This window comes from Lathyrus oleraceus, chromosome 5 (genome assembly GCF_024323335.1).
Source record: "Lathyrus oleraceus cultivar Zhongwan6 chromosome 5, CAAS_Psat_ZW6_1.0, whole genome shotgun sequence".
Classification (NCBI taxonomy): Eukaryota; Viridiplantae; Streptophyta; class Magnoliopsida; order Fabales; family Fabaceae; genus Lathyrus; species Lathyrus oleraceus.
The window spans coordinates 544,695,492-544,767,580 of record NC_066583.1 but is presented as its reverse complement, the minus strand read 5'-3'; the positions used below and the strand labels follow the sequence as shown (position 1 = coordinate 544,767,580).

At 37.7% G+C, this 72,089-nt stretch overlaps 1 protein-coding gene across 4 annotated transcripts; it reads left to right on the top strand.

Annotated features, from left to right (window-relative positions):
• The first annotated feature begins 42,956 nt into the window (after positions 1-42,956).
• Positions 42,957-70,659, top strand: LOC127086255 (Holliday junction resolvase MOC1, chloroplastic). Of its 4 annotated transcripts, none has more exons than XM_051026977.1 (6): positions 42,957-43,469; positions 61,537-61,642; positions 62,043-62,095; positions 62,924-63,055; positions 63,199-63,271; positions 70,336-70,659. In XM_051026977.1, exons 1-6 carry the CDS (start codon positions 43,101-43,103, stop codon positions 70,428-70,430), a joined length of 828 nt encoding a protein of 275 aa, XP_050882934.1. In that variant the 5' UTR covers positions 42,957-43,100; the 3' UTR covers positions 70,431-70,659. The 4 variants fall into 4 exon arrangements, with proteins under 4 accessions (XP_050882934.1, XP_050882932.1, XP_050882933.1 ...); XM_051026975.1 differs by lacking the exon at positions 61,537-61,642 and adding an exon at positions 43,595-43,700 and having other exon boundaries at positions 42,961-43,469; XM_051026976.1 differs by lacking the exons at positions 61,537-61,642; positions 62,043-62,095 and adding exons at positions 43,595-43,700; positions 44,101-44,153 and having other exon boundaries at positions 42,961-43,469.
• Positions 70,660-72,089: the final 1,430 nt, after the last annotated feature.

Sequence of the window (72,089 nt, the reverse complement as noted above, 5' to 3'; positions counted from 1 at the left end):
AGGCATATCTTGATAGGACCAGGAAAACACATCTGAATACTCTTGGAGAAGATCAATCAACCCCTTCTTCACTTCTAGACACAGTCGAGACCCAATCTTGACTTCCTTCACATCATCCTCGGAACCCAAGTTGACTAACTCAATCTTCTCTTTGAACGGCTGAATGGCTTTTTCCTCATGCTCAAGTAGACGAGACAATTCATCAGATACTTCTGCATCACTTCCTTCATCAGCCTCAAACACAGGGAATTCAAATTTTGGCGAAGGAGTATGATCATTGTATTCAATGGGTTTAGAAACCAACCTGCATAGTGATTTGATATTTTGATTTTAGAGAAGTGATTTGGTGACCAAATATTATTCAGATGGACAAATCATATTTTAATTATGTTTTTTGTGATTACCATTTTCAGAAAAAGTAAAAAGTAAAAATAAACATCATAGATGTGGATGAATAAAATTGAATTTTATTAATGATCAAATTTGAAAATGCCAACAATGTTCACTTCTCCCTTAGGCATAGGAAAAGGATTTTCAAAAAATAATAAAAGCATTTACTTAGAACAGTGCATAATAATAGGAACATCAACAGCAGTCCAATTGTTGCAAGCTTTTCCGCGTCACAAAATTGGTGTAGTCTTCATCTTCATCCCCCTCGATCACGGCAACTAAGTGTTGTTCATTACCATGAATGAACCCTCCGCTATGGAAATTGGGTTGCACATCTTCAACTCTAATCTCAGATGAACCTCGTTTGAATCCCAAACCATCTATGCTCTTGTTCTCGGTGACCTCTATCATCTGGACCCACTGATCAGAAATACCATCTTTAATAATCTTTTGAGCATCTTTGAAGGAGGACATAAGTGCCCCAACTCTCTTTTCTCCAGCAATAGATAGAGCTTGGAACGGAGTTCCAACCTCATCCTTAGCTTCTACATAAGAGAAAGACGACAGGTGGCTTACCAATAAAGCCTTCTCCCCATCGATAATAACAAGCTTTACATTCTTGACAAACTTCAATTTCTGATGTAACGTTGACATCACCGCTCCTGCCTCATGTATCCATGGCCTTCCTAACAAGCAGCTATAGGTCGGGTGGATATCTATTACTTAGAAAGTAATTTGGAAATCAGTCGGACCTATCTTCACAGGAAGGTCCACTTCACCAATCACAGTCTTGCGAGAACCATCAAATGCCTTGACGATCACACCACTATATCTCATCGGAGCTCGTTGATATGTCAATTTAGAAAGAGTTGATTTGGGAAGTACATTCAATGAAGAACTAGTATCAACCGGCACATTTGACAATGCATCCTCCTTGCAATTCATTAAAATATGCAACGCCAGATTGTGATTTCTACCCTACTCAGGAAGTTCCTCATCACAGAAGCTCAAATTGTTATAGGAGGTGATGTTAGCCACAATATGATCAAACTGATCAACCGTTACATCATGCTCAACATAAGCTTACTCCAGTACTTTTTGCAATGCTTCTCTATACGCTTCAGAATTCATAAGCAAAGACAGCACTGAAATTTTGGAAGGGATTTGGAGCAATTGCTCCACCACATTAAACTCGCTATTCTTAATCAACCGGAGTGCCTCATCATCATCATTAGGCTTCAAACCGCTGGATTCACCAGAATGACACTTTGGAGCACTAATTGGATCAACTGCAGGCACTTCAACACTCTTACTGGCAGATACATCTTCTACATTCTTTGGGAACACATGCCCAAAAACACGACCGTTACGGGTCACCTTCGTAACATCAGTAATGCTCATAATAGAGTTGGTCGTAGGTAATGGAACCTCTTGACAATTCTCTAACATAGTCACATTATACTGGTACGGAACAACCTTATCGGATGCATAGGGGAATGGACCAGCTAATTGTATAACTAACGGCGATACCGATCTATTATTGACACTATTACTGCTGCTGCTGTCAAAATGAATCACCATTTTCTTTGGTGTCTTGAACACAGGAACTATTACATTCATATCGTCACCTAAGTGACGGGACTGAAGAATCTGGATCATACCCTTATCCATCAACCTCTGGATATCTCTCTTCACAACCACACAACCTCGAGGATTAACACTACAGATTGCACAACCATCATGGTCATGCTCACAATCACTTACCAAATAGATATCCTTGTGCATTGTCACCAAGGACCTTCTAATGAAGCGGACATCATATACTTTGAAATCCCCAGGACAACCATCTACCATATTAACAGAAGGGTTACCATGAGCAGGTAGTGGGTTAGCTTTGACATTCGGCGCACGATCCTCAAAGGACACCATCCCACTTTTAACCAACTTCTGGACTTCGTACTTCAGGGGGTAACAGTTCTTAATATCATGACCAGGAGCCCCTTGGTGAAAGGTACAATGAAGCTCTGGCTTGTACCACCATGGAAGTGGTTCAGGAATATGTGGAGGATTTCTCAGTTGCAAAAGGTTCTTGAGAACCAAAGAAGGATACAATTCCGCATAAGTCATAGGAATAGGGTCAAAAGAGACCTTCTTCCTCTCGAAATTCTGTTGTTCTTAATGATTGTTGGCATTGTTGTTGTTATAGTTGTTTGTTCTCTGTTGTGGCTGTTGTTGATGTTGTTATTGAATGAGCATTGATTGGTTGTTTGAAAATACAGGAATAATAGATGATACTTGATGATGGTGTTGACGGGGTTATGGACTTCTTCTAACATGATGCCTCATCTGCCTCTCAACTGATATTGCATTAGTCTCGCCTTCTTTCTTGCTAGACGAAACCTCACTTTACACAATCGTCCCTCTCGGACACCTTCTTCTAACCTCATCCCCATGTTTACCATTTTGGTAAAATCGCTGGGGGCACTGGCAATCATCTACTCATAGTAAAATGAGCTCAGGGTCTTGAGAAAAATCTTGGTCATCCCCTTTTCTTCTAAAGGAGGGGTAATCTGAGCATCTAGCTCTCTCCATCACTAAGCGCATTCCTTGAACGTCTCCTTGTCCTTCTGAGACAATGACCTCAATTGGTCCCTATCCGGCGCCATATCCATATTATATTTGTATTGTTTCAGGAAAGCCTCACCCAAATCATTGAACGTGCGGACACTCGCACTACCCAAACCCATGTACCACCTCAGAGCAGCACCAGTCAGACTGTCTTGGAAATAATGAATCAATAACTGATCATTACCGGTTTGCGTCGACATCTTTCTAGCATACATGACAAGATGACTGAGTGGACAGGTATTCCCCTTATACTTTTCAAAGTTATGGACTTTAAACTTCATCGGGATCTTGACATTAGGAACCAAGCAAAGTTCCGCAACACTCTTACCGAACAAATCCTTTCCCCTTAGGGTCTTCAACTCCTTTCGCAGCTCGAGGAATTGGTCTTTCATTTCATCCATTTTCTCACAAACATCAGGGCCTTCAGACGGCTCGGAATGATAGATGGTGTCCTCAACACGAGGCAGAGTATGAACAACCGGTGGTGGAACAGACATGATCGGGCTAGATGCCGACATGGAAGCAAAAGTAGGCGCGAAACCCTCGGGCACAGAGTTGGGCGAGATTCCCCGTGGGAATCCTGCAGGCATGGCGGGAGAAAAATGAGCGGTAGGCACGGTTGAAGAAACAACCTCTTATATGACAGTCCTCTGAGGAGGAGGAGTTGCATGAGTTGGAGAAGATTGACTTTGAGCAGTTAGGACTGACTCCATCATGGCAGTCATACGGGAAATCTCGTCCTTCAAGTCTCTATTATCTTGCTCTAGATGTTCCATGATCTTTGGATGATCGGCACGGGTATTATATTGATGAGTCAGCTTGGATGAAGCACAGAAGAAGAACCTATAAGACATCTGGCGAAAGAGAAACCTGCTATGCAAATGATGCAAGGAACGCAATGCTTGATTGTTTTTATTTTCAAGGAACTTAGAGTATTTTATTTCCAAATATATATAATAAGAATTGCACAGTTTGATTGACCATAAAATCTCTTTTATTTATATAATTGGAAGGATTACACTGAGTACAATTTCAGAAACCAAAATACAAGGGAAAAGGAGACTAATCATCCTAAGGATCCCTAACAACAATGTCAGAAGATCTAGCTGCAGGCGCGTACCTCCTTCGGATGTGTCGGATATCGGACTCAAAAGAAGTCTTCATCTGAGTCTTCTCGAGGACAAGGTGATCAACAATCCTCTTCCAAGCAACGGAAGGCTGAGGCATACTAGAGGAAGATGAAACCTCTGGATCTCTCTGCCTTTTCACTACTCGGTCTTCAAGAAGCTCGATAAGTGCATCTTTTTCCTTAGACTCAAGCTACAACTCCTCATGCTTTCTGCTCAAAGCATGGAAACACTCTTCCCATATATCCCTCTCTTGCTTCATCTTGGCGAGTGCGTCTTCCAACTTCTCTACATCTTGGTTAGGGAGAGTTAATGGCTCAACCACAACCATAGACATAGGTCTCTCACAAGCATAAGGAATCTTCAATTCCAAAGCTCTCTTCTTCACCCAAAGAGTGTAAGCTTCCAAAGCTACACAATTGCACTGATCGAGCTCGGATCTTCCTTTCCTATGCACATTACGCCAAGCATGTGCCATCTTCTACTTCAAATGTTGGGGATCTTTACCCTCTTGATAGAAAAGACCTTTTAACAAAGTGGTTATTAGGTTTGTCTCTCAAAGGGAATCCAAGTTGACGACGAGTCAAAGCAGGATTGTAGTTGATTCCTCCTTGTGTACCAATGAGAGGCACATTAGAGAATTCACCACAATAATCAATAATCTCCAAGCTACTCAATCAAGAATCATACCAAACTATATCATCATTAGTGAGAGACATAAGCCTCTGAGACCACCTTAGACATTGTTTGCTCTCCACAAAAGTAGGCGTCTGAGGCAAGTGAAAAATAAACCACTTGTACAAAAGAGGAACATAACATACAATCATTCCACCACCTTTAGAATTCCTTAGATGTAAAGAGAAGTACGTATCACCCAACAAAGTAGGCACAGGATTCCCAATCAAGAAAATTCTAATGGCGTTAACATCAACAAAACCGTCAATGTTAGGGAACAAAGTTAATCCATAGATGAGTAACACAAAGATAGCTTCAAAAGCATCCACACTACCGGCTTGAGCAAAGGTAGTAGCTTCCCTGATGAAGAACTCAGAAGTCAATCCAAACAATCCTCCTTTCTTCACCCAATGAGCCTTAATCTCAGACTTCTTCAAGTGAAGAGCTTCAGTTATAATATGAGATCTAGGAATCTCCTCCAATCCACTAAAGGGCACTTTGCTAGAAACGTGTATTCCCAAGAGATGGGCATACTCCTCCAACGTAGGCACAAGCTGATAATCAGGAAAAGTGAAGCAATAGTAGAGAGGATCATAAAACTGAACCAACACACTCAACAATCCTTCAACCATATAAGCAGAAAAGATAGACATAAGCTTCTCATGACGTTTCTTGAAGTCCAAGGGATCTAATATAAAAGATGACAGCTTCCTTAACTCTTTCAAGTCTAGACATCTGAAACTGTACTTCTTAGTGTTCCTTCGTCCATAATCCATGGTCTAAAAATATTTTCAAATAAGACCTCAGTTCCTTGAAATTATTTTTGGTGTGATAAATGTTATGATGCGCATGAATGCATGAATGCAACAATCACACATAAGGAAAACAAACAAAGGTCTAGGGATGAATCAAGTCATTGTCAAAATCAATCATCCATTTTGGTGGATTATGGATTTTACCTTATCAACACCCAAGTTCCATTGATATTGACAAGAATTGATTGGATCAACCAAGAATCAAGGGTTTGTTGTGAGTCACGAGCATGGAGTCTGGGTAAGAACCATTCCAAAGTAGTGTCCTAAGGATAAAACCTGTAGATCATGTTCTAAAAAGTTCCCAGAGTCTTAATTATGTCTATCGGATATTACATGTTAGGATGACTGACTCATCAACCCATAATATTCTCAAGAGAAACTTGCCTGAGTGTAGTATCGCGTAACAACTGTTATTAAGTCTATACCTGAACAGCCTGCGCAGTACATCCTAAATAGGCCAAAAGGGGTTAAATGTTCTACGGTCCTCAGCTTCTCGGACCCCAAATCAGAGAAAGTAATGCCTAACCACAAATAACTTATGTGACATTCATAACTCCAAAAGGGTCTCCACTGAGTAAATGGGTCTCAAGCCAACTTGTTAAAGACTATTCCACATAAGTCGAACATGACTATACCATCTTCCTTTCTTAATTGCACTCAAGTTCGGGTTAGAACTTATCTCACCACTCAGAGATCACCAAGCACAATAAGCAGATTATATCATACAAACAAATATACATACATCAAATATAAAATTAAATACACACAAAAAGTAGGCTAAACCCACTGGAGACTACTCTGCAACAGAGTCTTTACTTAATTTCTGTAGCGGCAAATTCATGATCATTAAGCTATGGATAAACTTAACGTCAATTAAACCAGAGTCGCCACCACGCTTTTATTGTTTCCAAGGGAAAAGGGAAAAGGGAAAAGTACGAACAAAACCCAAAAATAAGAAGTTTTCAAATCAAAACTAATAAAATGCCATAGATTATAGGTAAGGGGGTTGGTTACACAGAGGGAAGGTGTTAGCACCCAAAGTGTCCTAGGTACTCCTAGGGTGCCCTTTTTTGTGTGCATATGTATTTTTGTACAAAATGACGTTTGCAATAAATAGAGTGGAGGGATGAGAAAAGAATTCATTGATTATATTTTTGTGTTTGACAAGACCTTCAGACTTGTGCCTACGTACCAACATAAAAATGAAGGATCAAAACCTCGTAGTTCGTGGTAACAATTTCAAAGTGGGTGTATTGCTTTTAACAAAAATTTTGGTTTAACAAAGGCACAAAAGGCCTAAAAAGGTTTGAATGAGTGTTAGTTATTTTTGTCTTTTGAAATTTTAAGTCAAGTATAGTTAGGTTCATTTACAAGTTTGATTGAGAAAAGAATTTAAAAATGCAATGGCATAAGGCCAAAGTTTCATTTTTGCAATATGGTCTAAGTTTAGAAAACACAAGCAAAGAAGGTTTTAAAAGGAGGGAGAGATTTGAAATTAAAGGAGTGAGGAAGAGACTAATCCTAAGCAAAAAATTAAAAGTTAAGAGTTGAAAAGATCTGACCAGTGGGCTGCAATCCAATAGACAAGAATGTCATATAGAAACCCCAAATTTCCCTTGGACTTTAGAATCAAGCAATATCAACACATAAATGGCAAGATGAAGAGAAAGACATCAAATAAAGGTAGCCACATCCAAGCTTAGAAATTCCATGATCTTCTTCACAGACTCTCATGTATCAGATAAACTCAAGGATAGGCACTAGGCACATGTTCAAAGTAACAACTTCAATAAGACCATGTAGCAGATGAACATATATGGGATCACAATACATGCTTCAGATGAAGTTTCAAATCACAAGCACTTAGTTTCATGAAAGTCGGCATTGGCCAAGTCCTTTTGCATAGAGAGTGTTGCCTAATTCTAAGTCCAATGTCTCAGAGCAAAACCAACAGTCCACACAAATGTCTTTTAGGGTTTTTATTATTATCATGTACATTAAGGTCAAAAGACCATAAACACAAACAAGTATGTACAATCACAAAATAATCACAAGATAAGGCTCAAATGAGCAAAGTGAAAATGGCATCAAAGTAAACAAGTTAAATAGTATGAATAATGACAAATGAATAAAGGCTAAAAATTAAAGTGCATAAAATTAGAGAGCTTGAAATTAAATGTTAGTTGTTAATTGATTTAGAAGTTAGTATTGCGTTTGCTTTTGTTTTGTTTAAGTCATTCTTTTGAGAACACATAACCCACTATTCACAAGCATGGATCCTTGAACCAAGACATCTTCCAAAGGAAGAAAAGGCCAAGTTTCCACACAATACCATGAAAGAGGGGAGACTTACAATCTCAGTTACTAGAATGATATGCCTAGCGATATGTTAAGCAATCGTAATTGGACTTAGGTAGAAGTCATAACTATTTGAGGTCGGGCAATAGAAATTTTAGTGTAAAAAGAGGTGGACCTAAAACATACCACACTTAAAAAATATGCAAAAAGAGGTGGACCTAATCTCATCCCCACTTATGTTGATTTTGCAATCAACTAGCCTTAGGATATAGAGACATCATAGGTCCATGAAAGGAATGAGAAGAGAATGGGATTGAGATGAAGAGGGAGGGGAAATGGAATCAACACAAATTGGTCAAAGGAGGACTTTTGTCAAGTTAAAATCATTCATTCATTTTGGGAGATGAAATGTATATTTCATCAATCCCCTAAATCCAATGACTTTAACTCAACAAAGTCAAATCAACCTTGACCAAGACCCAACAACATAAGTCAAACTCAACAAGTCAATATCAAAAGCCCAACACAATTTATTTTGAATTTAAACAATTAAAATCAATCAAATAATGCATTAAATTAAATTATGGTTGGTCAAAATCCTAAAACCTCATCAAAACACCAAATAAATGGCCATGAGATTTATCATCGGTCAAACAAGGTCAAAGGACCTTAGAGAAAAAAAATTCATTAATTTTTGAAACTTAAAACTATTTTTAAACAATTAAAAATATTTATAAAAACAATTAAATCATGAAAAATATTAATAATGATCCAAAAAATAATTTTAATTCAGAAAATGAAAGAGGAATTTATTTAATTTTTTTTGGTGAAACTCTCATATTTTTTGGATCAATATTAAAATTAATATGAATTATTGAAAATAAATCAAATAAAATGAAAATCGGAAAATAGAAAAAAACGTGGACCACTTGATCTCCCTCATTAATTGAGGTGGCAGATCAAGTGGTCCTCAACGTGTGTTCCATGATGGACACAAGTCAAAGCGATGTAGGGATGGTATGCAAAACCAATGCATGGGATTAAAAAAATTCAAATGGATCATGTGGTTCAGATGAATGCCAGCACACCGCTGGAGCCAAAGCTCCGGTCTCCTTCTCCGGTGAGCTTCACCGGACTGGTTCACTCACAACCATCACCAAAATTAAAAAGAAGGACATGAATTTTAAGTAAAAATGCTCAGGAGCTCGAATCTGGCCTCAATTTTGTCTAACTCCAAGTATATTGAAAGATACAAGGAGTTGAATTTAGAGGATCATGATCAGAGTTGCTTCGATTTTACCTCAAAGCAACTCAATCTTGTTGCCTACATTGGTAGGACTTCAGACAACCAAAGATCAAGAAGAATTATGGAGAATTGAGTGAGAATCGAAGAGATGAAAGTTTATGGAAAATACCTTCAATGCAGGTCTGTATAGACTCGGTCTTGCTTTTATTTGCTCTTGATCTTACTCAGGACACTTGAAGGATAGGAAATGAATCATCATAAGGTACAGGACTCTTGGAGATTTGAATCTCAAAATAGTGAAATTCAAACTCAATTTCCAAAGGAAATTATCAAGGTTATCCTTTGAATGAGAGGGTTTTGGAGATTGGGATTCAAAGCTGGCGCACAGGGTCCTTAAATCTGATCACAAAGGTCTTTATTTATAGCCATATGATTGCTAAATGCACACTTGAAATCAAAGTTCTAAAAAATAGCAATGTACATTGCATGGATGCATGGGCGTGTGGTAGGCCCATGTAGTCATCTCTTCAGGTCCACAAATGAGTACAAACATTGCTAAAGTCACATTGGTAAGCCATGCAATTGTGTATGAAAGTTTCAAGTTCAATTGTGCCAAATGGCTATCCATGTTCAAGCTATGCGCAAGTCACTTATACTTTGTCCAAATGGGATGAATTTTGACTTTTTAGAAAGTTTTGATCAAGAGGAACAGGTTTCATGTTGAACACTTTTTCATTTGAAGCTTGTATCATGGTGAATTTTAAGGTGAAAGTTGGAAAAATCAAACAGGTCAAAAACAAATTCTAAGTGTCAAGCCATATGTTCACTTATTCCACCTTGGCTAACTTTTTATGTGAGCTTCAAATGAGAAAAGTTCCTTCATCAAAGTTGTATATATCTCAAAGTCTTTCAAAATGATCACAAATTTAACCTCATTTGGATTTAATATGATGGAGTTATGCATTTTTGAAGTTGGGGAAAATCACTTGTTAAATGGCATTGGTACACAATGACCTATAATGTATCCTCATATCACATGCATATAAAAGTTGAATCTGCTCATCCTCTAAACATCAAAGTTGAATTATACATATTGAATTTGATTTTTAAACTTAGAAATCTTTCATCTCATAAACATTGAGCAAGTTATGGCCTTGGGAAGTTGACCTCCAAATTAGGGTTTAGATAAAATGACCTATAATCTTTCACCATAAAAAATGACTTTCAAAGCAAAACTAGCTCTAGACCTAAACATTAAACTTTTGTTGAATTTCATTTAGAGTAACTTTGATCTTGGAATAATTTTCATATGACAAAAATTGTAGGAGATAGGGTCTAGGGAACCCCAGTTTTGATCAGATGAATTCCTCTGGTCAACCACCACGAACCAACTTGCTAGCTTGCCATTCTCTTGACTTTTGGGACTCATGGGGATCATATATGCATAATATTCTGAAATTTAAAGTATCCCTTGAAATATTTGATCAATTGGTGAAGAAGCTTGTTGAAGAAGTTACACAAGATACCCAGATGAATTAGGGTTTCCAAGGCAAACCAACTCCAAACTCTTGATGATTTCTTGATCAAAATAACATGTGAAGACCATGGGGATCCATATATTATGCTTAGAGCCATATTAAACCAATTCTTGATTGAGCTCCTTGCATTGAGGGTCTTAAACCCTAGATGTGAGCTTGATAGATCAAAGGTGAGCATGTGCCCTACCTACAAGAGAATTAGTTTATACAAAGACATATATTTGGGTATTTTGGTTAGTAAAAATGATAAAATACAAAGTATGATACAATCAAATGGTGCTTGGTGATCTCTCCCAATACAAACCCAATGAATAGGGGGTAAGGAGGATGCCAAGATGTGATCCCAATGCCAATGCATATGATGAGATAACATGAGAGATCTTAGGGTCAAAATTGGGGTCTTACAACTAGTATTCTCTTGATCCTCTAGTATTATATGGACTTGAAAGTAACTTGAAAAACCATCAAGAAAATTACAATTAGTTTTACCAGCCAAAGATTCAAGCATATGGTCAATGAACAATAAAGAAAAATGATATTTGCGAGACGCTTGGCCAAGCATCATATAATCAATGCACACTCACCAACTATTTTTCACTCTAGTGGGGATAAGCTCACTATTCTCATTCTTGACCATTATATGTCTAGATTTCTTAGGGACTCCTTACACCAAAAGTCACCCATTGTCCATCATAGATGGGTACAAGATGTTAACTTGTAGAAATTTTGTTATGTAACACCCTGTTCCCCAAATCACAATTATAAAGGATAAAATACACTATAGGATTTTACTTCAACACATTAGATATTTCTCATATATATAAGAAATCATACTCGCAGTGGAAATTAAAATTATTACATCACCATATAATCCAAAGATAAGGAAAATGCAAATAAAGTTCAATAAACATTAAAAATCAAACTCTCATCCCATGATGTTATGTAATCAGAGCAATATCCCTCTAGTACAGCGGAAAATAAATATAATATGAAAAGGTAAGATGGATAGTCATCTCCCACTCACAAGCAATTACTGTTGCTGATTATCTATACAACAAGTATCGAAACATACAAAATAAACCAGAAAGGGGTGAGAATAATCCTTACAAATGTTAACGGTGAAAATAAACAGCTGGATAAGTAAAAATAAAAATTTAAATTATTATCACACAACAACTTCAGTAATAGAAATTATATGCAATATTAATGCACCAACACCCCATCAAAATGCATGTGGTACCAAGTTTTTGGGTATCAGAGGTGTGTTACTGATGTTATCCCATATCACTAGACAACAACCCTAACACCACTGGACCGAAGTCTTACGTCACTTCGAGACAAAAGTCCCACATCACTGGGCTGAGGTCCCACGTCACTGGACTTAAGTCCTACCTAATCTCCATACAAGTATGATGCATGAACATGAAAACACATCAACACAACTCAAACATCATATACACATATAAATAATTATTATGCATAATCGTGCCACAGTACTCCAAAATATAGGTTCACTCTTGAACCAACCCAAAAATTATTTATATAATTAAATTCAATAATTATATAATTTCTCAAAATAATTTTCACTTTTATATTAATTCAACCGAGTTATTAAGGGAACTCTAAACAATTCTTTAATAATCCTTATATCTAAAAAATAACTCTAGAGTATCCAAAAATACTTTAAAATGCTCAAAAGTGCTCTATCAATAACTTGCGACTGATAACTCTATGAAATTCTAAATAATTAAATATTTTTAACTAAATTCTAAAATATTATAATTAATAATATTATAATTAGAATCATTATTATTATTATTATTATTTAATGATGCTATAGCTAATACTATAGCTAATGATGCTTAACAATAGTATACAATAATAATTTAAATCCAAAACAATTTTTGGACTAAGAATCGCATCAACTTCTCTGGCATGAAATACATTATTATTATTATTATTATTATTATATATTAATTAATTTAATCCATTATAATTTACAATAATAATAAAATGAACATATTCCAAGCATACACATGAATACGGTAATAATGAGTTATCACACTCGAATTGTGGCAATGGGAAATCAAATTCCTTATTACAATAAGTAAAACCAAAATAGTGTAAAGAATATAATATTATCTCATAAGCATTTCAAACACAATTAGCAAAACACACAGTACTTTTAAAACATAATGCAAGTGCCATGCATTACCCAATTGAGGATTCAAAAAATCTATTTCTTTGATTGCATAATTTACTTGTATGTGATCAAACTAAAAATTGGATTTACAATCACAATGACCATAGCAATTTATTCCAAATCCCAAAATAACATAATTTACGTGTAAACATATTCGTATGATTAGTGACCTCAAGGGTTCGGGCCAAAACCCCTTTGGTTACAAACAAGGCCAAAAACTATGTATAGTAAAAATAAAATACAGAGATAGGAGGGTAAGGACCCCTCACTATCTTGACTATCCATAAGCACCCATTAGTAAAGAAATTCTCCCTCATTAACTCGAAATAGATCTTCTTCCAAAACCCTCTGTGTATCTCAATTCTTCACGTTTCTTCAATATTCACGAGAAGGTTTTTTTTTCAATTTTCTTTTCTATGTATCTTTTTGTTTTATTTTACCATAAAACATATCCTCTTTTTTCTCTCCCTTCCCATAATATAATAATAATAATAATAATAATAATAATAATAATGACCATAATAATTATAGTAATAGTAACGGTAATAATAATAATAATAATAATAATAATAATAATAATAAACCATATTAATTTCTGACTTTTCACTTTCTTTCCGTCTTGATTTCATATTAACTCAACAAATTCCCAAAATTGAATATTCCAATTAATTATCCCAACTAAATAATTATTTAACTTTAATAATAAAATAATGTCACACCTTAAATAATTATTTAAATCAATTAAATACATATCTAAATAATTAATTAAATAAATATTTCTACACTCCCCTTTCTCAAAACCAATCAATCCTATTAATTATAAAATTACCAAAATACCCTCAATCATCATAAATAGTTGATAACATCAATCAAATCACACACCAAATACAAAAATAATTAAAAAATAGCAAAATTTCTAAGTCGATGTGTTACAACTCTCCCCCACTTAGAAGATTTTCGTCCTAAAAAATTACCTGATAAAAATTGATCCGAATGAGACTCCTTTATCTGACTTTTTGACTCCCAGGTCATGCTCCCTCCAGCAGGTCCTCCCAAGATGACCTTCATAAGAGCAATCTCCTTACCTCTGAGTTACTCCACTTCTTGATCCGCAATCCTCAAAGGTAAAGCCTCCATAGTTAGATTATCCTTCACATGCACATCATCCATGTAAATCACATGAGAAGGATCAGGAATATGCTTATAGAGTTGGGACACATGGAATACATCATTCAATTTTTCCAGCGACGGAGGTAAAGCTATTTTGTAAGCAACAACTGTAACCCGCTGAGTGATCTGGTATGGACCAATGAAACGAGGTGCAAGCTTCTTCGACTTCAGCGCACGCCTAACACCGGTCACCGAAGTAACTCTCAGAAAAACATGATCACCCTTACTAAACTCAAGAGCCTTCCTCCTCTTGTCATGGTAACTTTTCTGCCTGCTTTGAGATGCCTTCATCTTCTCTTGGATCATCTTCACCTTCTTGGTGGTCTGTTGAACAATCTCAGGCCCAATCACACCATTCTCTCCAATCTCATACCAACATAGAGGAGTTCTACACCTTATACCATAGAGAGCCTCAAAAGGTGTCATCCCAATACTAGAATGGTAACTATTATTATACGTGAACTCTATCAATGGAAGGTGGTCATTCTAAGCACCTCCCTGCTCTAGTACATAAGCTCGCAACAAATCCTCTAGAAACTGAATCGTCCTCTCAGTTTGGCCATTAGTCCATGGATGATACGTAAAAATCAACGTCAACTTAGAACCCAAAGCATCATGTAATCTCCCCCCAAATCTAGACGTGAACCTCAGGTCTCTATCAGAAACAATACTAGATGGAATACCATGAAGCTTCACAATTATGCTGATACAAATCTCTGTTAGCTTCTACAACGACATGCTAATCGTAATCGGAATGAAATGAGCCTATTTAGTCAGTCTATCCACAAAGACCCATATAACATCATTTCCTTTGCAGTGTTTGGTAAACCTGTCACAAAGTCCATCGATATATTGTCCCACTTCCACTCAGGGACATCCAACAATTGCATTAGTCCACATGGTCTCTGGTGCTCCACCTTTGACTTTTGACAAGTCAAGCAAGAGTACACAAACTGAATAATTTCTCTCTTTATTCCAGGCCACCAAAACAACTTTTTCAAATCTTGGTACATCTTAGTAGCACCTGGATGAATACTCAAACTGCTTCTATGGCTCTCCTCCAAAATCATCTGCTTGAGCTCTGACACATCAGGTACACAAACCCTATTCTAAAATCTCAAGACACCATTATCATCACATCTGAAATCTGCATCCATAATTTGGTTATCTGAAGACAATCGATCAACTAAAGTTACATCCTTCGTCTGACCCTCTCCAATCTCATCAAGAAATCCACTAGTCAACTTCAGCATATCCAATCTCACACTAGTAGTTGTCACTTCTCATACTAAACTCAAGTCTCTGAACTGTTCGATCAATTACTACTCCCTGGCCATCAAAGCTGAAATGTGTAAAGATTTTCGACTCAAAGCATCTGCTACAACATTGACTTTACCAGGATGGTAATTCAAACCAAAGTCATAGTCTTTTAAGAATTCTAACCACCTCCTCTAACGCATATTCAGCTCCTTATAATCAAACAAATATCTTAAGCTCTTATGATCATTGAATACCTCAAATCGAGAGCCATACAAATAGTGTTGCCACCCTTTAGCACAACACCGCTACTGCCAACTCTAACTCATGGGTAGGATAATTCTTCTCATGACCTTATGTTCTCACAAAACATAAGCCACTACCTTTCTATCCTGCATAAGTACACCACCTAGACCCATCTTAGACGCATCACAATACACCATAAAAGGTTCTTCTGCATCTAGTAAAATTAGAACTGACACCATCGTATACCTTTTCCTCGGTTCTCAAAAACTCCCATTGCACGGGATTTCCCATACAAAAGCCTGACCCTTTCGAGTTGAATGAGTCAAAGGTAGAGATAACTTCGAAAAACCCTTGATGAATCTTCGGTAATAACCATCAAGTCCAAGGAAACTTCTGATCATTAGTAACTGCCTTAAGAGCTTCCCTCTATAGTATTTCATCTACTTTAGAAGATTCTACCACCACTAAAATTTACGTGAGATACTATAGGTAGATCACTAATTATAGTATTCCCATTTGCCTCCAAAGAAACCAACATCATAAACACTTGTTCAACCTCTTTCACAGACTCATCCACTTGCTTAGCATAATAGACAACCTTTCACCTTTGTCGAACGCGGGTTCATACTATAGAGGCAAGTCACAAATATCTTCAAGAAAAATATCAGAAATCACACACCACTCGTACTTCACTAGCCGTCACATTTGTTCTACATTCTCCGAGAAGAAAACATCAATAATATTTGATCGTTCTCCCTCAAGGACATCTCAACTTGACCGATAGGCAAGAATCTCAAATACACATCCACTTCGGTTTCAGAAAAACCACACAACTTCAATATCACATGAATTCTTGCAATCAACAACTTACTAAACCAACTCTTCACGCTTGTAGCAAAGTAGAGAAACATAAGCTTCTCCCCCACTTGTTTCAATCCTTCTCCTGCTAAAAAGTGGTAAAGAAAACATGCAAGTATCGACTGTGTTTCACACACATGTCACATACTAGAAAACAAACAACATTACAAAAACCTGGCCGAATGGACTGACCTGTGATCAGTGCATTTTGATGCATATTCTTCTATATTTATACTTATGCATTCCCATGTTTTAGTTTGGTTATTTTTCCCTTTTAATGTGTTTTTATAATTTATCTTATTTTTACACTTATTTGTTTTTCGCAGTTTATTTTCAGCATTAGCAGTCTGCACAAATAAATTCATAACTAGATCTAGGAGTATCGGATTGAGGCGTGCTACCAGTCGTTGGAAAGCTAAGAGAAAGAGCTACGACTTTCATGAAGAAGTCAGAAGCTAATTCAGACTGTAGCATGGTTGAAAAATCCGTTGAAGCCTTCAGCACTAGATTTATATTTTGTGTTGGGTTATTTAGTTTGGGCTTGGGTTATGTTTTGACCAAATTAGGTTTATTCTACTTTTTCTATAACCTAAGTAGCCGAAAACAGTAGAGGGGATCACTATTCACGGAAATTTGAAAGCTTGTACGAATTCCATGGAGAACTAATCCCTCTGATTCAATCTGCCGTAATTCAGGTTCCAAAACTTGAGATTATTATAATGTTAATTTTAGTTTAATTCCTTTCAATGATATTTTGTGATATTGTATGCTTAATTAGATTGCATGAAATATATTGATTCAATTTGGTTGATTGTATGATCCTAACATAAGCATGTCACGTTTGCTTAATTCGTTTTTGTGTCTGATCAATCATGTTTGCTTAATCCATGAAAACTTATCATGTTTGCTTAATTCAGACAATAGGATCATACATCTCACAAACTTCACCGCACTTGTCATTGAGTTTGTATCCAAATAGGAATAGACAATCCGCTTAGGGTATTAAAATCATGTTAATCGATGATAGTAGGAACTGAATATGTAGATTGAATTATTTCATAATCACTTATTTCATAACAACTTATTTTAAGAATTGTTGTTAATAATCACTTTTTCTTAATCGAACACCAAACCAAACAACCCCCCTAATTCGATTTACCTTTGGATAATAATAATCAAGAATCCTTGAGAGAACGATATCCGAGTTAAAATTGTCGTCGTACTACGTTTTTGAAAAACACTCGTTTTGACCCGCGCGCGACAGCAGATCAAATTGGCACTGTTGCCAGGGACTCTTGATTATATTAATCGTTTTTAGAGTCATAGGTTTAGTATCTACGCATCTAGGTCCTAGTTTCCTCACGGTTCTGCCCAACTCGCGTTTTAGAGTCCAAAAAGTGAAAAAAAATCGGTATTTGGGAAAATTGCGTTCGATTGAGAATCTATTCCGACAGTCTTGCATCCGATTGAAAATTTGTTCCCAAATTCCTCTTTTTTCCTATTTTTTATGAATTTTTTACTGTTTTCATAGAGTTGAAAAAAATCAAAAAAAAATCTCAAAATTAACATTTTAAGTCATTAGATTAAATTCGGTGTCACTTTATTTTTCTAAATTTATTTTGATCAATTCCCTTCTTTGTGTTTGTTTTTGACTTTTATGGACATTGTCGGTATTTTGAATATTGTTGTTGCCTTGCTGTGCGTTAGTCTTGGCCACTAGGTCTCGTTGTTCTGAACTTGTTGCTTTTGATCCTGAAGTAGAGAGAACTTTGCACACACAATGTAGAGCAGTCCAGGTTAGTTCATCACCCACAATTGAGTCTGATTCTGAGTCCGACTAGTTGCATAACTTGTTTGCTTATGATTCTGAACTTGTTTTTGAAATGGATGACAATAGAACCTTAAGGCAATTGGTTGCACCTGGTGTGAATTATAATGGCTTGTGTATTGAATATGATGCTGTTGTTGTTCCTTTTGAATTAAAATCGGGTTTAATACACTTGTTGCCTAAGTTTAGTGGTCTTGCAGGTGAGGATCTGCACAAACATTTGAAAGAATTCTAGGTGGTGTGTTCTACACCATTGAAGCCTGAAGGGATCACTGAAGATCACATCAAACTTCGAGCTTTTCCTTTTTCATTGTAGGGTGCAACAAAGGATTGGATATATTATCTCGAGCCAAATTCAATTGCAAGTTGGAATGCCCTGAAAAAAGTGTTCTTAGAGAGATATTTTCCTGCCTCCAGAGCTGCCTCGGTAAGAAAGGAGATTTGTGGTATTAGACAGAGTAATGAGTCATTGACCGAGTATTGGGAGAGATTCAAATACTCGGTATCCAGCTGCCCTCAGCACCAGATCACCGAGCAACTACTCATCCAGTCCTTTTATGAGGGTTCGATACTGATGGATAGGAACATTCTTGATGTTGCTAGTGGTGGAGCACTTGTTGATAAGACTCCAGCTGCTGCCAAAGCCCTTATCGAAAATATGTCCCTTAATTCCCAACAGTTCACTACTAGAGACAATTCTGTGCAAAGCAAAGGCGTGAATCAAATTCAGATTTCTTCCAACAAAGCTTTAGAGACCAGAATTGACGAGCTCACTTCCTTAGTCAAACAGCTGGAAGTAGCAAAACCTCAAACAACAACAATGTGTGGTATTTGTACTTCTCATGAGCATCCGACCGATACTTGTCCTATTCTGAGAGACGAGTCCATTACTGAGTTGCCTCAAGCTTATGCAGCCAAGCTTTACAATCAAATCAAGTACAATAATACTCATGACCTATCCACCAACAAATACCATCCCAATTGGAGGAACCATCCCAACCTTCGATATGGAAACCCACAACAGAACCCACCTCAATTGGCTGCCCCTGCACCTTCCGAACCATCCTTAGAAGATCTTGTCAAACAAATGGCCGCCAACAATATCCAATTCCAACAAAGGACCGATTCTAGCATTTAGACCTTGAACACGCAAATGGGACAAATTGCTACTCAAATAAATAACATGCAAGCTCAAGGGTCGAACCAGCTTCCAGCCCAAACAGTTGTCAATCCAAAGGATTCTAATGCTAATGTGAGTGCGATTTCGTTGAGATCTGGAAAGGTTACAGAAACAACCCCTGAAAAAAATAGAAAAAAATTATTGAGGTAACATCTGAACCTGAACCTACTCCATCTGAACATGTTTCATCTGAAAAAATTAAAGAAAAGGAGTATGTGCCACCAGTCCCCTTCCCACATAGAGGTCTGAAAAATAAAAGAATTGAGGAGGGAGACAAGGAAAGAGAGATATTGGATGTTTTTAGAAAAGTTACGGTAAATATTTCGCTTGATGTAATTAAATAGGTTCCTAAGTATGCAAAGTTTATGAAGGATTTGTGTACAAATAAGAGGAGGATTAAAGGAAGTGAGAGAGTTAACTTGGGAAGAAATATTTCTGCTTTTATTCAGCCCAAGCCTTCATCTGAAAAAGTTACAGGCGAGAAAAATGTTTCAGCCATCACTCAGCTCTTGCCGCAAAAGCAGAAGGATTCGGGAACTTTTACTGTCCCTTGTACCATCGGGGATAGTAAATTCGAGAATTGCATGCTTGACTTGGGAGCGAGCATTAATGTTATGTGTAGATGTTTGATTGGCTGCATTTTATGTTAAAACAACTAACTGGAGTCTAATGTCTTGACTGATGTCATGACATGCTTTATAGATGTTTGATTGGCTGCATGTTGTGCTAAAACACTAACTGTACTCTGATGTCTTGACTGATGTCATAACATACTTGAGTAGTATGCTACAGGTTTAGCTAATACAGGATTTACTGAATGTAAACCTGGATAGTATGACATTCATCCCTGACAGCAGATACTGAGGTATAGAATAGTTGGTTGGCTGTTATAACTCAGTATGTAGTTCAGTCTGTTTATCAAGGGAATAACAGACCTGACATAAGGCCTACTGTCTGAATGTCAAACTGGATGTTGTGACATTCATCAGTGACAACATATACTGAATAATAGGCAGGTTGGTTTTTCTGCTTCAGTTCAGTATTTAATTCAGTTTGTTCTTCAGGAGGATAACAGACCTGGTATAAGGCCCATTGTGAAAATGTCAAATTGGATGTCTTGACATTTATTACTGTAAGCTGATACTGAAATATTGACTGGTTGGTCATTTACAGTACAACATTTAGCACAGTCCGTTTTCAGGAAAATAACAGACTTAGCATATGGTCTATGTTCTGGATGTGAAACTGAATGTTGTGACATTCATTCCTGACAGCATATGCTAAATTGTAGGATGGTTAGTTTTTCTGTTTCAAGATTTTTCTCAGGCTATTCTTCAGGAATCCAACAGCTGATCTAAAATCCAGGAAACTAACAACTGAGCTACAATTAATGAACCTAACAAATAGTCTATTTGTTAGCACCCTAATATGTGGAAATTAGGTTAACTTGCTTAACCTTAATTTTAGGAGCGCCTGTGTATAAAACTGAATTAGTTAATTTTGTTATGTGTTAACTGATTTAATATTCTGTGATTAGTTAGAATCCTATGTGGCGTTATTTGTGGAGGTCTTGAAGACTCAATCAGAATAAACAATTTCTAAATATGGAGATATTTTAGGAACTAAATATGAAGATATTTTAGGAACTAAATATGGAGATATTTTAGGAACTAAATAAGGAGATATTTTAGGAACTAAATATGGAGATATTTTAGGAACTAAATATGGAGATATTTTAGGAACTAAAAGATTGAAGACCTTGATTGTAGCAGAAAGTTTCTGCTGGCTTTGTAATAGCAAAGGAGAAGTTTGTTGCGATTTCTGAAGGCCCAAATCCAGTTGGGTGCTTAGGTTATAAATAGCATAGTGTAACCTAGGTTTTGTAAGCCTCAAATACTGTAAAATTAGGGGTGTGTGAGGTAAACCTCCCAACTTGTGGGAAGGTTACCATGTGTGTCTCAGTGCTCAAAGCTGAGATTAGTTGTAACTCAAAGCCTGTAGGTAAGAGTTTGTTATGGTCTTGAACGAAGTTGTGAAGCAAGTTCAAGTTGTTTAGCATTACATTGTATTTGTAGTGATAGGAATGGAAACTGGAGGTTTCTATCTAGGAGTTCCTAGGTATAGATTGCATTGGGTAGGGATTAAGTGAAGAGTTGTAAACGGGGGAGATTAACTCTGAATTAATACTGCTGATAGTGGATCTTCTTCCTGGCTTGGTATGCCCCCAGAGTAGGTGATTTTGCACCGAACTGGGTTAACAAATACTTGTGCTTTACCTTATGCACGTTATAATTCTGTCTGTTATAAAATAAGGTCAACCTGTAATGCTGTAACAGGTGATATTCAAATCAATGGTGAGACATCATGTTGTTAACTGTGCAGACTCAACAGAAGTGAGTGCTATGTTTGATCTCTGTTGTGTCATTATACCAGATGGACAGAACTGGGTGTTCTTCCATTCTATGGTGATATAGTAGCAAATGTCGTGACATCTGTGAATGTGTGCATATCAGTACTGGGTTTTAATTTGTATAACTGTCTTGTTGTATTAGTAACAATGTTGGATTAGATGTCATTACTTGGAGTAGAACATCTGGACTCTGACTACACCAGAATTTCAATTGGTATCAGAGCAGGCATCCTGTTCTGTTTCTGGATGAGATCCATGGGTGATACTTTCTGGTATCTTGCAAGGAGTTATGTTAGTACTGATGTTGGAACCTGTGGAAGGTTCTGTGATTTCCTTGAATGGTCCCTTGAAGTAGGTGGATGGACTATTCATGACATGAACTGTGTGTACCTGTCTCTAGAGGTTGGCAATTGGCCTTTGTGTGGGGCAGCTGTGCTAGTATTGAATCATATTCAAACTTGGTATGTTCTTGGAGGCTGATCTGGTGAAGTGTGTGTTCATAGGTTGAGTTGTATTATGTTTTTCGCTGCATAATACCTGGCAAAACTCAAACTCTGATGTAGTTTCCCCTCATGTGGATGAAAGGCTACTGTATTCAAGATTTCATCATAACCTACTGAAGATGTCAAAGATACTTGAGTCTCCTCAAGTCCACTCATCATGACGTTCTCACTTCAGGATGGTAAGAATCACCTGATCACTGATTCTTTTACTCTCTTGGGTAGTGTATATGAAGACCTTGAAGACTTTCAAGGAGGGTTTGTTCCAAGGAGATGGAACTAATGTTCTATGTGATGTTAGAAGATGTTGTTCAACAAGTATGCAGCTGTTGGTTGAAGAGCAGATGTTTTTAGGTGTCAAACAAAGGGATACTTTTGTTGGAACCTACTCCTGACCTGGAAGAGGAGACATTTGTGTGTGCTAAGTTGACAAGGGTAGGGTCAACTGTGTGTGTGCTCAAGAAGGTCACTTTTAGAAGTCTGATCTCTAGAAGTGGAGCTGGTTGAGATGTGACATTGTGCAATTTCCTGTTGTTTGTCTTAGTCCTATAGATTGATCTGGGTTGGATAGTTGTTCCCTGAAGTACTATGTTGTGTTGGAAGACAAGTCCCCTGGATGTTAGAAGTCAATAATGGGGTAACCTGATTGCTAATTCATTTAAGAGGATTGGGACCATGAATCTTGTTATTCAAACACCACGCTCAGAAGTGACAGTTCTTTCAAGGAGTGAGAATATGAAGATTCAGTGGTTGGTTGAGGTAGTTTATTCTGGCAATGCATATCTATTATTGACTGGTGTCTTTTTTTTGTACTTATGGTCAGCTGGAGTCTGATTGGTGTGATTGGAGTATGTACAGGAATAACTCATAGAGTTAGTTGCCACTGGTAGGGATGGTGTATGTCATGTTGAGACATTTGTGTACAATGCATGGATATTGGTGTGGAGTTTCCATGATTGTTAATTTGAGGGGGAGTTTTGGTTAACCTCCTCACGTTTGGTCAGCCTAGGGTCTGGTTGACTGTTGACCTGTGTCACATGGGTTCTGGTTGTTGTGTGACACATTTGCAAGGAAGGATTCATCTCTCTCATTCCTAAGGGTGAATCTAATCTGGAAAGATTCTCAAAACTGTTGAGGTGCTTGCAAGCAGAAGATGTTGACACAAGAAGAGTATTTTCAAAGTATTCTTATGGTGGAAGTATCTGAAAGGATAAGTGGGAAAGGATTTAAGATCAATGTCCACTTGTGCCAAGTACAAGTATTTAATTGATTATCCTTGGAGCTCAAGATAACTGATGTTCTTAAAGATGTTGGAACATCTCTTCTTCAAGACCCTATGCAGAATCACAGGAAGGATAGTACATTGGTTTATGATCTATCTCTTTGGTGGCAGCAAAAGCATATGATCTCTGAAAAGGTTTCCTGGCAAGAAACATGTTCAGCCTTGGTGTGTACAAGAAGAAGAGGACATCATAGTCTTGATGATGGTTACTTGGATCAGTTTATTTCTGATCTAGGTAAGGAAGTGCATTGGCTAATGCACACTATGGAGTTAAGAACAAGTGGCAGCATTCTTGACATCATGGAAACAACCTTGCTTTAGGAAGTGGAATCCTTGGTCTAGCTGAAGGGTTAGTTTCTAACTGGTCCTTCTGAAGACTCATGCATCAGAGTGTCTGATGTCTTTGGAGAAGAAGCAGGGATTCATCAAGGTGTGAGCTTGGATGACTTAACTGCAAACCTGCAGGATGGAGGTTGTTTACTCAAACTTGGTTCCACAATCAAGTCTATAAGAGCGTTGAACTCTTGTTCTGTGTAGGGAGGAAGTTCTTTCAAGTGGCAGAAGAAGGAGCTGAATTCAACAGCTAGATGTTAAAACACAATGTTGTGACATTTGGTTCAACATCAGAATCTTAGTTGGTGAAGTGGCACATCAACTTAAGATAGAAGGGTCTACAGAGTTGTAGATTGGATACTTCAAAAAGATCGTTCTCATTGTAGTTATTTGGAGTTGCTGGATGGAGAAGATGTTACATGTTCATGTCTTAGAGAATCTAAGTTTTGTTTAACATGTAGCTTGAAGTTCAAGTCTCACTTGGAAGGTCAGAATATCTTTGGGAGAAGTCTGATAAACGTGGAGAGGTCAATAAGTGGCATTTGACTTTTTCATATGAGGATTCATGAAGGAGGCAATCAACCAGTGGCATTTGGTCCATCTCAAAAGTGAGTTCGAAGAATCAAGATAATCAACATATGGCAGCTGATTATTCTTGAGGAAAGTCTGAGACAAATTACTTTTGAGCAGAAAAGTAATAAGTTGAAGACAAAAGGAGGTGTTTTCTATTCATCTCTTGGAGCTTGTGGTAGGAGTTCTGAGCTATCTATGAAAGATTATCTCTCGTAATGGGATGAGAATGTATATGTCCCAATTTATGTCTGGGTTCGTTTGGATCAAGCTGGTGACTCAGTGATATCTGAAGATTATCAAATGGTGTTCTTTGGTATGTTGTGAAGGATGTCCTAACTAATGTTAGAACATTTTGTGAAGTGGTTTTTTGTTCTGGTTAGAAGAGAGATTGACACAGAGTGTGGATGTGTTCAGCCAAGAGGGTTGAACAGAGGGGGTGCTCTTGAAGACATGAAGATGTGTCTTATGTTTTCCATTCATCAAGTGGTCTTGGTTCTCTTTGAATCAGGAAGTATGTGAAGGTCCAACTTTGGGGTGTTGGATATGTTCATGTGTGATCTCCAAGTTTCAAGAGGAGAGTTGGGTGTTCATGACAGGGGGAGTTCTGTCTTTGTGCTGCAAGTAATCATCAAGCTTGTGGTCTATGTGTTCTCAGATAACAAGGTATGGCACCTTGTTAGTTATTGGAATGATGTGGTGTGTGTCAAGGCTGAGTGAGCAGAAGAATGTCTGACCGGATGTCATGACATTGCCTAGGACAATATTGTTATTTCCTTCTGAAACTTACAGTCATAAGGAAATATGGATGTGGTGTATCTCATTATGATGAGCCTGTATGTTACTTGCTGCAAGTGTGGTAACAAGATGTTAAGGGGATATCCTAACATGATACAGCCTATGTGCCTGCTGGAGTTCAAGAAAGTGTTCATGCAGGAGTGGTTCAAGATGTCAGACTCAAAGTCATGGAATCTGATATGGGTGTACCTGCTGTGAAGCAAGAGTGTGTGCCTACTTGATCAAAGCGGTGAAGCAAGATCAAATGGGTGGTGCCTTGATCTAAGCTGTAAAGCAAGATCAATAGGGGGTATTCTTGATTGAAGCTTTGAAGTAAAATCAAGATTTTAAGTGCTGCTTTGGCAACATTTTTGACAAAAAGGGGGAGTAACACCTGTACCCCAGGACAACAGATTATTTGCTATGTGCTTGAACAGATATTGAAGATCCTCTAATCCAGAGGTTGTGCTGCTGTTAGAAGTTTTTATTTAACTTCTGTATGTGTGCTGAGTGTGCTGCTGTTCTTAGTGTATTAGCTATGGTATTACTCTGCTAGGATGTGTGTTTTCCGTTGCTGTGAACTCTGTTGTGATGTCAAGTTGTTTTAGCCAAAAATTTGCCAAAGGGGGAGTTTGTAGATGTTTGATTGGCTGCATTTTATGTTAAAATAACTAACTGGAGTCTAATGTCTTGACTGATGTCATGATATGCTTTGTAGATGTTTGATTGGCTGCATGTTGTGCTAAAACACTAACTGTACTCTGATGTCTTGACTGATGTCATGACATACTTGAGTAGTATGCTGCAGGTTTAGCTAATACATGATTTACTGAATGTAAACCTGGATAGTATGACATTCATCCCTGACAGCAGATAATGAGGTATAGAATAGCTGGTTGGCTGTTATAACTCAGTATGTAGTTCAGTCTGTTTATCAAGGGAATAACAGACCTGGCATAAGGCCTACTGTCTGAATGTCAAACTGGATGTTGTGACATTAATCAGTGACAGCATATACTGAATAATAGGCAGGTTGGTTTTTCTGCTTCAGTTCAGTATTTAATTAAGTCTGTTCTTTAGGAGGATAACAGACCTGGCATAAGGCCCATTGTGAAAATGTCAAATTGGATGTCTTGACATTTATTACTGTAAGTTGATACTGAAGTATTCACTGGTTGGTCATTTACAGTACAACATTTAGCACAGTCTGTTTTCAGGAAAATAACATACTTAGCATATGGTCTATGTTCTGGACGTCAAACTGAATGTTGTGACATTCATTCCTGACAGCATATGCTAAATTGTAGGATGGTTAGTTTTTCTGTTTCAGGATTTTTCTCAGGCTATTCTTCAGGAATCCAACAGGTGATCTAAAATCCAGGAAACTAACAATTGAGCTACAATTAATGAACCTAACAAATAGCCTATTTGTTAGCACCCTAATATGTGGAAATTAGGTTAACTTGCTTAACCTTAATTTTAGGAGCGCCTGTGTATAAAACTGAATTAGTTAATTCTGTTATGTGTTAACTGATTTAATATTCTGTGATTAGTTAGAATCCTATGTGGCGTTATTTGTGGAGGTCTTGAAGACTCAATCAGAATAAACAGTTTCTAAATATGGAGATATTTTAGGAACTAAATATGGAGATATTTTAGGAACTAAATATGGAGATATTTTAGGAACTAAATATGGAGATATTTTAGGAACTAAATATGAAGATATTTTAGGAACTAAATATGGAGATATTTTAGGAACTAAAAGATTGAAGACCTTGATTGTAGCAGAAAGTTTCTGCTGGCTTTGTAACAGCAAAGGAGAAGTTTGTTGCGATTTCTGAAGGCCCAAATCCAGTTGGGTGCTTAGGTTATAAATAGAATAGTGTAACCTAGGTTTTGTAAGCCTCAAATAATGTAAAATTAGGGGTGTGTGAGGTAAACCTCCCAACCTGTGGGAAGGTTACCATGTGTGTCTCAGTGCTCAAAGCTGAGATTAGTTGTAACTCAAAGCCTGTAGGTAAGAGTTTGTTATGGTCTTGAACGAAGCTGTGAAGCAAGTTCAAGTTGTTTAGCATTACATTGTATTTGTAGTGATAGGAATGGAAACTGGAGGTTTCTATCTAGGAGTTCCTAGGTATAGATTGCATTGGGTAGAGATTAAGTGAAGAGTTGTAAACGGGGGAGTTTAACTCTGAACTAATACTGCTGATAGTGGATCTTCTTTCTGGCTTGGTATGCCCCCAGAGTAGGCACTACGCCAAAAACTGGAATAGACAGCGCACCTTAGAGGGTGCTTTATTACAAAAGCGCACTCTAAAGTGAAGCGAAAAAATAAGGAGCGAACAACTGGAATAGACAACGCACTTTAGAGGGCGCTTTTGTAATAAAGCGCCCTCTAAGGTGAAGCGAAAAAATAAGGAGGAGATAGAGGGACAACAATACAGGGCGCTTTTTAGAAAGCGCCCTCTAAGGTTACCCTTAGAGGGCGCTTTTAAAAAAGCGCTCTATAAGTCCATGTGCATTTCCAGTTTATAAAGCGCTTTTGGAAAGCCTTAGAGAGCGCTTTCATAAGCGCCCTCTTAGGCCCCCTTTAGAGGGCGCTTTTTTTCCACAAGCGCCCTCTAAGGTCCCCTTTAGTAAACATTAAAATTATAACATACTGCGCGTTTTGTTATTTCACTCTCTGTTATTTTCGTTCTTTTTCACGTTAGGGTTCTCACTGCTACGATTTTCGCTACTTCTAAGGCGTTCTCCTTCCACCTCTGTTAGATCTACGACGTTTCCTCCTTCTATTAATTCGTTGTTAGCTGTTCTATTTTGACACCATAGGTATTTTTCTAATCTTCATATTACTTGGTTTCTCTTCTGACGTTCGCTATTGTTCATTTTTGGTTTCTCTTCTGACTTCGAAGAACTTAATTGGAGTTCTAGATATAAACGGATTCGAGAGTTTCAAGAAAAACAGGTTCTTAATCTTAACCACCCTCTTGCCTAATTTTATATGAAGTTTATAGACGTATGCACATTTGGCCAATCTCTGTGATCGAATTTTTTGTGTTCTCTATTTACATTTTTCGTATCTATTTACTTTTGAACCACAGTTATTGTTCTAACAGTAACTAACTTTACATCGGCCCTATTCAGCTTCGAGCAATTTTGTATCAATTTGACAAATGAGAAGTTACAGCAGCATTTCAACCAGGTTTGATTTTTCTACTATCTCCTGGTAAACAATTTCTATAGACTCAAATAACACTTCATTATTTCATTATGCAGCATGTCTTCAAAATGGAGCAAGAGGAATATACAAAGGAAGAAATTGATTGGAGTTATATAGAGTTCGTTGATAATCAAGATGTTCTCGATCTTATTGAGAAGGTTCAACTCACCCTTGCATTTTTGTCATTTTAGAAAAGTTCTATCAGTTTGTCATCTCATTCTTGTTTATAACTTCAGAAACCTGGCGGCGTTATTGCTCTTCTGGACGAGGCCTGGTTGTATTAAATGACAATAGTTCAAATATTTGTATTATAGTTAATGGTTTGTTTATGTCATTTTACATAATGTAAAGTGGCATTAGCGCATGCAAATATATATACTTTGAGCAATAACTATGTTTTATAGTCATCCTTTTATATATTGTCCTGCTTATTCTTTGTAGTATGTTTCCAAGATCAACGCACGAAACATTTGCTGAAAAGCTATATCAAACACTTAAGGACAATAAGCGATTCAGCAAACCGAAGTTGTCACGAACTGACTTCACCATCAATCACTATGCTGGTGATGTGAGTAAAATACATTTTGGTCTACGCAGTTATATCAACCATGAAATAAAAAGTTAAAAGCTTAGTATATATGTCGAACTTTGATTTCTGGTCACGTATCAAACTGATCTTTTCCTTGATAAAAACAAAGACTACGTTGTTCCGGAACACGCTGCGCTGCTCTGTGCTTCCAAGTGCTCCTTTGTTTCAGGACTTTTCCCACCTTTACACGAGGAAAGTACTAAATCAACAAAGTTTTCTTCTATAGCCACTCAGTTTAAGGTCGGTTTTCTTTAAACATGCATATGCTTGAAAATTATAAGTCTTTTGTATATAACTATTGATCATTGTTATTCTTATTGCTTATGGAATGAAGCAACAACTGCAATCTTTGCTTGAAACATTGAGTGCGACTGAGCCACACTACATTCGTTGTGTAAAGCCAAATAATCTTCTTAAGCCGGGGATATTTGAGAACAACGATGTGTTACAGCAGCTTCGATGTGGGGTGAGTTCAACCCCCATATTAGCCTTGTTCTTTATTATGACATGAATATTTTTGTTTCAAGTTACTTCAAACTCTGTGGATGCCTTTTATAGGGTGTAATGGAGGCAATTAGGATAAGTTGCGCTGGATATCCAACTCGAAAGAACTTTGATGAATTTGTTCAGCGGTTTAGTATAATGGAACCTAAGGTTCTAAAATCATGGTATTTACTTCTCCTTTTTTCCGTGTTTTCTTTTTCTGATCATACAGATGAATGTGATTGTACTGAACATAATTAACCACCTAGATTGTTGTCACGAAATTTTTCCGGTTTTAGATGTTCAAATAACACAACTATATCTGAAATAACTAATAATAAATATATATCTGCAGTCCTGATGAGATAACCACCCACTTTAGAGGGCGCTTTCCAAAATAAGCGCCCTCTAAAGCGCTTTTTAAAAAAAAAAAAAAAATAACCACCCACTTTAGAGGGCGCTTTCCAAAATAAGCGTCCTCTAAACCCTTTAAATTTCCACTTTAGAGGGCGCTTTCCAGTAAAAGCGCCCTCTAAACCCTTAAAAGTTTCCACTTTAGAGGGCGCTTTCCAGTAAAAGCGCCCTCTAAACCCTTAAAAGTTTCCACTTTAGAGGGCGCTTTCTTTAAAAAGCGCCCTCTAAAGTGACCCTTAAAGGGCTTAAAGAGCCACTTTAGAGAGCGCTTTCACCAGGAAAAAAAGCGCTGTCTTTACCTATGCCAGCGCCAGATTAGAGGGCGCTTTAAAGCGCTGTTATAGGCCAAAAAAAGCGCCCTCTTTTCCCTTATTTGGCGTAGTGAGGTGATGTTGCACCGAACTGGGTTAACAATTACTTATGTTTTACCTTCTGCACATTATAATTCTGTCTGTTATAAAATAAGGTCAACCTGTAATGCTGTAACAGGTGATGTTCAAATCAATGGTGAGACATCATGCTGTTAACTGTGCAGACTCAACAGAAGTAAGTGCTATGTTTGATCTCTGCTATGTCGTTGTACCAGATGGACAGAATTGGGTGTTCTTCCATTCTATGGTGATATAGTAGCAGATGTCGTGACATCTGTGAATGTGTGCATATCAGTACTGGGTTTTAATTTGTATAACCGTCTTGCTGTATTAGTAACTGTAGCGGTGTAATCGTCACCATTGGAAATATTAATTAGATCCAAGGCAAATCATACAAAGATAGAGTCGCCACCGCACTTCTATTTATCCAAAGGAATGGCTAGAAAGCGAACAAAAGCCTAAGAAGTTTTGCACAGAGAAAACTAATAAAAGGTCAGAGATCTGGGTAAGGGGGTAATTATGCTATGGGAAGGTGTTAGGCACCCACAACATCCTAGGTACTCCTAGGGAGCCCTTTTCACAACTTGTTGCAAGGTATTGTTTATGAAAACATTTATTGTGCAAACATGAATGGAGAGGTGAGAAAAGAATGTACAAGTTATTATTTTTGTGTTTGGATGGATAACCATTGCCTACGTACCATTAAAGGATCAAAACCTCGTAGTTCGGCTAAAAGATTTCCAAAATATGAGGGATTGATTGTTCCAAAAGCCTTAAGGTCTTTTGTTATCAAAGGGAGAAAACTCAACCTGAAAGATCCACAGGTCCACCATGTGATGACAGCTTCGACATGCTAGTGAGGGGTTAACCCTATAATAAGCATGGAAGTCTTACAATCAAATCACTAAGGACAAGGTGAGTATTATATCTACCACAAGGATAAGTCAAACCTAATAGCAGATGGTTTATGAAAAAGTTTGATTATGAACAGGGTTGTCGGAACCAAAAGGAATCACATTTGAGTGAGTGAAATTAACCAATTAAAGTATGTACAAAAACGGTCAAAGTTTGATTTAAAGTTCAATTCAATATGAGTATTGTGAAAAGAAGGTTTGAAAATCAAAAGCCTAAGGCTTAGGTTTCTAGTTTTGAAAACAAGTCAGATGTTTGCACAATATTTTTGGTTTTTGGTTAACATGCAAATGTAGGTGTAAAAAACAAAAGGTGGGAGGATGAGGAAGCAAAACTTCTTAGGAGTTCCTCTCTTGAGATCATATGTAGATGATCCAAGCAAGTACCATCCTTTGGAATTAAGCAACACAAAGTATAAACAAATAAGCAAGCTCAAAGGAGCAACAAAACTGGAAATGGATTGCCAATAAATGGTCTTACATCCAACTCCACAAAGCAAAACAAGAAACAGATAGCCAATCAATGGTCTTATATCCAACTCTTGAACAAAGAATGGGAAACAGGTTGTCAATCAATGGTCTTACACCTAACTCCACAAGGCAAAAATAGGAAACAGATAGCCAATTAATGGTCTTACATCTGACTCCACAAAGCAAACAAAATAGGAAATGGAGCGCCAATCAATGGTCTTACATCCAACTCCACAAAGTGATCACAGGAAACAGATAGCCAATCAATGGTCTTACATCTGACTCCTCACATAATAAAACATGCATGGAAAGCAAAGCAAACACATGAAATGATGCAATTAAGCAAACAAACAATCAAACATCACCCTCTATACACAAACAAGGAGGCTCATACAAGTGGTTAAGCTTTAGTCAAGGGGTCATATCAACCTCGACAAACAAGCCAACTGTAGGGGTATCTTGAGCTCTTAACCTCTAACATTGAGAGTTAGGGTGAAGCAGATGAAATGGAAATGAGGATTAGACCTCATGCTCTTATCCCTGGCCTGGGAGAGCTTAAATCAATGAAAGTGTGGGGATCCAGAATGAGGGATCCTATTCCACATGACTGACTCTATATACAAGATCTTGGGTGTTTATTCAAAAGCATCAGCACGTAGTGCGAGCATAATGAAAGACTCAACTGAATAGTAGGGGATTGATTGCTAATCCCTTCTATCTGCCAATTGCCTCTCCACTTAGGAGGACTTGAAGTACATGGCACAAATATAAACAATCAAGAACATGGCCTCTTAAGGAGGGCTTCAGACAGGTGCCTGCCAAAAGATGGCAGGACTTCCAGACTACATGGAGAATAGAATGGTTACCTAAGTGGTATGCCAACCACAAGCAAAGCAAAGCTCAAGTAATGAGCCAAAAGCGACTAATGTACCTGTATGAAAAGCTAAACAATCAATATAGTACTCAGACAAACAACCAACAAACAAACAACAGTAAGACATCTTCCAATATGCATACAAAGCAAGTCCTAAAAAGCAATCACTCAAATGAGTTCACCACCAAAGGACCTATAACACAACAAAGGTTAGTTAAACAAATCAAATTGCATCTCAAGCAAGGAGATCACATCATCCATTAGAATTAATTGCTTGAACCTGAAATGCAAAGCTCAAAAGGTGAGTACAAACCACTAGTGCAAAGACTAGGGTCAAAGGTAAGGCAAAAAGTCAAAACAGCAACCAATATTCAACATGAAGCACATTTAAACACATGAGAACATGTCCTAAAAAGGACCAAGTCTAAATCATAGAGCAAAGTCACCAATCAATCAAGAGAAGGCAAAGCCAATTACAATGCACACAATTGGACCTCAAGAATAGAAATTCCATATTAAAACAGAAATGAATCAAATGATCATGAAATTTTTTATGTGCATACAGCATGTTAAACACAATCATCATGCCAAAAATTATAATCAACAGAGCTCAATTGATATGGCAATGAAAATGAACAAGTATATCATCAAATTGTGTGACACACATTGTCACACCATGTATCCATGTGTCTAAAACAGAGATGAAAAATGCTAAAAATGCACAACCAAACCTCAAAAATCATGTGACATGTTAGGAATCGGCATACCAAATTTCAAAGCCATTGGCCAAATAATGAGCATTCCACAAAAGAACTAGCACAACATATCACATTTTGCATCACATTCAAACAATCAAGCATATTCCAAAAATCCAGACATGATAAAAATCAGAAAGTCACATCATAAAATAGTAGACACTTCAAGGAACATGTGAGAAAAAATTTGGAATTATTTGGATTAGTATTCAATTTTTAGGATTTTTTGAATTAAAATGAAAATAATGAAATAAAATGTGAAACAATTGGAAATGTTAATTGAATGTGAAATTGGAAAATGCATGATGTGAGGATCGAATTCAGGACATGGCAATCAAAAGAGGTGTATAAAAATAATATTCAGAAATGGCATGGCAGAGTATCGAACACAAGACCATGAGGCTATGGGCGCGCTTACATCAAAACACAGTCGTTTTGGACCAAGCGAAGTAATAATATGGAAAATAAAAGCACGCTCGCACGGAATCGAACACGGTATTGGCAAGTGACAGGCGCGTGAACAGGGAAACCCTAAGCGCTGAACCGGAGAGGCCATGGCACTATTCACGCACGGTGAGGAGCGGTGGTTTCCACCGTCTTCTTCATGGAGACGGTGGTGCTACAGGAACGCTCAACAAAATTTTCCCATAATCATGCGAATTATACATCAATGGAAAGCTTATTCAACAAGGAGCACGGATCTACCATTAATTTCAACTAAAAGTCCATGAATAATGAGAATCGAATGAAAACATTTTCAACACACAAACTTCAAATCAACATAACTCAAGCAATATTCATCCATTTTTCATGAAATTTATATCAGTGTAATCAGCATGAAAAACTCTACACAATCATGGCAATAGAATGGAGAAACATGAGATTCGAAATTTCACCTTCTTGAAGAGCAGTCAATGGAAACAGTGGATTCAAGGCCTAGCAATCTCCAGATTCACTCCTATATTGATGTTATGAAGCTTTGTGTATGAATTGAAGCTTGGAAAGGCTTGGATCTTGATCAAATTGCAACTTCCATCTTCATGTTCTTGAGCTTGATGTGCTTGATCTTGGCTCGAATTCTTCAAATCAATGCTTGAATCTTCATCAATACCACTCAACAAACCAGAATATGCAAGAAAATTACTATGCTATGTGGAGAATTTTGAAGTTTGAGACGAGAGAAAAATTGGAGGGAAAACTCAAATCTAGATCTAGAATTAGTGTGTTATGAAAATTCTATTAGGATTTAGGCTTTATACTCTGTCCTAATCACCCTCAAATTGTAATTAGGCAAAGGTTAATTGGAGATTAATGAAAATGAGGTGCATGGCAAAAATTGGAAAAGTGTGGTGCATGGCAAATTGTACACGTGAACAGTACCATATGAATGCTCAAAATCATTTAAAATCATCTCATGCACATGTTGGAATTGGAATTTTGTTCATATGATGCACCAAATTTGAATTTGGTATTTTCCCTCCAAAATGCTTATGCATGGACAAATAATCATGTGATTAAATTTCATGCAATGCAATGTTGGATTTGGAAAATATGAGTCATAAGGAGCATAATGCAAAAAGAGGGACTCAATTTGGAGTTTTGGATCAAAAGTTATGGCTTGTTGAAGTTCCATGTGCACATTGCAATCATTTGACCATATCTCCTCAACCATTCATCAGTTGCTCATGATTTGGACTTTTTGGAAATGAGAGAGAGAGATCTTCAACTTTCACGTTGGACAAAAATTCATTTGAAGCTTATTTGATGTTGGAAAGTCAAGTTTAATTTGGTCCAACAACTTGCCATTTTTGGAAACTTGAAATTATAGGTCACTTTCCATTTTTGGAAACTTTTGATTTGACTTTAAATTCTTCAATAGAACTGTTTGACATGATGAACAAGCATTGTTTGGACATGAATGGGATGAAGAAAATCAATTTCCCAGCTCATAACCCTCAGTTGACTTTCAGTTGACTTGTACTGTCCACAGATGACCTGAAAATATTCTGATGAACTTGGGCCTTTACCACTTGATGAATAGGCTTCACAATGGAACCATAGCTCATATAAGCTCAATAAAATGATCACATGATCCTCATCTCAAGGAAAATCATCATCTCTTGCACAAAGGATTCATTTGATGTGCCTAACCTGTGCTTGTTTGATGCTACAAAACAAAAGGTTAGATGACATATTTTTGTACTTTTTGGTTAGTAAACAAATGAGAAAAGCAATGATATACAATGCAAACATGCTTGGTGATCAAGAATCACTCTCAGAGATATCCCACCCATAGGTAAAGGAGCAAGATGCACAGTGATCCTTGAGGCTTATGCAATGAGATGCTATGATGCCATGAGGGATCTTAGGGTCAAAAATTGGGTCTTACAGTAACAATGTTGGATTAGATGTCATTACTTGGACTAGAACATCTGGACTCTGACTACACCAGAATTTCATTATGCCTACTTCTATTTATAATAACCTTAATCTTGGTCCTTTGCAGCATACAAGTTTGATCGTCCAACTGGCGAACATGAGCAATGCACGCCCAACTGGCGTAGTGGAAGATATCCTTGTCCAAGTTAACAATTTAATTTTTCCTGCAGATTTTTATATTCTGGACATGGAAGGAGAGACTAAGACAAGCAGAGCTCCCCTAATTTTAGGCAGACCGTTCATGAAAACGGCGAAGACAAAAATTGATGTTGACGATGGAACCATGTCCATGGAATTTGGTGACATTGTCGCAAAATTTAACATTTTCGATGCCATGAAACACCCCTTGGAAGAGCATTCCGTTTTTCATATGGAATTGATATCTGAGCTGGTTGAGGACACTTGTTCTAATTTATTTTCACTTGATTTTCCATCTTTATCTGGTTTCGATGATATTTACTCATGTGTTGATTGTACTGACACTAACCTTTATGTTGTGTGTGTTGAGATTGATGCTGCCTTGCAGCCTGATACATTTCCTACAGGTGAAGTTGTTGCCGATGAAGCCATTTTTACAGTTGATTCTCTTGACATCCCGGCTGCCCCAAGCATTCCATCCATCGAGCAACCCTCGTCTTTAGAGCTAAAACAACTCCCTGAAAACCTGAAATACGCTTATTTGGAGACTAATGAAAAACTCCCTGTTATTATTTCTTATAACCTTGATTTCGATCAGGAAGACAAGCTTTTGCAGGTTTTAAAGAAGCACAAGAAGGCAATCGGGTGGACATTAGCCGACCTCCCAGGTATTAGTCCGTCGATGTGCATGCACAAGATATTACTTGAGGACGGAGCGAAAACAGTAAGGCAGCCCCAAAGGAGGCTTAATCCTTTGATTCTTGATGTTGTGAAGAATGAGGTAACCAAACTCTTGCAAGCAGGTGTCATTTATCCTATCTCTGACAGTAAATGGGTAAGCCCAATGCAGGTTGTACCTAAGAAATCAGGACTCACAGTGGTAAAAAATGAAAAGAATGAACTTGTTCCCACTAGAGTTCAGAACAGCTGGATAGTTTGTATTGATTACAGGAGATTGAACCAGGCTACGAGAAAGGATCACTTTCCTTTACCGTTCATTGACCAAATGCTTGAACGGCTTGCTGGTAAATCACATTATTGTTTTCTTGATGGTTTTTCAGGTTACTTTCAGATTCATATTGCACCGGAATATCAAGAGAAGACCACTTTTACTTGTCCCTTCGGTACTTTTGCTTACAGGAGGATGCATTTTGGTCTTTGCAATGCTCCTGGCACTTTCCAGCGATGCATGATTAGCATTTTTTCTAATTTCATTGAGAATTGCATGGAAGTCTTTATGGATGATTTCACTGTTTATGGTTCCTCTTTTGATGCATGCTTGAGCAGTTTAAGCTTGATTTTAGAAAGATGCATCGAAACTGATCTCATTTTAAATTATGAAAAATGCCACTTTATGGTTGATCAGGGAATTGTATTGGGTCACATAATTTCAGAAAAAGGATTTTCTGTTGACCCTGCTAAAATAGATGTGATTTCTACACTGCCTTACCCTTCTTGCGTTCGCGAGATTCGTTCTTTTCTTGGTCATGCAGGTTTTTATAGGCGTTTCATCAAGAATTTCAGCAAGATAGCTCTTCCGCTATCAAACTTGTTGAAGAATGATGTCACTTTCAACTTTGATGACAAATGCAAACAAGCGTTTGGCTTCTTGAAGAAAGCATTGACCTCCGCTCCCATAATCCAGCCACCGGACTGGACCCTCCCTTTTGAGATTATGTGTGATACGTCTAATTATGCTATTGGGGTTGTCCTTGCACAAAGGGTTGACAGGGCTGCCCATGTTATTTACTATATTTCTAGAACTTTAGATTCTACACAGTCAAATTACACTACCACTGAAAAAGAACTGCTAGCTATTGTTTTTGCTCTTGATAAATTCAGATCATATTTGCTAGGTTCCAAGGTTGTTGTTTTTACTGACCATGCAACATTAAAGTACTTGTTGAAGAAGCCGGATGCAAAATCGAGATTGATTCGGTGGATGTTGTTGCTCCAAGAATTTAATGTAGAGATTAAAGGCAAAAGTGGAGATGAGAACTTAATGGCTGACCACTTGAGCAGGATAGAGAGAGATGCAGATCCTTTTCCTATTCAGGATGACTTTCCCGATGAGCAGCTTTTTCTTTTGCATGGGATTACACCTTGGTTTGTTGACATTGTTAATTTTCTTATTGCTGGTGTTTTTCCTACAGGTGCATCTAGATCACAGATTCACAAACTCAAGAGTGATGTCAAATATTATGTTTGGGATGATCCATATCTTTGGAAGTTTGGTAGCGATCAGGTAATTAGGAGATGTGTCCCCGACTATGAGATTGAATCCATTTTGAATTTTTCTCATGCATCTCAAGTCGGCGGACACTTTGATCCGCAAAGGACTGCAAGAAAAGTCCTTGATTCAGGTTTCTATTGGCCAACTGTTTTTAAGGATGCTTATGAGACTTACCGCACTTGTAAAGAGTGCCAGATGGCAGGTACAAACATCACTCGCAAGAGTGAAATGCCTCAGTAGCCTATGCTTTTCTGTGAGGTATTTGATGTATGGGGAATCGACTCCATGGGTCCCTTTCCTGTATCATTTGGTTTCCTTTACATTTAGCTTGTTGTTGATTATGTTTCAAAGTGGGTGGAAGCTATCCCCACTAGGACTAATGATTCTAGAGTTGTTGCAGATTTTGTCAGGTCTAATATCTTTTGCAGGTTTGGAATACCACGAGCTATCATATGCACTCATTTCTGTAACCACACCATGGAAGCTTTGCTCCGGAAGTATGGAGTTGTGCACAGAGTCTCTACTGCATATCACCCACAAACTAATGGGCAAGTTGAGATCTCAAACAGGGAGATCAAACAGGTTTTAAAGAAAATGGTGCAGCCAAACAGGAAGGACTGGAGTCGTCGTCTAGAAGACGCACTTTGGGCCCAAAAAACAGCTTTTAAGACACCCATTGGGATGTCTCCTTATCGACTTGTTTTTGGTAAGGCATGTCATCTTCCTGTTGAGATAGAACACCATGCTTATTGGGCGGTGAAAAGTTGTAATTTGGAGATGCAACAAGCAGGTATTGAAAGAAAACTCCAATTACAACAGATGGAAGAGCTTAGACTAGAGGCTTATGAAAGCTCCAGGATTTATAAAGAGAAAACTAAGCACTTCCATGATAAAATGATTTCTAGGAAGGAATTTCCTGTGGGCCAACAGGTTTTACTGTTTAACTCCCGCCTTAAGCTTATGATTGGGAAACTTCGATCCAAATGGATTGGCCCTTTTGTTATTACTAATGTTTTCCCTTATGGTGCAGTAGAAATAAAAAGTGCAGGTACTAACAAGACTTTCAAAGTCAATGGGCAGCGCTTGAAGTTATTCCATGAAAGTTCAATGACTGAAGATGTCAGCATAGAGGAGCTTTCTTTGGAAACACCTAACTACCCTGTAACTTGATCAGGGAGTCTTTCTTTCCTTCTCTCTACTTTATTAGTAATGTATTTTCATTGAGGGAAATGCTTATTTTATGTGTGGGGGAGGGAAATCGTTTGTTTTGTTTGTTTTCCTTGTTTTTGTTAGTGTTTTGTTTGTTTTCAGTCATAAAAAAATAAAAAAATGCATCTTCTTGAAAGTTTTAGGCTATAGACTGACTAATTTGAGATTAGTTTGCGGAGACTTGGGAAAAATTCACAAGATCGGTATCGTCTTAACACCGTAAGTCTCCTGCATATGGAAATTGATTCGAATTCTTATTATGTTTTAGCCTTAAATTCTCATTCTCTGACAGCTCTTGAGTAGTTTATTTCAGCAGCCAGCACCATCTCACACACACTCTACGCAGGGAAGCCGATGAATATAAGTGAGTGTTCTGAAAAAGAAAAAAAAGAAAGAAAAGGGAATGCACCTTCTAAGTTTGGTGACCCTCACCCGGTCACTTAACCCAACGGATGTAGAACCTTCAATTTTTTTGTTGAAAATAAGACTCGTTGTCAGTTGGTTCAGCGGTTTCTGGTGCTGAACTTGGTAGGGCGGATTACGGTCCGATCCCCCGCAACTACAACTGAGTAAGCAAAGGGTTATGCCACGTAAGTACTAGAATCCCATGCAAAAAGGATCAGAGTCACTAACCGGTCGCCTTGTTATGGGTGTGTGGAGATAACGGGCTTAATGTGATTGCGCCTGGATGAAAAAGAGCAAAAAGAAGGATGAGTAAGTTAGGCTTTAACATAATAACATGATTCAAGTTGATTTGTGTATTCAGGAGGTTTATGACTGCACAATTGTGGATTAGTGTTCCTACGATATCCTTAGTGTGCAAGATTAGTACCTATCGATGCAAACTTAACCGAAGAAGACTTGTAGCCTAGGATGAGTAGCTAATGATGTGTTTGTGTTTTCTTTGTTTTATTTTAAATTTTGCTCGGAATGCAAAAGTTCAAGTGTGGGGGAATTTGATCAGTACATTTTGATACACATTCTTCTATATTTATACTTATGCATTTCCATGTTTTAGTTTGGTTATTTTTCCCTTTTAATGTGTTTTTATAATTTATCTTATTTTTACACTTATTTGTTTTTCGCAGTTTATTTTCAGCATTAGCAGCCTGCACGAATAAATTCATAACTGGAGCTAGGAGTATCGGATCGAGGCGTGCTACCAGTCGTTGGAAAGCTAAGAGAAAGAGCTACGACTTTCATGAAGAATAACAATGAAGGAAATCTAATCGAATATGAATGTAATCATCACAAGTATTAGTGTCAGTATAGTTAGACAATGAAGGATAACCTGCAGTAAACTCATGCGTGAGTTCATCATCAATTAAATTAACAACTAACTCAATTGCAAATAGATAATTCTCTTTCATGGGGTGTTTCACAACATCAAAGAGATTAAATTAAACAATGTTACTCCCAACATCAATTAAGGGTGTCCTTGCATAAACATCAATTTTTGTTATGGTAATTTTCTTGAATGGTATGCCCAATATAAAAGGTGCATTGGCAACCCTTCTTAGCCCTTAGTTATGAGTCTTAAACCCATTCACATCCTCTCTAGATTTGTTGAGGGGCACAAACCTAGCCTAACTTTCAAATTTTTTATCCTACTATTTCTTCATAGATTTTTTTCTCTATCAAAATAAATAAAAAAGGACATCACTAACAAGATCATGTTGGTATTTGAAGCCTGTAAGCTCCCTACAATAAGTTGCGTGTTTCCTAAAAGTATCCAAGCACGCCTTATGACAAATATTATAAACCTCATGAATAGGAAACAAAGGAATCATAAGCCGATATCTAAGGTAGTACAATACTTTACCAATGACACATATCTATCTAACCAATTAACATGAATATGTAGGAGAAAATCCTTGGCATGTGCTTCTTGCAAATACCTAAAAATTGATTTCTGTCCTGTGCTCATGTAAACTTTAGTTCCATGTTTTGAACACTTTTATTTAAAAAGGCATTCACAAAAACATGTTGGACTTGGGGGGGGGGGGGGAGGACTACATTATTTAAGTAAAATTAGAAGCTAAAAGCTATGTCAAAATTAAAATCTATACTATATATCCCACTATCTCTCAATCTATGGTCTTACAACACCTAATATTGAACTCTACCACAAAAGTGTACGTGTCAACCTTAATTGCCAAGTATAAACCCAATCTCCCAACTCTAACAAGTAAAAAAGCCACCATCCGTTAAAGGTCCTCGAAGAAAGAACCTTTACCAACCACGATGTCTTCAACCACATACGCAACTATTTATCAAACCAAATAGCTACCCCCTCTATGTGAATCAATTAATACATTCTTAGGTAAAAACATTTTTGTGACACCCATGCATGATCGGAGAAGAAAAGCTCACTTTATGGATCCATTAACTATGGGAGAAGATGCATTAATTTAACAACCCTGATAACGCTCTTCATGGAAAACCCTTCCATAAAACATCCATCTCGACTAACAGGCCCTCCAAGTAATTTCTTACCCAACACCAACCTCATAATGTCTGAAGGGAACAACTCTCCTTCAAATTTTACTAACAACATCACACAAATGCCAAACTATCTCATTCTTATGAATATTTAATTCAAAACCCAATCCCAGACCTTTCTCCCGAATGATTCAAGGGCTTTAACAACCTCTTATGAATCCATTATGATGGTCTAATCATTAAAATATTAGACATGAAGGAGAAACATGTAGCTATCTATGATCTTATGAATATGAGAGTCTAACACAAGAACAAAAAAGAGTGGTCTTAAGAGATATCCTTGTTGCACTCTAGTGACTAACATAATATGCCCATCCCTCGTGGTACAACCTCACTACCTGGCCATAAAGAAACTCAACCCATAAAGAAATAGATGTGCATCACACTGTCAACTTGAACAGTAATGCCGAACGATCTAACTTTTTAAAAACATTTAAGAAATCTATTGTGAGCATATCCAAAGAACAATCTCCATATTGCTTGCTCAACATCCCGTTTGCACTATGCAAAATGGCCCCTGCACCACCCGATATCCCAATCCAAGTTGGAAGTCATTGAGATATTGCGCCACCACATCTTTACCAGCTCCTTTCATAGAAACCATAAATACCAGACACCTACGACCATAGGGTGTAATCCACCACCAGACCTTAACAATGATGTCAAAGGTGGAAAAGTTATAAACTCTCTAAACTCGTTGATCATCTTCCTTCTAGTCATAAGTTAACAACCATAGTGATCGCATATAATACATCTTTTGCCACAACTAAACCTTCTCCCCACGATACATCTAATTTATGTTGGATTTTCAAACCATCTCTACCACGTGATGTCCCTTTAAATAACAATTTATTACACTTAAAAATAATATCAATTTCAATCACAAGAGAAGCTTCGAGCAACAAGATCTCAACCACTAAGATAATATACAAAATCCTCTTAAATTGGTGTATTGCTTCTTTCGAGTTTTTCATACTATAATATTTTATGCATAAATTTAAGTATAATAAAAATGTTTAATTTACCTATTAAGAAAACCAAGAATTGAAGAGACGAAATAAATTGAATTTGATTTGGTTTTCATCCATTTTCTTATCTCCTTTATCTTTCTCTAAACACCCATCTTCCTTTTTCCATCAACATATAATAAAATAATAACCATGGAGTCCCTGAAAATGCAATTAACGCCAGAATTTCACCAAACCCAATTGCATTTCATGAACAAATTTTCTTCCAAACTCAAACCCACTATTGATATCAGATCCTTCTGCGCCTCTTCTCTTTCCCAAACCCAGAATCTGAAGAACCCTGAAACCATAGTTCCTGTCAGAAAGCGTAGGTCTTTGGCTTCTTCCAATGACCAACTCAAGGAGAACTGGCTGGCTTCAATCTCTTACTCTACTCCAGGAAATACCCATCTTTTGAATGAAGACAAACTTGAGAGCTCCAGATGGTTCCTTGGAATCGACCCAGATGTTTCTGGCGCTGTTGCGTTGCTGAAAATCCATGATTCTGTTTGTTCCGCTCAGGTACCACACTTCTTTGGGATAAATTTCTTTCCTTTTTGTTTTTGGGTCAAATGGTTAGATTTTGTTCAGAATTTTGTCTCCATATATTGACAAAAGATGTGAGTATATCAGCCCAACATATGCAGGTATTTGATTCTCCTCATGTGCAATTACTTGTTGGTAAAAGAACACGGAGACGATTAAATGCCAATTCTATCTTTCAATTGGTCCGTAGTTTTGATGCTCCACCTGGTATTCTAAAGTTCTTTACTTATAGTCTTTCATTTTTTTCTTTCTAGTCAAGACTACTATGATATGTTAAGAATGTGATTGCGATATTACCATGTATTGATACCGTGACTATAATATGTTGAGAGGCGAGACATTCATACTGACTTGATTTGATAAGATCTAGTTAATATTTGTTACTTACATTTTAAAAGTTAGATTGATAGTGCCATTTACATTATAGGTTGGGTAGATAGAAAGATTAGTAATCTAATTCTTGTGTTTCTGTGCAAAATGTTAATGGACTGTGTATTGGTCTAAGTTTTTCTACACTAGTAATTTTTAAATCATTCTGGCTTTTTCGTGTTGAAGGTTGATACTGTTTGTGGTTGGATATTTGCAAACTGATTCTTGATTTGATTAGGAACCACTGCATATATAGAGCAGTCAATCCCTTTTCCAAAAGACGGGAAGCAGGTTAGTATGCTCACTCAAATTAGTTTCTGAAATACTTCATTTATTACTGCTTATTATTGGTGCTTAATCAATTTTATGCCTTATGATTGAAATTTGAGTGCGGAAATGGGCAAAGGTGAACGTTGACTTAGATATGTTTTTCGTTCCTCTTAAGTATACATTGTTTTTGGTTTAGTTCCTGTATATTTTCCCTCCTCTTAAACCCCCTTTATTTTCTTAGTCTGGACTTTGAGCCTTTGATGTTGAATCTTACCACCATGATTGGTTTTACTTGTTGGAGATTCCCCACTACTAGTTGGAGATAGTGGTTGAAGAAGGAGGAAATGGTTTGCAGTGTCAAGTGGTTGTTATGGTTATGGTGATGGTGTTTTTGATGAAAAGTAGCTAGTGTTGTGTGTGACCGTGAAGTGGATGGGAGGGAGAAGGGAAAGGAGAGGGAAAGATTGTTAGGTTAGGGAAAGGAAGCGAAGAAGACGAAATGGATGAGGAGGTGACGTGCCACCCAATTTTTTTTTAACATGCGACCGTGCTTATATGGCCTTCTGTTATCCACATCATCATCTGAGAGACGGCAACTAACGGCAGTCCAGACAATAAAAAAATGAAGGATCAAAAGGAGAATTTTTTTAAGTGACCAACTGATATTAAAACATGCTATGTTTAGAGGGACTAAACATATTTTTGTTACGAACGTTCAATGTGCTACTTTATATTTTCAGTTTCTTTTTTAAATAATATTTTAATTAACTCCAATTAACATTTAGAAAAATGGATCCCCATAAGATCTAGTTACGTACAAAATCAAGCTCTCGTGGTGGCAGTCCGACAAGTGCCATTATCATGAAAAACTTCTGAGTTGTTCGGCATGGGCTATCGAGTCACTAGTCAAAGGCGTTAGGGATTGAAAATCAACCATTTAATGATAAAGCTTACCGAGATAAGCCTGCCTGTCCATATTCTCCAGCTCTAGAGAGTTGAGACTAAGAAGGACACTGTCACACTATAGACATAGTGAACATTATTGGAGTAGACTTTCTTGGCCTTTTTTGAAACATCATTGAGTGGTGAAAGTTTGGTATTGTGCTGGAGATTGGGCATATTGGAAAACCAAGGAGTCATGAACGGTGGCAATATCCTTGGTATTCTTAAACATAAGAATGTGTCAACTTGTTTCCATTTTATGTGCTGAACGGTGGCAATATCCTTGGATTGTTTGGTCAAGTTGTATTCTCACCCTTGACCTTGAAATCAAAGCTTGGCGGAAGCGGCCCAAATGCTGTAGTTGGCTGTCGCAGTCAACTTTTCACATTTGATGAGCAGAATTTTGGTAAACATGACAAAATTAAAGTCGGAGTTATCACACGAGTGTTGGTAGGTGAAAAATGTGCAAACAGGTGCGCCTGGTGGTGGAAAAGACGGTGAGCTCCGAAAAATGCTGAAAAACTAGATCTGGTGGAAGAATGCATGGATTTTTGATAGAATATAATATTTTGTTATAATTAGTCATAATTAGTTTTCTATAATTATGTTGTATCATAATTAGATAGTTGATCAAATGTTACACATTGATGTATATATACTCTATTAAGATCAATGAGAAGGACACAATTTCCATTATCTTACATGGTATCAATCCTATCCGTTCCCTCTCTCTAAAAAAAAAGAAAAAAAGAAACAAATGCAGAAACGCGTTTCTTCTTCTCCCTCATTACAGTCCGTCGCCACATGCTTCTTCTCCCTCCTTGAAGTCTGCCGCCGCAACAGGACTACCGTACTCTGTACCGCTGCCGTCGAACACGAAAAACACCCTATTCTCTCGCCTTTCGCCTCTGTTCGCGCCGCAGCCGTCACACCTGCAGCCATGTCTGAATCAGACCATTCAGAACACAGTGATGTCGATACCCACAAATCCGCCGATACCCACAAATCCGCCGATACTGGTGATTCCGGCCAGCCCAAGAACACCACATTTCGAGGTTCCAAATCGGAGTTTCATCCCGCTCTTGCCGTCTCCAATATTAGGAACCACATTCCTATTATTCTTGAGATGGAAAAAGATCAATATGGCACCTGGGCCGAGCTTTTCCGCATCTATGCTCGCTCACATCGAGTCCTGCATCACATCGTTCCATCTATCGGAAAAGAGCCACCAATCATTACCGACGCCAACCATGAACAATAATCCACTCTTGATGCCGCCGTTCTTCGGTGGATTTATTCCACTATTTCTACTGATTTGCTGACCACTATTCTAGAACCCAACTCCAATGCAATGGAAGCATGAAATCGCTTGGAAGATATTTTTCAGGATAACCAAAATGCTCGAGCTGTCACTCTTGAGCAAGAGTTTTCTAACACTCGTATGGAGGATTTTCCCAATGTCTCAGCTTACTGTCAGCATCTTAAGATGCTTTCTGATCAATTGAGAAATGTCGGCTCCCCTGTCAACAATCATCGTCTGGTCCTTCAGCTAATCTCTGGTCTCCTAGAAGCTTACAGCAGTGTTGCTACTTTGATTCGCTAGAGCAACCCTCTTCCGATATTTTATCAGGCTCGTTTCATGCTTACTTTGGAAGAAGCCGATATGGCTAAGATGGCAAACACAGGCTCTCATGCTGCTATGCACACCACTCAGCCGAAACCTACTGAAGACACCTCTCAGGGTGGCAACCGTCGCCCCGACAATTGTTCTCGCTCCCGTGGCAACCAGGGTCGCGGAGGGGGATGTGGTAACCGCAGTGCACCTTAGTCTGGAGCTCCCAACGCTCTCTCACCTTGGTCCGCTCCTCCTTGGCAACAACAACAGCAATACCCAACCTGGTAACCATGGGTTATGCCACCGTGTCCGTATCCCACCTCTCAGTTGACACGCCCTGCCGGTCCTCCTAAGCAGCCAAGCATTCTAAGACAACGTCCTCAGGTGTATGCAACCTCTACCTCATCTCAGATACCGACAAACATTGAGACCGCAATGCATACCATGTCACTCCACACTCCTGATAATCAGTGGTACATGGACACGGGCGCAACATCTCACACAACCGCATCACAAAGTAATCTCTCGTCTTATTTTTCAGTAAGTAATTCAATTCAGAAAGTCATTGTAGGCAGTGGCCCTAGAATTCCAATTCACGGCACCGAACACACACAAATAACCACGTCTCACCAACCACTTCACCTTAACCATGTCCTGCATGCCCTGAAAATGATTGAAAATTTAATTTCTGTGAGACGACTCACCACTGACAACAATGTTTATGTTTCCTTTGATCCTTTTGGTTTTACTGTCTCTGATTTTCAGACGGGGATCACCCTTCTTAGATGTGACAGTCGTGGAGATCTTTATCCAGTTACCACTCCTCCCAGTTTTGCCGGTCTCACATCCAGTCTTTGGCATAATCGTCTTGGTCATCCTGGCGTGTCTGTTTTGAATTCCCTTCGCAAAAATAAGTTCATATGTTGTGAACCTTTTAATTCTTCTGTCGTTTGTGACTATTGTGTTTTAGGCAAACAAGTTAAATTGCCATTTTTTGATTCTCAAACTACGACTTTGATGCATTTTGACATTTTACATAGTGATTTATGGACATCTCCAATTTTAAGTTCAACTGGTCATAAATATTATGTCTTATTCTTAGATGATTTTACAAACTTCTTGTGGACTTTTCCTATTAGCAAAAAATCTCATGTGTTTGAAACGTTCAAGTCACTTACTTAACTCATTCAAACTCAATTTTTGCAAAAAGTCAAAACATTTCAATGTGACAATGGCGGTGAATATAATAATGAGCTTTTTCAAAAATATTGCACTGATCACGGTCTAGTTTTTCGTTTCTCTTGTCCTTACACATCCTCACAAAATGGGAAAGCGGAACGCAAAATAAGAACCATTAATAATATGATACGCACTATGTTAGCTCATTCTTCTGTTCCCCCATCGTTTTGACATCATGCTCTCCACATGGCAACTTACCTGTTAAATATTATTCCCTGTAAAACACTTCATAATCAGTCACCAACACAACTCATGTATCGTCGTGATCCCACCTACACACATCTCAGAGTCTTTGGTTGTCTATGTTATCCATTATTCCCGTCATCTACCATTCATAAGTTACAACCCCGCTCTACTCCGTGTGTCTTCTTGGGTTATCCGCCGAATCATAGAGGTTATAAGTGTTTTGATTTGTCTAATATAAAATTAATAATTTCGAAGCATGTTATCTTTGATGAAACTCAATTTTCCTTCACCAAGATACACCCCCTTCACCTCACTCTTATCAATTCTTAGATGATGACCTTCACCCCTACCTTATACATCAGTGCCAAAATCAAATTTCACCACCTGTTGCACATAACCAACCAACACCCACAATCCCAATTGACCAACCACTACCCTCAATAAACCAACAATCATCATCTCCTACCTCTTCGATCAACACACCCATTACTATAAACTCTCCATCACCACCATCAATTCAACCGCATCCACCTCCACCTACACGAACCATCACCACCCGAAGTATGAAAGGCATTGTCAAACCCCTCACGATATTTAACTTATCAATCTCTCACTCTGACCACACCATCTCACCCATACCTAAAAACCCCAAACTAGCCTTATCAGACCCGAATTGGAAATCCGCAATGCAATCTGAATTTGATGCTCTTATTCAAAATAAGACGTGGGATTTAGTTCCTCGTCCTTATGATGCTAATCTTATTCGATGTATGTGGATTTTTAGGCATAAGAAAAATTCCGATGGCTCCTTTGAGCGTTGTAAGGCTCGTCTTGTAGGTGATGGCAGGTCACAGGTTCCAGGTGTGGATTGTGATGAGACTTTTAGCCCCGTGGTGAAACCCGCTACCATTCGAACAATGGTTACCATTGCTCTCTCCAAATCCTGGCCCATTCATCAACTGGATGTCCAAAATGCCTTTTTACATGGTGATCTTCATGAGACTGTTTACATGCATCAGCCATTGGGTTTCCGCGACCTCCGTCATCCAGATTATGTATGTCGGTTGAAGAAGTCATTGTATGGTCTCAAGCAAGCGCCTAGGACATGGTACTAATGTTTTGCTGACTATGTCGCCACCATTGGCTTTTGCCATAGCACATCAGACCACTCCCTCTTCATATATCATAAGGTTTACACATGGCCTACATTCTGCTGTATGTAGACGACATCATCCTCATCACCTCCACTCAGGTCCTCCGCCAATCAATTATATCACTCTTAGCATCTGAGTTTGCAATGAAGGATTTGGGCCATCTGAGTTACTCTGGGTATTTCAGTATCTCGTCATCCTGATGACATATTTCTCAGTCAAAGCACTTATGCATCAAAGGTCATTGAACGTGCTGGCATGGCGTCCTGTAAACCATCAGCCACTCCTGTTGACACCAAGCAGAAACTTAACACCTCCTCCGACACTTCTTATGAGGATCCCTCATTGTATCAGAGTCTTGCATGGCCCCTACAGTATCTCACCTTCACTCGACCTGATATATCATATGATGTTCAACAAGTTTGTCTTCACATGCATGCCCCTCGCACGAAACACATGCTTGCTCTTAAGCGCATTTTGCGCTATGTTTAGGGCACCTTACATTTTAGACTACACTTATCTCCATCTTTCATTACAAAACTTATCTCCTACATTGAAGCTGATTGAGGTGGATGTCCCGACACTAGACTTTCTACATCTGGTTATTGTGTTTATCTAGGTGATAACCTTATTTCTTGGTTTTCCAAAAAGCAACCAACTCTCTCTCGTTCCAGTGCTGAAGCCGAATATAAGGGGGTTGCCAATGTTGTCTCCGAATCGTGTTGGATTCACAATCTTCTCCCGGAACTCCATTTTCCTATTCCTCAGGCCACTTTGGTGTATTCTGACAATGTTAGTGCCATCTATCTATCTGGTAATCCTGTGCACTATCAACGCACTAAGCATATTGAGATGGACATTCATTTTTTCGGGAAAAGGTAGCTCGTGGTCAGGCTCACGTTCTTCATGTTCCCTCAAGACATCAGATCGCAGACATCTTCACTAAAGGACTTCTTCATTCTCTTTGATGATTTTCGGACCAGTCTAAGCGTCCGTGAACCTCCCGCTTCGACTGCGGGGGTGTGATAGAATAATATTTTGTTATAATTAGCCATAATTAATTTTCTATAGTTATGTTGTATCATAATTAGATAGTTGATCGAATATTACACATTCATTTTTTCGGGAAAAGGTAGCTCGTGGTCAGGTTCACGTTCTTCATGTTCCCTCAAGACATCAGATCGCAGACATCTTCACCAAAGGACTTTTTCATTCTCTTTGATGATTTTCGGACCAGTCTAAGCGTCCGTGAACCTCCCGCTTCGACTGGGGGGTGTGATAGAATATAATATTTTGTTATAATTAGTCATAATTAATTTTCTATAATTATGTTGTATCATAATTAGATAGTTGATCAAATATTACACATTGATGTATATATATTCTATTCAGATCAATGAGAAGGACACGATTTTCATTATCTTATAGTTTCACGTGCCGGAAGACTGGCCGCACATGAGAGTGCATGCAAACATAGAGAAGATTTTATGGAGGGATTTGCCGGAGAGAAGCACACCAGATGGTGGTGGCACACTAGTGATTGGATGTGGGATGACAGAGAACTGAGGCACACACTGGTGTGAGATGTACACAATAAAGCAACATAATCAATACAATATCAATTTTAATTAATTATATACGTTACTAGTAACATATTTTTAACACAATACTACGTGACAATGGTGTAGCTGGAATAAAATACCATCACCTAGTTGATATGTGTCAAAGAGAGTGAAAGAATATCTCAAAATAAGAAAAATATTAATCTAAAGATGATAATTCTAATTATGACTATGATCAACATGCTATCTTCAGAAGAGTCATGGTTAATGGCTTATCAAGCTTCAAGCATCCATGTGCTGTATTTGTAGTTTATCTACTAAATAAACCCTCTACTTTTGAATATATATGCTGATTGATTCTTGTTAATTACTACAGAGATTTTATGTGCTCTGATTTTTTTAAAAATTGTCTTGTAGGAAGGGCAGAGGCTTTATTAATTGCTGCGTATGGCAAAGACCAAAACAAAAGCCATGAACATACTGAGACCATCATTGACAAATTGGAAACCTGAAAATTTCCGAATTTATCAGCTTCTTTCGCCCCTTCCTTTGACTTGACTGCATCCAATTGTAACGGTACCAATTACTATTGTATACTATTCTAGTTTTTATGTATTCCCAAGTTTATTTGCAATGTATTTGGAATTTATCTTTATGATATAGTCAGAGTTAGAGACTTCAAGTTTGAAGTATGAGAATGTAGCAACATTAATATCTTTAAAGGAAAAATGTTGTTGCTCATGTAGTCTTGCATCTTTTGATATATTGTTTGTCCATAAGCTGTTTGAGTTTCTTGGGAAGCCTTTACATTGTTCAACATGAGTGTCCTCTTTCAATTCATCCTTTAACATCTTGAATTTCTCTGGTGCTTTTTTTCAAGACCAATTTTTCTTTTCTGTTAAGTTTTGTTTCTCGGCAGTGTGCATAATTGTAGAAACCCGTCCCCCTTTTGTTTTTTAGTGACACCATATAACTTATTGTTTTGCCATGGCCCAAGGCCGTTGTGATTTGTTGCTATTCGATCGTAATCATGGTTATGTTTGCTTGCGACCTGCTATTGTATTGCCTTAGTCTATTGATACGGTTCTCCAATCTACTCCTGCAGTGACTTCGTTGAGATTTCTGCAACCTGTGAAGCACGGACACGAGGACCCAGATAATGTAAAACTCATAGGACACGGACACAGTTATATATATTTTATATATTAATATAATAATACAATTTATAGACAAAATTTATAAAAAAATTAAAATGAGAAGCAAAATTTATGTTTATTTAAGATAAAAAATAATCAAAAATTCTTTCAACACTTTCAAACAAATTTTGAACATGATAATTGATATTCATATATACCTTATGAAAACCGAAGCAATGGTGTGCAAAGAGGAAAATAACCGGAGAAGATAAAAGAATTTTGTGGAGACAAAAACATTGAAATATAAAAAAAAACAAGGAGTCATAATTGTGTTATTTTTATAGTAAAGAAGTGGAATATGAAAGCTAAAAAAACTTATTTATTTTTGAAATTTTGAAATTTTTTGAGCTGAGTTTCTATTTTTTTTAAAAATTCTGGAATTTTCTGAATTGTGATGTCTCCTTTATTTGAAATAAAGTGTCGTATCCGTGTCCATAACATTTAATTTTTTTTCTGTTGGACACTTCAAAAACGTGTATGAAACGTGTCGTATGTGTGTCGGTGTCTGACACGTGTCTGACACGGCGACACGCTGTGTGAATGGCGTGTTGGAGCTTCATAGACTGCAACCAAAGAAAACCTTCAAAAAGGTTTTGAATAATCCACACGATGCTCCCTTGACTCAAGCACCTACACTTTACTTTAAACGTGATGTTGCTCTAAAGATTTCTCAAGAATATACAATCTTGAAAGTTGTACAACATTTATTTCTTATGATACCTTGCACAACAAACTTAGTCATTTATGAAAGGTTCTATATACTTGATCTCTCACACCTATTGTTAGTTTTACATATATTTCTTTTTTTCTATTAAAGATTTTTGTTGAGTATGTTGTTCATTGGATTCTTGGAACCTCAGATTAGGTGTTTTTAGATTATTTTTTGAACACCATATTTTAATTTATACATGGTTGAAAATACAAACACTCAATATTTCTTGAATATTGAAGATCCAGGATTTTCATAGGATGTTTGGAAGCTTTTCTGTCCAGTTTTTCTTGGACCCTCTAGTCTTCTTCTCAATCCTCTCAACATGACTATATTGGCAGCTTCTACTTGACCATTGGTTTGAGGGTGTTTCAATGATGTGTAGTAGTAATGCTTAATCTCCAAGTCTTTGAAGAGTTTTCTCAAATTCTTGTCGGTGAATTGAGCTTCGTTGTCAGTGACCATACATTGCGAGATCCTGTACCAAGTTAGGACATTCTTAAATAACTAATGGATATTAGTGGCCAATATATTTGCTAAGGTTTGAGCTTCAGTTCACTTGGTGAAGTAGTTAACAACCATTTTGAAAAATTTCAACTACATCAGGACCAAGGGAAGTTGCGCTATATGTCCATGCCCCATTTGTCTATGTAGATCTCATCTTTCAATACTCGTTTCTATTGATTTTCAACGTTCGTCTGTGTCGACCTTATCTTTCCCACCCTCCAATACTTGTCTGTATTGATGTTTGCTTTCCAATCCTGAATTAATGATAGTCTAGTCATCGTACTGATGTAAACCATTTCTCCCCCAACATACATTTTTACTAACCGCTGAGTTGAAGATGATCTCTCTCTTAAAAAGATTATATATCTTGTATTGGCACTATTTCCGCGTTACAAGTATCCACCTATTTACCATCGTGTTTGCTCGTCGTAAATCTTTTCAGAAAATATATGGGAATTCACAATATCTTACCTCATTTCATCCCCACCGAGTCTGCTTGCCATTTCACATCCCCAACGGATTCTCCCAAAGCATTTTTTGTTTATTTGCCTTTTGCAAATATTATTGCCTTTTGTCAGTATTCTATGCCTTTTGCATAAGAAATTTATATACCAAACGTCTTGCCTTTTGCAAATTCTCATTGCCTTTTGCACAAGAGAATTGTCTCCCCTTTGCGTTTATCTTTTGTAAGTCCCATCGACCTTTTTCACGAGGGATACGTCAGTCCCTATGCCTTTTGCAAGTCCTCCCTTGCCTTTCGCATAGGGAAATCCTATTGTTTTTACTTACCTTTTGTAAGTTATTTCGCTGCCTTTTGCACGAAATCATGTCTCTTCACTTACCTTTTGTAAGTCCTCACTGCCTTTTGCACGAGAAAATTATCTTTGTTAAGAACTTTGCGTTTTGAGTACAAAATAAGAGACTAGACGTATGACTTACTCCCTTCCCGATTTTTTGGACACCCGATATGTGTTTGGCAGTCCAAGTGATCACCACACTTCAGAAACTACATCTCCTCCTCGGCCTGAGAGATATCATGTCGTTCTCTTGCCTTTTGCAAGTTCCCTATGTCTTTTGCATAAGGATTATCATCTCCTCTACACTTGTCTTTTGCAAGTCCCCCCTACCTTTTGCATGAGAAATTTATCTTTTTGCTTACCTTTTGTAAGTACCCACTACCTTTTGCATGGGAAGATCCCTTTGTTTTACGCTTGCCTTTTGTAAATTTCCTCGGTCTTTTGCATGAGGAATTATGTTTCCAACCCGCTTACCTTTTGTAAGTACCCATTGCCTTTTGCATGGAGAAAAATTATGTCGTTTATGCTTACCTTTTGTAAGTTCCCTTTGCCTTTTTGCGTGGGAAGACCCTTTTGCTTTACGTTTGCCTTTTGCAAGTTCCCTAGATCTTTTGAACGATAAATTCTATTTCCAACCTACTGGCCTTTTGGAAGCTCCCATTGTCTTTTGCACGACAAATTCTTTTGTTTACACTTACCTCTTGTAAGTACCCCTTGCCTTTTGCATGGGAAAATTCTTTTGTTTACTTCTTTTTGCTTACCTTTTGTAAGTATCCTCTGCCTTTTGCATAGGAAAATATATTTCTACCTTCGCTTACCTTTTGTAAGTATTCTCCGTCTTTTGCATGAGAAAAACATATGTCTCCCTTGATTGTATTTTGCAAGTCTCCTCTGCCTTTTGCAGAGAAAAAATTACTTCATCCTATACTTGCAAGCCCTCTCCGCCCTTTGCGCAAGAAAAATCTGTTAGACGATAATACCGATCTAGAAGGGGGGTTGAACAGATCAAATTTTGAAATTTAGTGCTTTTTTAAAAATATTTTCAACGGTTGCAGAAGCACCCTAGATTATAATCGTCTAAGCGATTCGTTAATGGAAAGATCGGATATGCATGAAACCGAATGGAATAACTACGATAGAGATAATCAACCACTATCTAAATCAATCAATTAACTACCACAATCCTTGATATCGTTACCTCTAATAATGCGTTAACACAATAAGAGAGCAAGTAAAATATTAATAGATTTGTTAGAGATTAATTTTATCGAACACTTGGTGAGCACTCCACACCAAGTATCAATTTCACTCAAATTGAATGTGCAAAATTTTACTCAGTTGTAATCTAAGTGATTGCACTAATTTATCGAACAACTACTATGCACAACAATCAAGCGAGATTGATTTTACTATTAATTTCACACAAAACATAATTAATGCAGAATTTAAAGAGTTAAGAGAAAGAGAGAACAACACCGAATTTGTTTAGGCAGTTCCCCTACTGTCCTCACCTAGGGTGCGTTTGCCCTCAATTCTAAATCTAGAATTGAGATATCTTTATTACTAAGTTGCAAAGTTGATACAAGAGAACAAATGATCACCACCAATCAACCCCTAGTGTTGTTGCAGATCCTATTAGCTTCTCTCCCCTTGATTCGAGTTGAACCAAGTCCTTAAAGCGCTTCGAACAAACCTTCGGTTACAACTACCTTATTGCAAGAACTCCACGTTCTCCAAAACTTTAGCTCGACTGATTTCGATCGTAAGTCGCTTGAACCCTAAGTTTTCTTCACAATCCTCCGGTTACCGTTACTTGTTTGACCGAACCCACTATTCTTCAAACTTTTCACTCGGCTGAATCTGTGAAGCAAAGGTTAGTGCAGAACCCCCCAATTCTTGGAGGACAAAACCCCAATGGTTTTATTCAATAAAAACCCACACAAAGCCTTTTCCTATTCAGGATGACTTTCCTGATGAGCAACTTTTTCTTTTGCATGGGATTACACCTTGGTTTGCTGACATTGTTAATTTTCTTATTGGTGGTGTTTTTCCTACAGGTGCATCTAGATCACAGATTCACAAACTCAAGAGTGATGTCAAATATTATGTTTGGGATGATCCATATCTTTGGAAGTTTGGTAGCGATCAGGTAATTAGGAGATGTGTCCCCGACTATGAGATTGAATCCATTTTGAATTTTTCTCATGCATCTCAAGTCGGCGGACACTTTGGTCCGCAAAGGACTGCAAGAAAAGTCCTTGATTCAGGTTTCTATTGGCCAACTGTTTTTAAGGATGCTTATGAGACTTACAACACTTGTAAAGAGTGCCAGATGGCAGGTACAAACATCACTCGCAAGAGTGAAATGCCTCAGTAGCCTATGCTTTTCTGTGAGGTATTTGATGTATGGGGAATCGACTTCGTGGGTCCCTTTCCTGTATCATTTGGTTTCCATTACATTTTGCTTGTTGTTGATTATGTTTCAAAGTGGGTGGAAGCTATCCCCACTAGGACTAATGATTCTAGAGTTGTTGCAAATTTTGTCAGGTCTAATATCTTTTGCAGGTTTGGAATACCACGAGCTATCATATGCACTCATTTCTGTAACCACACCATGGAGGCTTTACTCCGGAAGTATGGAGTTGTGCACAGAGTCTCTACTGCATATCACCCACAAACTAATGGGATAGTTGAGATCTCAAACAGGGAGATCAAACAGGTTTTAAAGAAAATGGTGCAGCCAAACAGGAAGGACTGGAGTCGTCGTCTAGAAGACGCACTTTGGGCCCAAAGAACAGCTTTTAAGACACCCATTGGGATGTCTCCTTATCGACTTGTTTTTGGTAAGGCATGTCATCTTCCTGTTGAGATAGAACACCATGCTTATTGGGCGGTGAAAAGTTGTAATTTGGAGATGCAACAAGCAGGTATTGAAAGAAAACTCCAATTACAACAGATGGAAGAGCTTAGACTAGAGGCTTATGAAAGCTCTAGGATTTATAAAGAGAAAACTAAGCACTTCCATGATAAAATGATTTCTAGGAAGGAATTTCCTGTGGGCCAACAGGTTTTACTGTTTAACTCCCGCCTTAAGCTTTTGGTTGGAAAACTTCGATCCAAATGGATTGGCCCTTTTGTTATTACTAATGTTTTCCCTTATGGTGCAGTAGAAATAAAAAGTGCAGGTACTAACAAGACTTTCAAAGTCAATGGGCAGCGCTTGAAGCTATTCCATGAAAGTTCAATGACTGAAGATGTCAGCATAGAGGAGCTTTCTTTGGAAGCACCTAACTACCCTGTAACTTGATCAGGGAGTCTTTCTTTCCTTCTCTCTACTTTATTAGTAATGTATTTTCATTGAGGGAAATGCTTATTTTATGTGTGGGGGAGGGAAATCATTTGTTTTGTTTGTTTTCCTTGTTTTTGTTAGTGTTTTGTTTGTTTTCAGTCATAAAAAAATAAAAAAATGCATCTTCTTGAAAGTTTTAGGCTATAGACTGACTAATTTGAGATTAGTTTGCGGAGACGTGGGAAAAATTCACAAGATCGGTATCGTCTTAACACCGTAAGTCTCCTGCATATGGAAATTGATTCGAATTCTTATTATGTTTTAGCCTTAAATTCTCATTCTTTGACAGCTCTTGAGTAGTTTATTTCAGCAGTCATCACCATCTCACACACACTCTACGCAGGGAAGCCGATGAATATAAGTGAGTGTTCTGAAAAAGAAAAAAAAAAGAAAAGGGAATGCACCTTCTAAGTTTGGTGACCCTCACCCGGTCACTTAACCCAACGGATGTAGAACCTTCAATTTTTTTGTTGAAAATAAGACTCGTTGTTAGTTGGTTCAGCGGTTTCTGGTGCTGAACTTGGTAGGGCGGATTACGGTCCGATCCCCCGCATCTACAACTGAGTAAGCAAAGGGTTATGCCACGTAAGTACTAGAATCCCGTGCAAAAAGGATCAGAGTCACTAACCGGTCGCCTTGCTATGGGTGTGTGGAGATAACGGGCTTAATGTGATTGCGCCTGGATGAAAAAGAGCAAAAAGAAGGATGAGTAAGTTAGGCTTTAACATAATAACATGATTCGAGTTGATTTGTGTATTCAGGAGGTTTATGACTGCACAATTGTGGATTAGTGTTCCTACGATATCCTTAGTGTGCAAGATTAGTACCTATCGATGCAAACTTAAGCGAAGAAGACTTGTAGCCTAGGATGAGTAGCTAGTGATGTGTTTGTGTTTTCTTTGTTTTATTTTAAATTTTGCTCGGAGTGCAAAAGTTCAAGTGTGGGGGAATTTGATCAGTGCATTTTGATACACATTCTTCTATATTTATACTTATGCATTTCCATGTTTTAGTTTGGTTATTTTTCCCTTTTAATGTGTTTTTATAATTTATCTTATTTTTACACTTATTTGTTTTTCGCAGTTTATTTTCAGCATTAGCAGCCTGCACGAATAAATTCATAACTGGAGCTAGGAGTATCGGATCGAGGCGTGCTACCAGTCGTTGGAAAGCTAAGAGAAAGAGCTACGACTTTCATGAAGAATAACAATGAAGGAAATCTAATCGAATATGAATGTAATCATCACAAGTATTAGTGTCAGTATAGTTAGACAATGAAGGATAACCTGCAGTAAACTCATGCGTGAGTTCATCATCAATTAAATTAACAACTAACTCAATTGCAAATAGATAATTCTCTTTCATGGGGTGTTTCACAACATCAAAGAGATTAAATTAAACAATGTTACTCCCAACATCAATTAAGGGTGTCCTTGCATAAACATCAATTTTTGTTATGGTAATTTTCTTGAATGGTATGCCCAATATAAAAGGTGCATTGGCAACCCTTCTTAGCCCTTAGTTATGAGTCTTAAACCCATTCACATCCTCTCTAGATTTGTTGAGGGGCACAAACCTAGCCTAACTTTCAAATTTTTTATCCTACTATTTCTTCATAGATTTTTTTCTCTATCAAAATAAATAAAAAAGGACATCACTAACAAGATCATGTTGGTATTTGAAGCCTGTAAGCTCCCTACAATAAGTTGCGTGTTTCCTAAAAGTATCCAAGCACGCCTTATGACAAATATTATAAACCTCATGAATAGGAAACAAAGGAATCATAAGCCGATATCTAAGGTAGTACAATACTTTACCAATGACACATATCTATCTAACCAATTAACATGAATATGTAGGAGAAAATCCTTGGCATGTGCTTCTTCCAAATACCTAAAAATTGATTTATGTCCTGTGCTCATGTAAACTTTAGTTCCATGTTTTGAACACTTTTATTTAAAAAGGCATTCACAAAAACATGTTGGACTTGGGGGGGGGGGGGGAGGACTACATTATTTAAGTAAAATTAGAAGCTAAAAGCTATGTCAAAATTAAAATCTATACTATATATCCCACTATCTCTCAATCTATGGTCTTACAACACCTAATATTGAACTCTACCACAAAAGCGTATGTGTCAACCTTAATTGCCAAGTATAAACCCAATCTCCCAACTCTAACAAGTAAAAAAGCCACCATCCGTTAAAGGTCCTCGAAGAAAGAACCTTTACCAACCACGATGTCTTCAACCACATACGCAACTATTTATCAAACCAAATAACTACCCCCTCTATGTGAATCAATTGATACATTCTTAGGTAAAAATATTTTTGTGACACCCATGCATGATCGGAGAAGAAAAGCTCACTTTATGGATCCATTAACTATGGGAGAAGATGCATTAATTTAACAACCCTGATAACGCTCTTCATGGAAAACCCTTCCATAAAACATCCATCTCGACTAACAGGCCCTCCAAGTAATTTCATATCCAACACCAACCTCATAATGTCTGAAGGGAACAACTCTCCTACAAATTTTACTAACAACATCACACAAATGCCAAACTGTCTCATTCTTATGAATATTTAATTCAAAACCCAATCCCAGACCTTTCTCCCGAATGATTCAAGGGCTTTAACAACCTCTTATGAATCCATTATGATGGTCTCATCATTAAAATATTAGACATGAAGGAGAAACATGTAGCTATCTATGATCTTATGAATATGAGAGTCTAACACAAGAACAAAAAAGAGTGGTCTTAAGAGATATCCTTGTTGCACTCTAGTGACTAACATAATATGCCCATCCCTCGTGGTACAACCTCACTACCTGACCATAAAGAAACTCAACCCATAAAGAAATAGATGTGCATCACACTATCAACTTGAACAGTAATGCCGAACGATCTAACTTTTTAAAAACATTTAAGAAATCTATTGTGAGCATATCCAAAGAACAATCTCCATATTGCTTGCTCAACATCCCGTTTGCACTATGCAAAATGGCCCCTGCACCACCCGATATCCCAATCCAAGTTGGAAGTCATTGAGATATTGCGCCACCACATCTTTACCAGCTCCTTTCATAGAAACCATAAATACCAGACACCTACGACCATAGGGTGTAATCCACCACCAGACCTTAACAATGATGTCAAAGGTGGAAAAGTTATAAACTCTCTAAACTCGTTGATCATCTTCCTTCTAGTCATAAGTTAACAACCATAGTGATCGCATATAATACATCTTTTGCCACAACTAAACCTTCTCCCCACGATACATCTAATTTATGTTGGATTTTCAAACCATCTCTACCACGTGATGTCCCTTTAAATAACAATTTATTACACTTAAAAATAATATCAATTTCAATCACAAGAGAAGCTTCGAGCAACAAGATCTCAACCACTAAGATAATATACAAAATCCTCTTAAATTGGTGTATTGCTTCTTTCGAGTTTTTCATACTATAATATTTTATGCATAAATTTAAGTATAATAAAAATGTTTAATTTACCTATTAAGAAAACCAAGAATTGAAGAGACGAAATAAATTGAATTTGATTTGGTTTTCATCCATTTTCTTATCTCCTTTATCTTTCTCTAAACACCCATCTTCCTTTTTCCATCAACATATAATAAAATAATAACCATGGAGTCCCTGAAAATGCAATTAACGCCAGAATTTCACCAAACCCAATTGCATTTCATGAACAAATTTTCTTCCAAACTCAAACCCACTATTGATATCAGATCCTTCTGCGCCTCTTCTCTTTCCCAAACCCAGAATCTGAAGAACCCTGAAACCATAGTTCCTGTCAGAAAGCGTAGGTCTTTGGCTTCTTCCAATGACCAACTCAAGGAGAACTGGCTGGCTTCAATCTCTTACTCTACTCCAGGAAATACCCATCTTTTGAATGAAGACAAACTTGAGAGCTCCAGATGGTTCCTTGGAATCGACCCAGATGTTTCTGGCGCTGTTGCGTTGCTGAAAATCCATGATTCTGTTTGTTCCGCTCAGGTACCACACTTCTTTGGGATAAATTTCTTTCCTTTTTGTTTTTGGGTCAAATGGTTAGATTTTGTTCAGAATTTTGTCTCCATATATTGACAAAAGATGTGAGTATATCAGCCCAACATATGCAGGTATTTGATTCTCCTCATGTGCAATTACTTGTTGGTAAAAGAACACGGAGACGATTAAATGCCAATTCTATCTTTCAATTGGTCCGTAGTTTTGATGCTCCACCTGGTATTCTAAAGTTCTTTACTTATAGTCTTTCATTTTTTTCTTTCTAGTCAAGACTACTATGATATGTTAAGAATGTGATTGCGATATTACCATGTATTGATACCGTGACTATAATATGTTGAGAGGCGAGACATTCATACTGACTTGATTTGATAAGATCTAGTTAATATTTGTTACTTACATTTTAAAAGTTAGATTGATAGTGCCATTTACATTATAGGTTGGGTAGATAGAAAGATTAGTAATCTAATTCTTGTGTTTCTGTGCAAAATGTTAATGGACTGTGTATTGGTCTAAGTTTTTCTACACTAGTAATTTTTAAATCATTCTGGCTTTTTCGTGTTGAAGGTTGATACTGTTTGTGGTTGGATATTTGCAAACTGATTCTTGATTTGATTAGGAACCACTGCATATATAGAGCAGTCAATCCCTTTTCCAAAAGACGGGAAGCAGGTTAGTATGCTCACTCAAATTAGTTTCTGAAATACTTCATTTATTACTGCTTATTATTGGTGCTTAATCAATTTTATGCCTTATGATTGAAATTGGAGTGCGGAAATGGGCAAAGGTGAACGTTGACTTAGATATGTTTTTCGTTCCTCTTAAGTATACATTGTTTTTGGTTTAGTTCCTGTATATTTTCCCTCCTCTTAAACCCCCTTTATTTTCTTAGTCTGGACTTTGAGCCTTTGATGTTGAATCTTACCACCATGATTGGTTTTACTTGTTGGAGATTCCCCACTACTAGTTGGAGATAGTGGTTGAAGAAGGAGGAAATGGTTTGCAGTGTCAAGTGGTTGTTATGGTTATGGTGATGGTGTTTTTGATGAAAAGTAGCTAGTGTTGTGTGTGACCGTGAAGTGGATGGGAGGGAGAAGGGAAAGGAGAGGGAAAGATTGTTAGGTTAGGGAAAGGAAGCGAAGAAGACGAAATGGATGAGGAGGTGACGTGCCACCCAATTTTTTTTAACATGCGACCGTGCTTATATGGCCTTCTGTTATCCACATCATCATCTGAGAGACGGCAACTAACGGCAGTTCAGACAATAAAAAAATGAAGGATCAAAAGGAGAATTTTTTTAAGTGACCAACTGATATTAAAACATGCTATGTTTAGAGGGACTAAACATATTTTTGTTACGAACGTTCAATGTGCTACTTTATATTTTCAGTTTCTTTTTTAAATAATATTTTAATTAACTCCAATTAACATTTAGAAAAATATGTATCAAAGTATGATTTTAGCTCAAACCTACTATTTTCCCCATCTTTTGCATTCAAGGGCTGGTGGAGTGGAGGATTTGGGTACGGGCTGTGGATTGGGATCTTAGTTTCCTCAGGATTTACTGTTGTTCCAGTGCCATCTTTTACTTGGAAAGCTAAGTTTGAACTCTCTGGAAGCAAGACTGCAAAGGTTGGTTTGGTCCTGACACTACAGATTAGTGTGTGTTATCAAATTATCATATGCAGTTTCCATTCACTATATGACATTGTTCACCAAGGATACTCATTTCATTTGCTAGCTACAGCTGTTTTTGATTTTTTATTATACTGCAGGATGATAGCAGGAAACTTGCATCCACATTATTTCCATCACTGAGTTCCCTGTTAAGCAGGAAAAAAGACCATGGTACGTATTTCTATTGCTTAGTCCATTATTCAACTAATCTGCCGCTTGATGAACATAAACTATCTTCAAAGCCTATTTCAAGGGGAATGCTTATGGAACTTGCTCAAATCCTATAATTTATATTTAGCTTTTAATCCATTATAAAATCTGCCATGTAATTTTCAATGATTTTACCCTTGATCAGAGTCTCTTCCGGTTATGGCTACAAGAAAATTCCCACTTCATCCAAAATTTTATGTTGGAATAACCCATACTCCACTTGCTTAAGAAATAACGCTTCTATACTTAATCATTAATGACTTCCTAGACATTGATTTTATTATTCGATTATTAAATTAAAAAAAAAACATATCAAATCAATAATTTTTTCTGAAATTGAAAAACTTATTGATATTTCATCAAATGAGTTTGATTTAACATGAAAATGTATTCGTTTAAAATATTAGGATACGCCAGTTTATAGAAACTAACGTGTATCTCTTATTCACTTCTAAGAGTCACACAACATATAATATATAACATGAACATATGCTTTATTAATAGAGATAACTCCCACCTTACTGTTTTATAAGGTTGAGTTAGACTTAACCACAATTTTGAGATGATATAAAGTGTGAGTAAGAGTCCTCTATTGTATGGAGAAATGGATGTTGAACATTTTATGATGAGAAGACATAGTTGTTTATTGTATGGAGAAATGGATGTTGAACATTTTATGATGAGAAGACAGAGTTATTGTTTGCTAATCGTAATAATGGATCCCCATAAGATCTAGTTACGTACAAAATCAAGCTCTCGTGGTGGCAGTCCGACAAGTGCCATTATCATGAAAAACTTCTGAGTTGTTCGGCATGGGCTATCGAGTCACTAGTCAAAGGCGTTAGGGATTGAAAATCAACCATTTAATGATAAAGCTTACCGAGATAAGCCTGCCTGTCCATATTCTCTAGCTCTAGAGAGTTGAGACTAAGAAGGACACTGTCACACTATAGACATAGTGAACATTATTGGAGTAGACTTTCTTGGCCTTTTTTGAAACATCATTGAGTGGTGAAAGTTTGGTATTGTGCTGGAGATTGGGCATATTGGAAAACCAAGGAGTCATGAACGGTGGCAATATCCTTGGTATTCTTAAACATAAGAATGTGTCAACTTGTTTCCATTTTATGTGCTGAACGGTGGCAATATCCTTGGATTGTTTGGTCAAGTTGTATTCTCACCCTTGACCTTGAAATCAAAGCTTGGCGGAAGCGGCCCAAATGCTGTAGTTGGCTGTCGCAATCAACTTTTCACATTTGATGAGCAGAATTTTGGTAAACATGACAAAATTAAAGTCGGAGTTATCACACGAGTGTTGGTAGGTGAAAAATGTGCAAACAGGTGCGCCTGGTGGTGGAAAAGACGGTGAGCTCCGAAAAATGCTGAAAAACTAGATCTGGTGGAAGAATGCATGGATTTTTGATAGAATATAATATTTTGTTATAATTAGTCATAATTAGTTTTCTATAATTATGTTGTATCATAATTAGATAGTTGATCAAATGTTACACATTGATGTATATATACTCTATTAAGATCAATGAGAAGGACACAATTTCCATTATCTTACATGGTATCAATCCTATCCGATCCCTCTCTCTAAAAAAAAAGAAAAAAACAAACAAATGCAGAAACGCGTTTCTTCTTCTCCCTCATTACAGTCCGTCGCCACATGCTTCTTCTCCCTCCTTGAAGTCTGCCGCCGCAACAGGACTACCGTACTCTGTACCGCTGCCGTCGAACACGAAAAACACCCTATTCTCTCGCCTTTCGCCTCTGTTCGCGCCGCAGCCGTCACACCTGCAGCCATGTCTGAATCAGACCATTCAGAACACAGTGATGTCGATACCCACAAATTCGCCGATACCCACAAATCCGCCGATACTGGTGATTCCGGCCAGCCCAAGAACACCACATTTCGAGGTTCCAAATCGGAGTTTCATCCCGCTCTTGCCGTCTCCAATATTAGGAACCACATTCCTATTATTCTTGAGATGGAAAAAGATCAATATGGCACCTGAGCCGAGCTTTTCCGCATCTATGCTCGCTCACATCGAGTCCTGCATCACATCGTTCCATCTATCGGAAAAGAGCCACCAATCATTACCGACGCCAACCATGAACAATAATCCACTCTTGATGCCGCCGTTCTTCGGTGGATTTATTCCACTATTTCTACTGATTTGCTGACCACTATTCTAGAACCCAACTCCAATGCAATGGAAGCATGAAATCGCTTGGAAGATATTTTTCAGGATAACCAAAATGCTCGAGCTGTCACTCTTGAGCAAGAATTTTCTAACACTCGTATGGAGGATTTTCCCAATGTCTCAGCTTACTGTCAGCGTCTTAAGATGCTTTCTGATCAATTGAGAAATGTCGGCTCCCTTGTCAACAATCATCGTCTGGTCCTTCAGCTAATCTCTGGTCTCCTAGAAGCTTACAGCAGTGTTGCTACTTTGATTCGCTAGAGCAACCCTCTTCCGATATTTTATCAGGCTCGTTTCATGCTTACTTTGGAAGAAGCCGATATGGCTAAGATGGCAAACACAGGCTCTCATGCTGCTATGCACACCACTCAGCCGAAACCTACTGAAGACACCTCTCAGGGTGGCAACCGCCGCCCCGACAATTGTTCTCGCTCCCGTGGCAACCAGGGTCGCGGAGGGGGATGTGGTAACCGCAGTGCACCTTAGTCTGGAGCTCCCAACACTCTCTCACCTTGGTCCGCTCCTCCTTGGCAACAACAACAGCAATACCCAACCTGGTAACCATGGGGTTGGACTCCACCACCATGGGCTATGCCACCGTGTTCGTATCCCACCTCTCAGTGGACACGCCCTGCCGGTCCTCCTAAGCAGCCAAGCATTCTAAGACAACGTCCTCAGGTGTATGCAACCTCTACCTCATCTCAGATACCGACAAACATTGAGACCGCAATGCATACCATGTCACTCCACACTCCTGACAATCAGTGGTACATGGACACGGGCGCAACATCTCACACAACCGCATCACAAAGTAATCTCTCGTCTTATTTTTCAGTAAGTAATTCAAATCAGAAAGTCATTGTAGGCAGTGGCCATAGAATTCCAATTCACGGCACCGAACACACACAAATAACCACATCTCACCAACCACTTCACCTTAACCATGTCCTGCATGCCCTGAAAATGATTGAAAATTTAATTTCTGTGAGACGACTCACCACTGACAACAATGTTTATGTTTCCTTTGATCCTTTTGGTTTTACTGTCTCTGATTTTCAGATGGGGATCACCCTTCTTAGATGTGACAGTCGTGGAGATCTTTATCCAGTTACCACTCCTCCCAGTTTTGCCGGTCTCACATCCAGTCTTTGGCATAATCGTCTTGGTCATCCTGGCGTGTCTGTTTTGAATTCCCTTCGCAAAAATAAGTTCATATGTTGTGAACCTTTTAATTCTTCTGTTGTTTGTGACTATTGTGTTTTAGGCAAACAAGTTAAATTGCCATTTTTTGATTCTCAAACTACGACTTTGATGCATTTTGACATTTTACATAGTGATTTATGGACATCTCCAATTTTAAGTTCAGCTGGTCATAAATATTATGTCTTATTCTTAGATGATTTTACAAACTTCCTGTGGACTTTTCCTATTAGCAAAAAATCTCATGTGTTTGAAACGTTCAAGTCACTTACTTAACTCATTCAAACTCAATTTTTGCAAAAAGTCAAAACATTTCAATGTGACAATGGCGGTGAGTATAATAATGAGCTTTTTCAAAAATATTGCATTGATCACGGTCTAGTTTTTTGTTTCTCTTGTCCTTACACATCCTCACAAAATGGGAAAGCGGAACGCAAAATAAGAACCATTAATAATATGATACGCACTATGTTAGCTCATTCTTCTGTTCCCCCATCGTTTTGACATCATGCTCTCCACATGGCAACTTACCTGTTAAATATTATTCCCTGTAAAACACTTCATAATCAGTCACCAACACAACTCATGTATCGTCGTGATCCCACCTACACACATCTCAGAGTCTTTGGTTGTCTATGTTATCCATTATTCCCGTCATCTACCATTCATAAGTTACAACCCCGCTCTACTCCGTGTGTCTTCTTGGGTTATCCGCCGAATCATAGAGGTTATAAGTGTTTTGATTTGTCTAATAGAAAATTAATAATTTCGAGGCATGTTATCTTTGATGAAACTCAATTTTCCTTCACCAAGATACACCCCCTTCACCTCACTCTTATCAATTCTTAGATGATGACCTTCACCCCTACCTTATACATCAGTGGCAAAATCAAATTTCACCACCTGTTGCACATAACCAACCAACACTCACAATCCCAATTGACCAACCACTACCCTCAATAAACCAACAATCATCATCTCCTACCTCTTCGATCAATAAACCCATTACAATAAACTCTCCATCACCACCATCAATTCAACCGCATCCACCTCCACCTACACGAACCATCACCATCCGAAGTATGAAAGGCATTGTCAAACCCCTCACGATATTTAACTTATCAATCTCTCACTCTGACCACACCATCTCACCCATACCTAAAAACCCCAAACTAGCCTTATCAGACCCGAATTGGAAATCCGCAATGTAATCTGAATTTGATGCTCTTATTCGAAATAAGACGTGGGATTTAGTTCCTCGTCCTTATGATGCTAATCTTATTCGATGTATGTGGATTTTTAGGCATAAGAAAAATTTTGATGGCTCCTTTGAGCGTTGTAAGGCTCGTCTTGTAGGTGATGGCAGGTCACAGGTTCCAGGTGTGGATTGTGATGAGACTTTTAGCCCCGTGGTGAAACCCGCTACCATTCGAACAATGGTTACCATTGCTCTCTCCAAATCCTGGCCCATTCATCAACTGGATGTCCAAAATGCCTTTTTACATGGTGATCTTCATGAGACTGTTTACATGCATCAGCCATTGGGTTTCCGCGACCTCCGTCATCCAGATTATGTATGTCGGTTGAAGAAGTCATTGTATGGTCTCAAGCAAGCGCCTAGGACATGGTACTAATGTTTTGCTGACTATGTCGCCACCATTGGCTTTTGCCATAGCACATCAGACCACTCCCTCTTCATATATCGACAAGGTTTACACATGGCCTACATTCTGCTGTATGTAGACGACATCATCCTCATCACCTCCACTCAGGTCCTCCGCCAATCAATTATATCACTCTTAGCATCTGAGTTTGCAATGAAGGATTTGGGTCATCTGAGTTACTCTGGGTATTGCAGTATCTCGTCATCCTGATGACATATTTCTCAGTCAAAGCACTTATGCATCAAAGATCATTGAACGTGCTGGCATGGCGTCCTGTTAACCATCAGCCACTCCTGTTGACACCAAGCAGAAACTTAACACCTCCTCCGACACTTCTTATGAGGATCCCTCATTGTATCAGAGTCTTGCATGGCCCCTACAGTATCTCACCTTCACTCGACCTGATATATCATATGATGTTCAACAAGTTTGTCTTCACATGCATGCCCCTCGCACGAAACACATGCTTGCTCTTAAGCGCATTTTGCGCTATGTTTAGGGCACCTTACATTTTAGACTACACTTATCTCCATCTTCCATTACAAAACTTATCTCCTACATCTGGTTATTGTGTTTATCTAGGTGATAACCTTATTTCTTGGTCTTCCAAAAAGCAACCAACTCTCTCTCGTTCCAGTGCTGAAGCCGAATATAAGGGGGTTGCCAATGTTGTCTCCGAATCGTGTTGGATTCACAATCTTCTCCCGGAACTCCATTTTCCTATTCCTCAGGCCACTTTGGTGTATTCTGACAATGTTAGTGCCATCTATCTATCTGGTAATCCTGTGCACTATCAACGCACTAAGCATATTGAGATGGACATTCATTTTTTCGGGAAAAGGTAGCTCGTGGTCAGGCTCACGTTCTTCATGTTCCCTCAAGACATCAAATCGCAGACATCTTCACTAAAGGACTTCTTCATTCTCTTTGATGATTTTCAGACTAGTCTAAGCGTTCGTGAACCTCCCGCTTCGACTGCGGGGGTGTGATAGAATAATATTTTGTTATAATTAGTCATAATTAATTTTCTATAGTTATGTTGTATCATAATTAGATAGTTGATCAAATATTACACATTCATTTTTTCGGGAAAAGGTAGCTCGTGGTCAGGTTCACGTTCTTCATGTTCCCTCAAGACATCAGATCGCAGACATCTTCACCAAAGGACTTTTTCATTCTCTTTGATGATTTTCGGACCAGTCTAAGCGTCCGTGAACCTCCCGCTTCGACTGGGGGGGGGGGGGGGTGTGATAGAATATAATATTTTGTTATAATTAGTCATAATTAATTTTCTATAATTATGTTGTATCATAATTAGATAGTTGATCAAATATTACACATTGATGTATATATATTCTATTCAGATCAATGAGAAGGACACGATTTTCATTATCTTATAGTTTCACGCGCCGGGAGACTGGCCGCACATGAGAGTGCATGCGAACATAGAGAAGATTTTGTGGAGGGATTTGCCGGAGAGAAGCACACCAGATGGTGGTGGCACACTAGTGATTGGATGTGGGATGACAGAGAACTGAGGCACACACTGGTGTGAGATGTACACAATAAAGCAACATAATCAATACAATATCAATTTTAATTAATTATATACGTTACTAGTAACATATTTTTAACACAATACTACGTGACAATGGTGTAGCTGGAATAAAATACCATCACCTAGTTGATATGTGTCAAAGAGAGTGAAAGAATATCTCAAAATAAGAAAAATATTAATCTAAAGATGATAATTCTAATTATGACTATGATCAACATGCTATCTTCAGAAGAGTCATGGTTAATGGCTTATCAAGCTTCAAGCATCCATGTGCTGTATTTGTAGTTTATCTTCTAAATAAACCCTCTACTTTTGAATATATATGCTGATTGATTCTTGTTAATTACTACAGAGATTTTATGTGCTCTGATTTTTTTTAAAATTGTCTTGTAGGAAGGGCAGAGGCTTTATTAATTGCTGCGTATGGCAAAGACCAAAACAAAAGCCATGAACATACTGAGACCATCATTGACAAATTGGAAACCTGAAAATTTCCGAATTTATCAGCTTCTTTCGCCCCTTCCTTTGACTTGACTGCATCCAATTGTAACGGTACCAATTACTATTGTATACTATTCTAGTTTTTATGTATTCCCAAGTTTATTTGCAATGTATTTGGAATTTATCTTTATGATATAGTCAGAGTTAGAGACTTCAAGTTTGAAGTATGAGAATGTAGCAACATTAATATCTTTAAAGGAAAAATGTTGTTGCTCATGTAGTCTTGCATCTTTTGATATATTGTTTGTCCATAAGCTGTTTGAGTTTCTTGGGAAGCCTTTACATTGTTCAACATGAGTGTCCTCTTTCAATTCATCCTTTAACATCTTGAATTTCTCTGGTGCTTTTTTTCAAGACCAATTTTTCTTTTCTGTTAAGTTTTGTTTCTCGGCAGTGTGCATAATTGTAGAAACCCGTCCCCCTTTGTTTTTTAGTGACACCATATAACTTATTGTTTTGCCATGGCCCAAGGCCGTTGTGATTTGTTGCTATTCGATCGTAATCATGGTTATGTTTGCTTGCGACCTGCTATTGTATTGCCTTAGTCTATTGATACGGTTCTCCAATCTACTCCTGCAGTGACTTCGTTGAGATTTCTGCAACCTATGAAGCACGGACACGAGGACCCAGATAATGTAAAACTCATAGGACACGGACACAGTTATATATATTTTATATATTAATATAATAATACAATTTATAGACAAAATTTATAAAAAATTTAAAATGAGAAGCAAAATTTATGTTTATTTAAGATAAAAAATAATCAAAAATTCTTTCAACACTTTCAAACAAATTTTGAACATGATAATTGATATTCATATATACCTTATGAAAACCGAAGCAATGGTGTGCAAAGAGGAAAATAACCGGAGAAGATAAAAGAATTTTGTGGAGACAAAAACATTGAAATATAAAAAAAAACAAGGAGTCATAATTGTGTTATTTTTATAGTAAAGAAGTGGAATATGAAAGCTAAAAAAACTTATTTATTTTTTAAATTTTGAAATTTTTTGAGCTGAGTTTCTATTTTTTAAAAAAATTCTGGAATTTTCTGAATTGTGATGTCTCCTTTATTTGAAATAAAGTGTCGTATCCATGTCCATAACATTTAATTTTTTTTTCCGTTGGACACTTCAAAAACGTGTATGAAACGTGTCGTATGTGTGTCGGTGTCTGACATGGCGACACGCTGTGTGAATGGCGTGTTGGAGCTTCATAGACTGCAACCAAAGAAAACCTTCAAAAAGGTTTTGAATAATCCACACGATGCTCCCTTGACTCAAGCACCTACACTTTACTTTAAACGTGATGTTGCTCTAAAGATTTCTCAAGAATATACAATCTTGAAAGTTGTACAACATTTATTTCTTATGATACCTTGCACAACAAACTTAGTCATTTATGAAAGGTTCTATATACTTGATCTCTCACACCTATTGTTAGTTTTACATATATTTCTTTTTTTCTATTAAAGATTTTTGTTGAGTATGTTGTTCATTGGATTCTTGGAACCTCAGATTAGGTGTTTTTAGATTATTTTTTGAACACCATATTTTAATTTATACATGGTTGAAAATACAAACATTCAATATTTCTTGAATATTGAAGATCCAGGATTTTCATAGGATGTTTGGAAGCTTTTC

Excerpts from the sequence above, each read along its gene's own strand:
- LOC127086255 (XM_051026977.1), top strand. The coding sequence starts at position 43,101 with ATGGAGTCCCTGAAAATGCAATTAACGCCAGAATTTCACCAAACCCAA. Across the intron at positions 43,470-61,536 it reads ATTCTGTTTGTTCCGCTCAG|GTATTTGATTCTCCTCATGT; the intron begins GTACCACACTTC and ends CAACATATGCAG. Across the intron at positions 62,096-62,923 it reads TTCCAAAAGACGGGAAGCAG|GGCTGGTGGAGTGGAGGATT; the intron begins GTTAGTATGCTC and ends TTTGCATTCAAG.